Raw genomic sequence first — 72089 nt, 5'->3', positions numbered from 1 at the left:
ATTGCATGGCAAAGATCAGGAAAAGAACTTTCCTAAGAGAAGGAGAACGGGGAGTTGGCAAAAATAATCGTTTGGAATTGACGAATATTATTACCGTCATCATAAAATGATCATATACCAGCAGTAATCTGAAAGGTAAATACAGACAGAGCGCTGTTGCTATAAGCAATAAAACATTGAGACGGAAAACATTGCCTACCTTGCTCCCAATATCGTACCCTCTCCTTTACGATTTTTGGTTCTGTATCAACGAAAGCGCGAGGCCCAGTAATGCAGAGAGAAGAAAGACGTCATGTCACAATGATCGATAGGAGGAAACTGCCGAAGGCTATTGGGACAATTAGTACAAAATATCTTTTACTGTACAGTATATAGCTGGGACAAGGTAAATATGTAAGACGGAAGGAAAAAGCCAAAGTAAACTAGTAAAATATTGTTATTTGCCTGCAGGGTTAATATACAAATTCTTCACAACTTCATAAATTCACTACTAATTTGATTTCGGGTAGGATGAAACATTTATCGAACAAATGGGTACTGCATACGTCTCTTTCCGACTCTCTGATAAAAAAAAAAAAAAAAAAAAGCCCAGTAAATAAATAGGTCTTGAAAGAATTTGAAATAACCTATCTTCGTTAAATATCTAATGCCAATAATAATACTACTACGGCCATCAAATTATACTCTTGAGTTGCTTTGTTCCCTTCAATTCATGTAAAGCTATAAAAATGCCAATTAGAAGTTGCTATGGCTGGTACTAATGATAAGCTCGACACTGCCTGATTAGCCTAATAGTAATTAAACCTTTTACTGATGTGTACTGAACATGTGCCACAGATGCCTGACAGAGGTCATAAAAGCACTATTGCCTTGTCACTAACATCTCATTTGTTCCGAATAAAAAAAAAAGCCAAGGATTTGCTGACTGCTAATAGGACGCAAGTTAACACTTAAAGCATATAGGCTAATGGTTAGACCCAAGCCAACCTGGGTCTATTTACTCAATCATTACATGACCTGCCTATGATATTTACCCTCTGGACTATACCAAATTTATTGAAGTAGTTTAAAATCTGCAAGATGACAAAATATAACTACTCGTAGAGCAGTTTGTTCCAGTTAACAACATTTCAATAATGAAACACTTTTGTGAAATTATGAGAGTATTTTACTCGTATGATACCGCATTGCTTACGTATTTTCGGTAGGCTTTTAGTGACACAACTTTCTAAAACTAAATTCTGGCAAATTCCCTTTAGATTTGAGTAGCTTGCTCGACATTCCCAAAAAGGAATAAGTGCAGCTTGGCTGAAGGTCCTCAAATCCAATGGCGGAATCGTATCACGAACTCGTATTGAATAATGAGTAGGAAATACGATAGAACTCATCATGTTGTACAACACTGCCCGGGTAGAAATAATTTGGATAGACGAAAACGATTATCGGGCTCCATTCAAATACGAATGAAGAGAGAACGCCTGGCTGGCCTTAGATACACTTATACCTTATATACTTATATATATATAGGTATGAAATCGCTTGTTTAACTTTAATCAGAACATTTACAAAACTAAATATACGCTATTAACGATCTAAAAACTTCATTGCACTTAAACAATCATTAGATGTCCCGACGTCACAAAACGTTCAAGCTTTTCGCCTGTGCAAAGACCCCCCCCCCCCCCCCCCCCCTCTACGTTTTTTCTGCTAAACGGAAAAATTGTTAGTTGTCCTTGTTTCTCTTTTTTGTTCAGTTAATATTGATCAGTTGTCCAAGATATAAAATAAAATTCAAGGTTATACCATAAACCCCGTTTAAATGCTACTAACGTTCTACAGGCCTACACTCTGTCGATCGACAGCTCATGCGTACACGTGTACGCAAAACAGTGCAGGAATGCAGTATTTCGCTTTACTATCGCTTACATAGAAACGATATGCCGATAAGCTCTTTCGTATGTATTTATGTTAAGTGTGTGACATGGGTTGAGCTATGGCTAAGTAACGTGCCGGCCAAACCTGTCCCAGTGAGCTCGCCAGTAAAGGCGTATAATGATTAATTAGTAGATGGGGTTAGAATTTAGCAGCGCTTGCTTGCCTGTAAAGACTGAGTCAATATTCGACGAAGTCTTTATCGATACAATATGGTTGTTGTTGTTTGTTGGACTAGATATGTATACGGTATATGAGGAGGTGAGGTTACAGCTAGCACTTCGGTAGAAGAACATCATCGGAATACAGCCTAACGTGCAAGAAGTGGCATGTTTATAAGACAAATTATTACTATCGTAGTAGCACAATAAATGTATGACTAATCGATTTAGAAACAAAAAAATAACGCTTTTATACCTCACGGAAGTTTGATTGTTCACAGCTACATTCAGATGCGAGAATATTACTAAGTAATTACGTATGATACTTTTGTCTAGACCATTTTCGTTTTTGCTAAGGACAGCAGTTCTTTTTCCTATTACTATTTATTTCCTGTTGTCGTCGTATAAAGGACTCATGTTTAACTGTTGAAAAATTTCGGATATCTATTATATTATATTCAGAGAAAAAATAACTCCATCTGTGCGACCCACTATTGCGCCATTTTCAGTACAGCAAGGGGAAGCCAGGTGCTTCATTATTTTATATAAGTTACTACTGCTATCAAAAATGTACTTTAGTAAAATCCTGTATATGTATGCCATCCGGTGAGCTGCGCAGACGGTCCAACGACAGAAGCAAAAAGACATCGTCGATTCTTTTCATTTATAGTGATACGAGACATAGCTTTTTGTCCACTCACCTGCGACTCGATTCGTGTTCTTTTGGTGCCAGCGACCGTAGAACATCGCTATTGGTGGTAAGGACAGCGGCGTGCGTTGCTCACTAGAACTGTTAATGGAGGAGAACGTCAAAGCGTGACATCCCGGTTTGCTTAAGCAGCGAAGGTCCAGAAGTTCTGTCGACAGCGTGTAGTTTAGTTCTAGCAGGGGCGGCAACCATCTTACCATTGTCAGGGAACAACGTGGCAGGAGCGTGCTTACTTTTCCTATTGTTTCCGATGACCGGCCCAACGAGCTTTGACAGGGATGTCGTTACTCGGCTGGGCTGCAGTGTCGGTGAGAGGGGGATGACTGCGAAGGCAGCGAACAGGCCGTTGGGGGGTAGATGTCGTCCGGCCGAGCAAAGAGATTTAGCTCATTGCTGCTGACTGGCGCCGACAAAACTGAATCAGACCGGACCATATTAATGTCGATTTTAATTCCCGTCATCTCTACGCCCTCCTGTTCCGCTATGGTTGGCTTCTACCGTCCTTTCCTTATTGCGCCCAGGCAACAGGTTCGACCCGCTCTTGCTAATGGAATGGCCGACCTCACGGTGAACAGAGCGTACGCTCGGAGTGTTGTTGAGAGAAATAGGACCGATTGGTAGTTTGGCCGTTCGACGCCCGATCAGTCGCCATTCAGTTCGAAGTCGGAGTCTATTTCTGAAGGAAAGAAAATAAGCAGCAGCCGAACTCTTGATTCTTATATCTCAGTCATTGCATAACGACGACCTTCTTTCCAAACTCATATTCTCCCACCACCTGCTTGTACCTATGACAGTCGCTCGGTTGATTAGTTCATTGGTCATCCCCGTCCTCCTCAACACGGGCTCTGCTTAACTTAATATTTGCCGCCATTTCTATGTATGTATCACTTGTATGCCAATAGGTCAATTTTGTGGAATACCTGCTACAACCCCTCTATGATCGAACACCAATGCACGTTAAGATGGCAAAGTCGTGAGTTGTTGAGCTAAACAAGGAAGGTTATTCCTAAAAAGGGATCACTCTGTACCACGGAGCCATGTGGTATTTAACAGAACTATTTATGATACATTGTGGTAGTCCTGACTTAGTACATCAGCACAATTCTTCGCGCTAAGTTAACACTATGTCAAACAGAGTAGCAAAAACAGTCTTGGTACGCAATAGTCATTCGTAATAGTAAAGTATCGCGAGTCTACTAAGGGCCTGGCTCTCCACCAAACCTGATGAACCATTCCAGCCACCAGTTCGGCCGAACCATTTGTCTTTGACAAACGTGCACGTGAATGAATGGCATTAACACGTAACGAGCACGCGCGATCATGTAGAGCATTAAGTCTCAATAAAGAGCTTCTTCGCCTGATGCTGTTGTACTTCACTTCGAAGTCATTGGCTTGATTTGGTATCCCATCTTCTAGGCTGAATGACGCTTGACTAGAAGGACGGCTGGCTGTCGTTGGCTACATTTCGCTTTTTAACTCGTGATTAATCCGGTTAGATCAAAACAGTTTTCTCGTAAGTGAGAACTGAGCAGGCTGCTCGACTTACTGCCCGCTTGCGCTGCTGCTGCGAAGCGCGCACTGGGAAAGTGGGAAGGGTAGGAAAAGTTTCAATATAATTGTAGACCCGACTAGTAGTTATTGAGTAACTGCTGCTGTCGCCACCGCCACTGCCAGCTGCGGCAAAGAATCTAGCACATGGCAACGACTGCTGCTCTGCTTTAAGCTGGAGCACTGAAAGCAGATAAGGACAAGCCAACTACTCCTCACGCGCTCTGTTGACGTCCGTCTGACGCAGCAACGGCAACTCCTGGTCTCGGAGGGAGTTCAGATCTGGCCTTCTCCAACCTTCGCACTCTAGCGGATTATGCGAAGTGGTGTCGTCGTCGTCTTTTGAAGGGAAGTTTTACTCGTCGGGCCAGACGTTCTCTCGGGGTAGCGGCGACAGCTACGGTAGAGAGCCACAGGCTTAGCAGGGCAAACACAGACTTTTTTGTAGCTGGCTGGAGACTGGTACCGCTATGCCGGTGTCTACGTTGCCACTACTTCCGCTGCTGCTCCTCCCGCTGGATGCGCCACCCCGTCATTGGCCGCTGGCAGCGGCTCGTTGAAGGACTGCATCGTTTGTCTCTTTCCATGTTAGGTCAAGTCGAGTAACTGGCAAGCCCTGCAACACTCGCATAGCACTTGCCAACTTCTAAACATCCATCAGGAACGTCTACTACTTGTTGACTGATGGTAACGACAACAACAACGGCAAGTGAATAGAAGGATCTCCTCAGCTGCCTCTATCTAGGCCGCATGATGCTGCAGCTAACGTTAATAAACGCGTTGAACAAAAAGACGAAAAGTTAATTAATTACACTTTATCAAATTTCTTTCAATTACATATGTACTAGGCCAAAAAACATGGGATGCAAGGAATTACTTTTTTTTCACGGCCCACCTTAACTGCTTGTCCTAAACACTATTCTGGCGATATCGTTTGTATTCGCCCTCGAACTACAGGACAGCTACGACTATCATACTGCACATCCGTGGGTATATCATGTTTTTTGCGGAATTGCTTATATTAGTCGACAGTTATGCCTCTGTGCTAATGTACGTTCGTATTATATGTCCGTGTTAGCCATGTGGCTAATGCGCCAAGATCTCATTTGTTTATTGTTTGTTCAAGTGTTCATGACTCGTGTTCAGACGGATCGTTGTGTGTCAACGTCGTCAACGACTCATCAGAATAGCGCCCCGAGAGCAAAACCGAAAGTGAGGAAGCTACCGCTTTCTTTCTTTCCTTCTTTCTTCCATTCCTTTTCGTTCACTCCTCGTCCGTCATTCCGAAGCTGTAATATGCCGCTTGCGTCAAGCGTCTTCTTTGTGGGTAATGTAATGATATGAACCGAGGGAGCGAGCAACAGCCCTGACGGAGGAGGTGGCAGCAAGAAGTCAAGAATCAGAGTACAAAAGGAGTCTCCAAAACAGGAAGACAGACAAGGACCGAGACAATGCAGCTTTCGGCTCTGTCCGCGCTCTTCCCGACAATAACCTCAAACTACGTCGACGGTAGCAGGCACAAGTTCACTGCTGTTGCCAGCACCGCGAAACTGAACCGCAGTTGGACACTACACTGGGTCTATGTGTGTGTACTTACACGTACGAGCATCTGTGTGAGCGCTGATGTAGGCAGCTGTTCGTGCAAGTGCGTCCAACTGCACAAATGTCTCGCCGATGGTCGCTAAGGGTTGGGTGGCTGCTCATGAGAGAAGCGGTACCCACACCGCACACACTTGACGAGCGCCACGATGATGACGAAAGAGAGGACAAGACGATAAGAGTGAGTACTCTACGAACGCAACTCGCACTAAGGCAGTGCGGGAGCGTGTGAGTCGGCAGAAAGAGGCAACAGAAATAAGAGGCAAAATGCAGGCGAAGAAGAACGGGAGAAGGCGAATAAGATCAAGTCGGCAGAAGACTGGAGAGCTGGGGCAAGCAGTTGGGAAGAAAGATACGACGAGCCGTGAGACTGTGGAAGAGGGAGACTACTCCAGCCCATGAAGGCTTGGGGTATGTCTTCATGACTTTCTCATACCCAGACTCTCCCTGTTTCTATCTTATGTTCGTTGCCTTTCGGCTAGGCCTCCATCTAGACGCCAAACCAAAGATAAAGGCAGCTAGCGTAGAAGTGAAGCTTTGCCCCTTCGTCGCCTTTCTCTAAGGGCCAGTTCAAGTAAGGCGCTGCCGTCCGATGTACTATTATGCATGCGGGAAAGACCGTGAAGCCGGCGGTAACGATGGTGGGCGACAGTAAGTCGGAGACACCAGCCCGACTAACAGGGGCAACCAGGCAGCAGGAGAGAAAAAGTACAGCGACGATAGGCTAGGTACGAAAGACGCTTGATACAAGCGCTATGCAACATGCTAGGAGCATGAAGTCGCTTTCCTACCATCAACTGCGACTTCTATGACTTCTGTTACAAGTACTACTAGCACCACAAATACTACCACAGCCGCTGGTACCCATGGGGGTGTTTGGCCGGCCGGGTACTGTCGCGCTCCACTTGCCATGAAGCAGGAGAAAATAAGAGAAAAGCGGTGTGGTAGAAGCTGTTATAGTGCGTGGTAGTCATGGCAAGGGGTCGTTGAGGCGGCTCCCAACCGAAGCCACCGTGGCACTACTACGGCGTCAGTGCACGTAGTTTACTCAGCAGCAGCAAGTTATCAAGACTCCGCCGTTCTGCTTTCCCCCTGTAGCAAGAAAATAGCTGAGCAGCAGGCAAGATGCAGTGCACTTGCACTCGCAGCTCACTTAGCGATGGCTGATCGTGCTAGCCCTACTGGTCAGTGTCGGGAATCTTTGAGCCAAAAGAAAAGCAGACGACGGCGCCGACAAGAATAGACAGCGGCGAACAACATCTGCTCAGCCCATTATATTACAGTCCTATCGAGACGGCTTGCAGCTGCTATGCCGCTATCATGCTTGCAGCTCCCTCTCTCTCCAACTTTAGCCCAATATTCTTATAACTTTTCTGTTTGCCCCTTTACCCTGCTCCACTTTACTTGTCCATAGTAACCGTACCTAGCAGTTCCATAATCGGCCTCCCACTCGCTTGCCTTCTGTACTGTCTTACTACTGCCAGCCAAGCAAGGCCATCACTGTTAGGCTATTGCTCAGTGAGTGCGAACGCGCCCAGCATGGCAGCGCGTTCATACTTATGGATACCGCGCTATACAACTAATGCAGGATGGGGGTAGATTCTTCTAGCCCAACCAAGGTAAGGTGATGCAGGCAGAAACTGCAAGCCAAAGACCGCCATCATGACATTTCAAGAAATCTTTAAACGTCCTTGCTGAGCCCTCGCTTCTTCTTTTAGTGTTACTCTCATACACAAACGGCCTTCCTGCATCTGGCTCGCTCTGTATAGCGTGCACAAGCGGCCTGCTCAGCTTCTTAGCACGGCCAAAAGCATAGGCGTGGCCCAAGCTGGCACGCCTCCGAAACCTGTGCCAACAATATGTTCCACGCTGGAAACGAACGTTTCTATCAGCGAAGCTCAACCGTGACGTTTTTCCCACGTGCACCAATTTGATCAAACCCACCACCATCGGCACAGCATCACGCTGCTAGTACCGACAACCGGTATAAACAGCCGACACTGCTATAGCCATCACAACCGCGACTCATTATGGAAATCACTATACGCAGGTGATGATATAGCATATTTTACCCGCCGTACGTCCTTTTCCAGCAGCCGATGCACAGACACAATATACACGATGCCCCCAGTGCCGCTTGCCAGATTGAGGTTTTACATGCATCAACCATTTGCACCTTCTTTTCTTCATTTTATTATTTTTGTTGTTTTTCGCGTCAATTTAGCACTGGCTGCTAAGGGGAAACAATGAAGGCAGTGTGGTTACTACGTTAAGACAGAAACACGGGAAACGGGATTGGGGTAGCTGGAGCGGAGCGGTAACAGCACCCTGATGACAGGGAAAGGCTTCGCTTTAGCGGCTGATGCCACTAGCGGTTTCAGTTTCGTAATACTTTTGCTGCTAACTTTGAAGCCAGTTACTCGCTGAAGCATCGCACTGAAAACCTTAAAATGTTACATTGTACGCGAAGCGACAGTTACACAGAAGCCTTTGGAGAGCAGAGTAGTATTTTTATCTGTCTACAGTTGCTTTATGATACATATGTTACGCTGTATGAAATTAAAACACAATAATTATTAATTGATTAAGGTTTGCGTTGAAATTAAATACCTATTTTAAGGAAGTCTCAGGGTATTTTTAGTGCGATAGCGTAGCTGCGGAGCGTACTTTTTCAGTCCGATTGAAATACTTGTTATCTTTGCTAATCCATTTCATAGAGATGGATCAGTCTCTGTGTAAAAGCAAAATTTGTATTTACCTCAGACAACGCTTCCACTTTACTTGTAATAAATAAAGATCGCTCTCTAAAACCAAAAAGGAGAATCCGTAATACCCCAGCGGTTGCGTACTTCAACTAAATAAAACACACGTTTGGCGGCTTTTTTCAACTTTCTTGTTATCTGTGAGCATCATTGAACCCCAAACCTGAAATTGTTAATTCAAGTACGATGTTTATATAGTGCGCTCTCAACAGGAAACGAGACTAGAAATGGAAAATATCAGACGGAGGTCCGGTTTGCCTTATAATCGCGATTTATTTTATCTACACAAAATGTATCTCTTATGCTTCTTAACAAGCAAATTTGTCTCAAACGTTTCCGAACAACTTTTGATCCCAGACGCCTATTCAGGCGGCTTACGCCATGTATTGGAAAAATATGTATATTGAAAATCTTCATGCATAATTTTGGATTTTTGATCTCAAAGCTTCTCGTGACCCTATTAGCGCTACTCTCTGCAGGCTTTTGCAGAGTTAGCTCATCAGTCCCATGGTCGTGCCTTTTGCTTTGATATGCAATATGGGGAATAAAATACATTTCCTCATGGTAGATTGATGTTTAAGCATTGAGACCATGCATAAAAGTTATGTAAGCATCTTGAATTTCACAAACAGTGTCATTAGATTCGGCACAAAAATGCGTAAATTTTAACCTAGTATGCATTTGTTTTGAAAAATTATAAAAATAAATAAATCATAAAAACATAAAACATTTTATTGGTAGATATTCGTGTAAGGAAGGCACTTTAACAAACCAAAAAGAACTCTTTTGAAAGACATCTAGTTGACACTCGTGCTTTTGAGTTTTTCTCCAATGAAGGCAAATTACTAACAAAATGGGACCAAAAACTGCGACTCTAGGGGCAAACTTACCAACAAGAAATTTTTTTTTCTCATCAGCCACGATTATGCCTCTAAAATTGTTGACATCGAATAATTTCTAACATTCTGCTATTAGTCTTTTGGTTACATCGAATACCTAAACGTCTCACAAGTATGCCTGGATTCTCTCTGACGAATATTCACATGGAATCAACATTTTTTTATAGCATATTTTTCAAATAGGACGGCTAAGGCACATGTAAGACTAACAGCTAATATCAATATCATACGACGTCAGTGAATGTGGTAATAATCAAGGGAACGGAGAAGCGATATATTAGACAAACCATTAACCCTTTATTCTTCCTTGCGTGCACGATTACAAATTGTACAACAACTTTGTGTTTATCATTTATTTGCGTGCCATCATACCATTCTGTAAAGATTTCGTGGGAACGTTTCCGTTGATTTTTTGCCGTTGAATACCAACGAGGGTTAGCTATTGGGACATGATCATACGTGGTTGCATTTTGGAGGGACGTAAGGTGCATGGAACAGTCAGAGGAATAGAAGCTGAAACTGCCCTTTTCGCGATTGGCTTCCATGGGATTATTTATCCATCCCAATTCGCTCCCAATGAAATAGCTAAAGCTCTCTATTTCTCTATAAAGCTGTCTACTCACACAACAACTTTTATCGGCTCTCCCTGTTTCTCTCTTTCATCTGCAACCTCCATTTTGTATTTCTTTCGTTATCTTTTTCCCTTCTACTTCTCCTCTGCAGTCTTTTTTCGGCGTCTTGTTGCTTTCTATTGGCTTTCGTCATTTTTCCCACGGCGCACAAGTTGCCTTGAAAATTGCATTAGTTCTACGATAGAAAATAGAAAAGGAAAGCATTGCTAGCCGTGGAGTTTCGAAGGTTTCTGCGAAGACGTTGTTTTTCTCCCATCTGTCGCCAGTTGCCGTTGCCAATTGAAGGTGACAGCACCGCTGCATTTATAGTCCATAATGCGTTGAAGTTGTAGGCTATCTTTCTGCGGTAGCTGTGAGCATTAGATATCAGCAAGAAGGAAAGGAAAAAGCGACATAGCAGCAGCGACAGTGGACGAAGGGCGACAGCGTTGGTGTCAATAGCAATCGGTTAGTTAACGGTTCGTGAGCCACAGGAGAGCTAAAAACATGCTTCAAAGTTTAGATTAACTCTAGCGACACCATGTCTTTCTCCATCATCCTTGCTTTCTTTACGCTCTTGTTCTTCATTAAGGACAAAGAAGACCCTATGGCCGGGCTGGCTCCATTCAGTCTGCCTCCTGATTTCTTCTTGATTTGAGCTTCAGTGAGATTCACTCCATACGATGTCCCAGTAATGGCGGGTATGGTTTGTCTTCGAGGGTGTCTTGTGCGTATGAAAAGCAAAGGAAAAATAGTGCAGAAAAAGCAGCTCCATCACCATCAAGACATTCGAGCAGCAAAAGCGATAGAGCTGACAAGAGCTGTTGGCCGCCCCGAGCCGGAAGTCCGGAACTAGATAGGCTAGAGAAGTTGCTTTCCACCGAGATATAGCATGAGATCCTAATACTGTCTTCTTACAGCAATGAGGCAAGAAGAAAAAGAAGTACGAAGCGGTGAAGCCAGTGGGGAAAATCGGGTGTTGGTTAGATTTAGCCAACCGCTGCTCTGTGGATTTTCGACGTCGCTTGGCCGCTATCCTCCTATATAAGAGGCGCGTCAAATACGAAATGTGTTTACGTGACGCAAGCAACTTACGTACAGATGCTGGTCGAACGTATCAGCATTGACCAGACGCGGGGACACAGAAGCCGTATTCGCAGAGTAACTCTCAACCGCCTCCTTTTTCCTGCCTACTCTTCACTTTGGGTGTTCTATAAATCTTTTTCCGTTTCCCTGTCCCGCTTGTTCTAACTGTCTCTCTCCTATGTCATGAGGAAGCTATGTCAGCTGATGTGGAGACGATGAGATAGCAGCTTCACCAGTGAGGTACATCGCGGTGGTCGGCCGGCCGGTCGGTTCTCTAGTAATGAATTATTCAGCTGACACCTCCATGGCCTCTGCTGCTACTGACGCTGAGGATGCTGGCGCTACTGCTTGCCGCGGTCTACGAAAGGGCTCTGCTGTTTCGCTTTGTTTGTCGGCTGGTCGCAAAGCAGTGCGAAACGGAAAGCTGCTGTATCTCGCTTTTTACTCAAAAAGAAGAGGTGCATTTTCTGGCTTTATGAGCTTCCTCTTCTGTGACGACACCGACAGAAAAATTTATGCCCTGCGCTTGGAAGGAGAGGAACGAAATTGCGAAAAGAGCAGTAAAGGAGGGGACTGAAGATTCGGACTCGAGGAATACTAGTTCCATCGGTGTCCTGTTCACGGGAACACGCCCAGACAACGAACATAGTCGCCCCATTTTACGCCGGAGAAGGATCACACCGTTCCATTCCACCCCACCTTATGAAGGTTACACAGTTCATTCTAGCCAGGATCGGTTCCGTATCGAAGGCGGACAGATCATGCACAATCACACCTGGGTGTGGTTGTTAATATTGCGAGAAAACAGCAAAGAAAAAGATTGCATTTAGTGTATGGATCCCTACGTATTACCCCATAACACTTTTAGCATATTCATTAAAAAAATGCTTTTCTGGTAATAAAAAACATATCTCAAAGTAGCATTTTTTAGCGTTACGGTTGATTGCAAATAATAATGATCATAATCTATGAGCATAAAGACCAAATGCGTGTACCTAGACGTGATTTACTATATTTTTGTTCTTTACGATATTTGTTGCGACAAACAACCGAAAGAAACGTGTTTTGTATTATTATCCGCCCCCGATGGCTCTTAATTAAGCGTTTTTGCTATTCGATCTACTGGTATATTTAGCTAAATATAACTGTGGACACACAGTTCAAAAAAGCTTTCGTATTTTTCCATTTAAATTCAGTAAACCTCGTGTCATTATTGGCATCTCGTATATCTGCATCATTTTGATTATAGATTCTAATGCTGCATCGATGGACCATTCGCTAGACATACCTTAACGCAGATTTCTGTCCCTCCGTTCCATACTGGGCAGCGTGTTGCATCACTGATATCACACACATTTTTGTCCGGTTGTTATATAGAGATTCGTATTTTCCTAAATGAAGAAACGCAGTAAACCAATACATACAATTGTTTCCTTTGCTTGAACTATGATATCAATTATGCATGTTCTCATAGCTTTGTTAGATTCAGGTAGGATTTCAATGTTTTTGACATTAACGTCTGCCAACGTGGTACTATTGATTCGTTTATTCGTTCGATTCTTCGACTTTCGTCATAAATACTTACGTGTCGATTTCGCATCACTTGACGTTGGAATGGACATGGTCGCCTAAATTATGCATCTCTCCTTTTGCAGCGATCCTGTAGCAGGTTCATCCTCGACAAATGGCGAACATCTGCTGGGTGCCCGCATCGATATAAATACTTTGGTAGTTTCCCTGCAAGGCATGTATGCTTCCACCAAGGTCGACACTACCTTTCCTCCATGTTGTCCACCTCTGTCTCTATAAAGAACTTCTATAAAGGAGAGTTTAAACACCTTCTCGCGGTCAAGTCTTCGTTAGAACCCTACGTACAATGTCATAAACTCCCACAAAAGCGGTGGAAAAAATCAATTGCACCGGGTTTTGGCGTTTACCAAGTACCCAAAAGCACGTGTTTCATCTATATTGGATTGCTGTCAATACAAGCCAGTCTCGATTAAACTTACGCATTTTTGTATTGTTTTTTTTTGTTCTAAGGTAGGGATTGCAGTTAGAATTCAATCAGCCCACTTTCTTTAAGCCAGTTATGAACATCTTTAATCATACTGATCGAATTGCAGAATAAGCTATAAAATATCGTGTGGATATTCCTGTGTGAGACCTCGACATAAAATGAGCTAGAGAAAAAGGCTTCTTAGTTGGCACTGGGCATATCCCTGATTCTGTCAGACGTCTAAACTGTTTCCTGGATGCCCCCGATAGGTTTTAACCAGGCATGAGTACCCGTTCGGTTTGAAGATGAAACGACCTTTCGGAAAGAATTGAGGCCTTGCCCTCTTCCAGAGCAGTAACCACAAGAACCTAAGAAGTGTTTTATTCATCAGATATTTTGTTCATAGCTGTTTGTAACCCGGCCTGTTATCTCGAAGCATTAATTCTGGCTACGCTGGTTTCCCTGTTACCTGGATTGCTCGTTGTTACTCTTAGGTCATCTTAAGAAAGGAGTTAAGAGAGCTCGCTTTCTTCAATAAGCGCATTACTAAAATGAGAAAGGCTATTTGATTTGCCCTCATCGTTTTCGTTCGAGAAGCTCTCTCTCTCCCCTTCTCGCACTCTCTCTCTCTCTCTCTCTCTCTCTCTCTCTTCTCTCTCTCTCTCTGATAATGTTCCTGTCTTCTCACCCAGCTCCGTTCATTTCGTCATAATGTCTATTCAGTTTCATAGGCACGCACGTGTCCCATTCGAAATTACCGTTTTTAGCTTAAGCGAATGAGTATTTCATACATTTCAATAAATGCACCCATAAACGGATCAATTAACACATTATATAACTGATCTGTTAAAGAGAAAGATCCTGTGCCAATCGGCACAGAATCTTTCTCTTTTTTTTCCCTGTGTATTCATCGCTCAAATTGTACTTTGTCTTTTGGTTCCTTAGTCACTAGATTCGATCTGTAGAAAATGTAAACCTTTTCTAAAGAACTACACGAAGGTTAACGAGGACTCTAAGGAAGATGTTTGCGTACCAGCAATTATCAGAATGTTGAAAAAAAGTGCTATGAGCATGTAAGACTAACAAAAAATCTTAATCTACCTGTAATAGAAACATATCGATCAAGTATAACATGTTTTTAGTGTAAGTTGTGTATTTGCATATATAGCCAGTCAGATAGCTATGAGACTATAATAAATGCAGAAATCCAATAACTATACGCATGTTTGAGTATAATCCAAAACTTCTTCCTTATATCACCAGCAATAAGCAAACAGGAAAGAAAATATAAAAAAAAACCGAAATAGGAGCATATGTTCCTTTTGTAGCCGTTTTCGTTGAATAGAAAAATGCTCTGGCATTCTCGAAAACCCAATACCTTCGACGCACTTGTTCCTTCCTAGACCGTTGCTTCTTAATGCAACAAAGACTTTTCCTGTTTTAACGTTTTAGTAACGTTCTAAAAGAGGGATGCACTAACCGTTTAGAGAACGCAAGTTCATACGCGCTAAATATTGGCTGCAGGCCTCTTTTTCTGTCCGATTGAAAGCCCAGACGCGCAACTGTTCTTTTATATCGTGCCTCGTTTTTTCCCGTTATCTCCGAGTCCAAAAACGATTGGAGGTTATGGTACCGTTGACGTTGATACGATTACCGTGGCAGCGTCCGCAGGCCCAGACAGAGCCGGTTTGCCCTTCGTAGCAGGCTGGTTTACCCATCAGAGTAGGCCGGTTTGCCATTTTTTGCCGGGTCTGTAGACTAAATCCCTTCCATTTGTTTCTTAAACTCCTCTCCTTTTTCTCTTAACTCTGAGCACCGAGGACGTCTGAGACACAATTCGTTTTAAAAGTTGACCGCTTTTGCTTCAGTTTGACAAACGAAAAAGGAATAAGTCGTTGGACCCGCGACGCCTTGCCCGGGACGATGCTTTGGGGACGGCTAGGGCTATGCCACTTCAGAAACAAAGCGCACAACTGAGCACTACTCCGTCTTTCAACGACAAATGGAATGACCGAGCGAACACTGAATTGTCCCGTCGAAGTCCAAATACACGTAAATTGTATAAAAGATTTAGGATTTTGGCATAATTTCTTCTGTTTTTTTTTTTAAGAATTGAAGAAGGCTATGTTTGTTAGTTTTATGGATATGCACGTAAGGATGTTACAAACATGCTAGGGAGGTCGCGTTAGGTTGTTTTTTCAACGAGCGGTTATGCTTGCTAGTCTACGAAATGTGTTTACTTTGTGTACATGTTGAATAGACGCCCTTAAAATATCGGTTGTGCAAAGCATTCATTTTAAGGCCCAATCGGCTGATAAGAATCCCAGTGCTTGATCAAGAAGTTGCACTTATTCCACAAAAGGTACCGGTTACTAAGTTCTGACATGGATAAACGGCTTATCGCATGGTATCTTGGAAATGACAGAGAATGCTTTTTTTTTCATTCGGACTGATACCTAAAATTAGATTTATAGTCTACCTAAATTGGTTCTTTAATTGAAAGCTAGCAAACGGGAATTTTGCTCGAGGCTACTCTCTGTAATTCTGTTTTCTTTATAGTTCTGTAGCATGACTTGCTGGGCTTTTAATGTTGTAATAACTGACCTAATTAGCTCGCGAGACTTGGACCGTAATTTAATTTGATCTATTTTCTGGACGTAGATCTTGGTCGAGCCGTGCGATTTAAAGCATGCGATAACTTCGATTCGTTAACATACCGACACTAATCGATATACTCGCAAACTTGCCTAGGTTAACGATCCCTTCAGCATAATTTGTAATCATTACTTTATACAATTACAGCTTTGTAAACGAGAAGTGGATCTCCAGTGGTGCAGGGGCTCTAGGATGTGGAAAAACTTTTCGTTGAAAGCTACTGGGGGTTCCTACTAGTTGAGAATATTTCACTCACCGGCAGTTGTACAGCATATATGTATAGAATAAAACTCTGATTTTCTGATACACAACCAATATTAATCAAGTTAACTACTTCGTAGGGCCCGCAAACTTCAGTGAGCCTTAGCGGCCAGATGCATCCATCATCTTTTTAAATTCTGTAGGTTTTATCGCTTCGTGAAAACGTGTTCGCTATAACGAATAATAATTCATAGGCACACTCAAAGGATGTTGGTTTCATACCCATATAAATTACATATACTATGAACGAATTTTTTCTGCTCATTATAATTAAAAACCATCGTCTATAATATAAAATATCCGCCAAACCATAACCAAATTGCAGTGGTACCTCACTTTTTTCATTGGTACACTTTGTAGAATTTGCAGCTTTGCAGTACATCAATGTTACTTTTCTTCTTAATATATTCAAAATATGAATATTACCCAATAAAGGCTAAAACAGCATCAACCCTGCAAAATCCAAAATCAATTAGGAGCATAGCCGTATTTGAATTTTTACTGTCAACCCTACGTCGAAGAGATGCACTTCTGCATGAGAGCAACGCCTTTCCATAACAAAATAAAATGATCGTCATATGCCGCTCGTTCAGAGAATGGAATAGAACAAAGCGCAGTAGCAGCTTGTGCGTGCACGCCCTACTGAGGCTGGTCCACCAGTGACCTCTCTAATTCTACTACTGCCGTTCATGTCTGGTGGGTCCAACTATCAGCATCATCATAGCTGGCCCAGCTTGATCTTCGGCCAAATGGATGCTGATGCGACTGAGGAAAGATGGCCCGCCCGCAACTGCGTGATCCTTATAGTGGCTGGCTTTTATCGCCTTGACCGCCACATTTTCTCCTTGGTGCTCTTACGAAGCCGCTATAGCCCTTCGCGACTCAAGAAGCTCGTTCTCTTAGCCTGTCATTCTCCTGTGACCGCTCTCAGCCTAGGCTAGCTTTGGCAGTGCGGCGCGTTCATAGGCCCATTTGTAGCATCGTGGCCCCATAAACTGACGGAAGTGTTTCCCTCCCGTGGGTGGCCTGGCTCAAGCAACCTTCCGGTTTCGCTAAGTCCATTGACGATGGTGAAAGCAGTAGAAGCTAGCGCAGCAGAACAGTTTGGGTGATGTAGCAGAAAGAAAACTCGCGAACCTTGGTCGTGGGCCGGCTACGAGGACGCTATATAGTCAGTGACGGCAATAGTCACAACAGAAGAAAAAAACCGAAAAGAAAGGAGAAAAAGCAGGGAAATGGAGAAAGAGAAATCGTGATTCAGTAGTTTCCTTAACCGCTAGAGGACTAAATACAGTGCATAAGCCCCCAAGACCTTGACCCGGCTCTCCTGAGCCGCCTGCCGCTTACACCCTCTACATTTGCCTCTTCGTGCAGGAACCAACTAGCAACGGCGGGAGAAGGGCGCCGCGACAGCAATGGCATCTCACAGCGAAATGACCGCATCGTACTAAGGCCATAAAAATGCCAATCACAAATCACCTCAAGACGAGACTCGACGAGAAGACCTCTTCGAATCGATGAACCATCTACAGGACCACAAGCACAGGCAATGGAGCCGCCTGCTTTTCAGCCGGCCAGCCAGGGGACATGTTTCCCCATTCGCTATGGAAAGCCATTTCCTTCTCGGAAAAGGCGTTGAACCGACAATGCAGTTTCGATGCGCCTAACTTACTTGTGCCTACAGACAGGCAGCAATATTCGAACATTTCCCTGCGAAGGAGCATGAGATACTTAGATTTTTAACAGGAATGGTTGACCTATCGTTGCGTGCAGTACCACGTTCAACTAAATAAATGCTATTTTTATAATAAGTTATTCTTCGCTACCTGCTCGTCCAGCTCAAAGACGCATGATTAGAAGACATACACTTGAGCGGCTGTTGATAGAGTTGTTACATGATTCTCCAAAGCGCGATTGATTTTCTTTGACAAACACCTTCTCTATTTATAAGTACTATGGATTAACACATATTTGCTGTCCTACGCAGATACGGAGAACAAATCCTTTGAAATAAAGTTCTACGTTTGAAATAGTTCGGGTTTTATATACAGATAAATATTCGGTTGTGTCTTGTCAATGCACTTTTGTGAAATGTCTGTTGCATAACCTGCAGCGGAGTTTGTGATTTCTAATTTAAGTTAATATACACTTTTGATGTAAGCGTGTTTCTCAGCGTGCGGTAAGTTATTGTCACCAATCGCAGTATCGTTAGAAATTTGCTAGAAAGAGCATCAGAGTTTGACTGGATGGAAACGTTTAGTTGAAAACTCACACGAGTTCGTTTGCTGTTCATTAGTATAGATGACACCGTTTCGTGATGTATCTGCAAATTAAATGAAGACCAATTAACTGGCTCATGGCCTAAGGGCCACGTCTGGTTCCACACACGAATTTAGTAAGGCAACAGCTTCTTAATATTCTAGGTGTGAAGATCCATGTAAGTAACTCTGCCCAGTTAAATTTTACCTACACGAACCGCGGTACATTGTATGCCACGTACATATTAGTATCGATGCATTGCCACTGTAGGTGTGCACCTGTAGCCGAAATCTAACTCGGTAAGCCATCAGTCTTCATTGGCTCGCGTAAAAATGGTTTATAAATCATAAATTCATAAGAAATTTCCTTTGCGCCGCCCCACAGTTACGCAAACACGCAACCAATCCCGTCGATGGACCATAAATCACTATCCATTGACGAAGGTTACACAAGAAAAAGTTGACAGTTGTTGGTGTGGTCTGACCGTAGTTGAAAAATCCTGCTGCCCACACGAAGCGCTGTTCCTAAGCGAACTTCCTAAAAGCCTTACCAGAAGCACTATACAATATAACAAATACAATCGATCACTCCAAGTCTAACCTAATGTGAACAATAGTTGTAACACTGATTGTGATTCCGCGCACGCATCTATAGACGGTCACATAAACGATATTACGAAGAAGTTACTGCATGCGTACGGTGCAATACGATAAAACACTCCGGGTCGTCGAGTCAACGAAAATTACGATCAAAACTACGCTAGACATAGCATTGGGCAAAACTTGGAACATACGAGAGGAATTCCATGGCCAAATGCTTAGTGCAGCCACTGATCGGGATGATGTGGTCAACCAAGTCGAGTCTTTCCGGCAAACAAATGCTGTGACCCAAACTTTTTTTTCTCTCTTCGTTTGTCTGTCTGTTGGTATAAGGACGAGATTGTCACTTTCAGAAGGGGCGTCCATGTCCTTGCATCTGACTGGTACGATAAAATGTTCCTACGGACTTTATATTCGATTACGATATACGTCCTGCGCAGACCTTTATTTGTCGTCTTAGTTTAATATATGTTAGCATTGCTTGTAGAATCAACTGGTGGAGATCAATGCGTAGTGGCAACAAACCTGACGAAACAGAATACCAGCCAGGTTGCAAGAAATGTTCAGTGCTAGATTTTATGGTCATTTATGGGGAGTAAGTGTGATACTTTTAGTGATTTCTCATAATACAAAAAAAGAGTAGCTGAAGATATTGTGGTTTACCGCAGCCTCAAGGCAACCGTATATCACGGGCCTGTTATAACTTCAAAAGGAATTCCGCCCTGTCATTTCCCAGATAAGGTTCTACCAGATATTTCCGGCATTTTGAGCTTTTTACGCATTCGCCACGGATGTCATTCACGAAGGCCGACTCTAAAGCCGAACGTTCCCACTACGTGATAGGTAACATAAATCGTATCCTATTTTATTTCGAAGCGTTTCGGGGAGATACAGTTATAGGCCCGGGGATAAAAGGACAATAAGTGTGGGTGGTATTCCAAGCCCGTTCTTACCCCGTATATACTTGACATAACAAGTACGACATCGGCATGCATAAATGTTTAATAAACAAATGGTCCGTCCTTCTGTTAACCGCTGCCGGCGTTCATATGTTCTTGCAAATTAGAACAGCGACCTTGAGCATTCACAGAATAACACGGCGCTGTTTCGACAGCGATAATATCGACTAAAGCACAATACCATAACACCATCAACAATACGTGGTGTACGCAACGAAACACACAGATCTAAGCCAGATATGTGACATGATTAAAATCCATCGAATTTTACGTATAGAACTGCCGTTTGACATTGCATCAGAAGAATGACGTTACTTACGTTATAAATAAAGTTCATCATAGGTATCGTGACGAATAGCCTTTTTACGAGCGGATAATTGTACGACTAAACGTGTATATATACGTATTTATACATTTGTAGCTTGCCTTTTATACACCCAATTTATAAGGAAGGAGAAACTATAGAGCGGATGTCAGTTAACCTCATACCAAGTGGCACACTTACGACCAAGGGATGCTATTGTGAAGCCTTGCTAAAGTAGTCACCAAAGACATTTTGGATATATAATTTTAACAACGGTAAATAAAAAGGCGCCAGGGTCATACCTGTTATGATTCGCTTCATTAGGAATCAACAGGTGCGGATTTCCTTTCGCTGGAAACGCAACCTGTATGGGAGTCAATGTTCACTAACAAATCGATACTTCACAAACGTTATCAATACCCATACGGTACAAATATATCTGTTTCTACTTTAAATTATAATAATTTAAGTAAATATAGAAAAGTTGACTTATCTCCTCGAATGAAAAGATCACATCAGATCTACTTCGATGAATTCCTTCATATTGCCCTTGCGACCTGAAATTTTTATTGTCATAATCGCATATTTAAGCTTCCTGTTTTTCATTCCAATCTTCCAATTTTTGACTCTAGCTTTCAAGTGCTACAGCTACGAAGTTGAAGTAAAGTAGATTTCAAAGTCATACTTTTCACTAGTCTAGAGAATTTTCTATGGGTTTCAATTGTGCCCATCTTCTCTTGAAAAGGCAAATATTTCATTAAAGCACTCTGTTCATTATTGCTGATTGAATTCTGCGCTGTTACGGCCATAGCAGTGGCCCAAGTTAAACGAAACAACAGTGTTTGTGCTAAGTACGACGAACCAATTAGGACCAAGGCCAGTACGATCTGGACGAATCATCTGTCTTCCCCGAAAGGACGTGACCTTTGACGGGAATCCGCCATCGTAACCGGGCAGTGACACAATCACAAGTATTTCGACACATGGCTTACATTCTTAGAGAGATAGTCCTAGGAAATATGCAGTTACATTCCAGAGCACAATCAATATGTCCAAAACAAGCAAACATACGTTAAGCAATAGGTTTATTCGGTGAAAATAGGGATTTCTATCGACTGGGATTGGACAAGATTAATAACGTGCATATGTCAAATATGGCGTGGCACAGGGAGGCTGCACAGGAACCTTCAGACGATCCTAATGATCTTTCAACGTAAAACTTGATTGAATAGTATATATAGTTTGTGTAGTCAAGCTTTCTGCATCTCTGCCATTGTGAGCCTGCCTCCTCCTCTTTGGCATAATACATAAGTATTAGAATGAAAAATTGTAAGTATCGGCTTAGGTTAAATAGTCATCTACTAAGAGCGATTATTATATTGTTTGTCCACATAAAACTGTCAATTCTATGCATACTGCTATTTATACTAAATACTCAAAGTGACACAATTTATTAGTGGAACTCTAACAGCAGCACAAGTCGATATAAATTTTTGTAGAAAATTAACAAGATTCTGATATGAGCCTGATGTGGCCCTGTCAATTGGATAACAGTAATGAACTTCAACCGAGCACACCTTCATCAACCTTTAACTACTAAAATTTACCGCAGCTACATAGGGGTTGGCTAACGCTAAACACCCTCGACTTCATTTCATAAGTTGGTATGCTTGAATGGAAACGATCTTATCAAAGGTATCCTAACAAAGTATGAGTAGTATTATTAATGAAATTTCCCTTATTTGTCTGCAAAAAAGCGTTTATTTATTTCATCTTATATTTTATAAGGAGGGTGGCTTTCACAGATAACTACGAAATAAAGAAATTAAAGAAAGAAGAAAGTGTTTGTATTCACAAGTTGAAGTTTGTAACCATGGTAATGTTTCCCAGAAATGCGCGTGCTTACTACTACATAAGATCAAAAGGGTTATCATGGAATCGTAGTGCTTTAAAAGTACGAATTCGACTTTAGTCCTCCAGCCATTGAAAAACTGCCGTTTATATGTTACCGTTATAATACAACAATTACCATATTTTCCTTCATATAAACAGCTAGATATACACTCGCAAGCCGATTTAACTGCCGTCATTCTGAGAAAACGCTAATTTAACGTACATATTAAATAAAATCACTAATCTAACAACATTACGATCGCATGCGGTACATAAGCAGTAAGTCATTAAACTTCATACATTTAACCAGCAGACGACAAACATACATGGCCCTATACAAGGTGCGGTTTAGAAATAGAATACGTGAATTTGATTCACAAAGCAAGCTTCTCGTCACATTTAGCTCATACACACAGAGATTCGATTGCGCTTTTAATAAACACGTATAAAACTAAATAAATCACTATGAATACCTTGCAATTGTTTATTTTCCATATGTCATTTATATATAATATTGTTGTTTGTAATACAGCATTTATCTTTGGTTGAGTAATTGACTTTTTGGTATTACCTTGAGCATAAATAGCCCGTTTTCCTGTGTGCAGATATCAGATCGGTTTAGTGTACTCGAACTGAAACAGATTTATCACACCTCTCTGCAGGTGTACAAGGAGCCGTGGTTGGAGTGGGAATTCTACATGTCCAGTTTTTTCGGGTTCTGAAGCCAAGTTTTCTCGCAGTTCGGTTTAAGTTACTTCCGTTAGCTGGCCAATAAGAGAAGCTAGAAAAGAGAGGATGGCGACACAGAAGAAAAAAACGTATAAAACAGTCAGGCGAGGAGTACTGCAGGTGGATGAACGTTGATTGGTAGCTACATTCATGCATTTCAACGATGCAGATTGTGTTCGCGTACCTGTCTGCAAGTAAAGATCCCTCTAGTTCTGAGGACTGTCATCTATTTTAAATGATAACCATAACATTTTTTTTTACTTGTATTATTACCGCTAATAGAAAGGTAAGCGTTGCATAGGCGTCTCCTAGTTGGGTAGCTTTCACCCAGTTTAGTTGCCTCTGGGTTCCACTCTATCTGGTAGTAGTGTGGCCCTAGGAGCGAAACCCAAGGAAAAGGAGACATACGGCGGATACGGCAGCGAGCTACTTAGCTTGGCCCACTTGATTCTTATTCATTTGTGTATCCGCAGAAGCAGTAGCCTCGCTGATGTAGTTTTGTGTCAATACAGGGATGACAGCAGTACCTGCTTTTGCGCAAAATAGAAATTACTGCCATATATATATGGCCGTAATTCTAACTTCTATATATATATATAGATATATATATATATATATATATAGGGGGAACTTGACGGACTCTAAGTTAAATGATCCTTGAACTCGTCGTCGTTTTAAAATTTCGCTAGTAAATAGTTGAGTTTTCTATAAATTTGCGAGCGAAAACCGCTCAACCTTATGTACGACGTTGAGTAGTTGAGAAGGAAAACATCTTTTAGCCTCAAAAATGAACGTCAAGTTTTTGGTCCCTGAAGGCGGAAATTCGTCGAAGATTAGTAAAATCATCAGGAGGCCTTAAACGAACGGTGCAGTACGTCAATGGTGCAAACGTTGTAAGAATGGGGACTGGAGTGTTGAAGAAGTAAAGAGGAAACCAGATGTCGAGGTTCGAAGGGTAGGAACGTATTACCGCAATCGAAGAGGTCGAAGAGGCTTTATGCGAAGGTAGAGCTTAGCGTTTAAGGGCTTTGTCGGCAAAAACTGGCATTACACGTACAACGTGTTACAGAATCACAATTCAAATATTTAAAATGGGGGACCTGAGTAAAAAATGGGTGCGCCGTAAGTTGACTTCAGGCCAGTCGGATGTATTCCACGTGCGCTTCGCGAAACTGTGATCAACAACAAACTCGCCTGGGTACAGTTGCAATAGACAAGGGATAAATCATTCTTCACCATCAGCAGGAGACGAAGCAGGCGAGAGAGTGGCGTCGCCTTCGGAGTTCGGTGGCAGTGTAGAGTAGGTGTAGGCGTAAAGTGGTAGTAGTAGTACTTTCATTGGACGTCAGAGGTATCTGGAACTATGAGATAGTCGCCTAAAATGAAACAATGAATGCGACCCACTACTTCAAGTTCCTCAAGAAGCTTAAAGGACCATTGGCACGGCAATCGAAATCGCGCACTCTGGTTACCTGGCGACAATGTCAGACCTGATCGCCATGCTTAAATTACTTTTTAAATTGAGTAAAGCAATGTCCTATGTTGGTTGCAACCTGTTCTCGATCTCGGTCCTTGTGACTACGGGCCTTTCTATATGCCAAAAAGAGCAAATGGTAGGTAAGCATATCCCACTATCGATTTACTTTGAGAAGCCGTGTATAGGGAGATAATATAATGGTTTGCGAATATCAGGCATATGGTTGTGTAGATGTTGTCATGCCGATGAGACAATTGTGTAAAAGATACTGGGAAGTACTTTTACGCATATTGCAAAATTATCATCTTAGCTCAACTAGTTCAGGAGTAATTCCAAAGTCCGACAGATTTGCTCGTAACGGTTTCGTATAATTCTAATTATATACTATCTATCATGTACCGTTTAGATGCTGCTACTTTTAATCGTAATAGCCTGTTTCAAATACTAAAATTCAAAAAATTCAGTGATCGGAAAACGCACTATAATACATGTATAATCTATTGCTTTGTTAACTTGTATATATGATTGGAACTAGAAAAACTTCTACTTTTTTGCTACCTTTACCTTTATTTCATAACGCTTGTATCTAATGCATTTGCAGCCAGATGCTCTTACAGAGGCTTCATTGCGTTGCTTTTGGATTATGAAATGTTTCAAGAAATTTATAACTGTAACTTTTAAGCCTCGCTAGGAATTTTGCTCCTTGTCGCATCCATCGTTTACCTCCTGTTTTAGATGCAAGTCGTTGTTATGTAGAACCTTAGTATGCTCGTGAGAAGAAATAGTTCGCACTGAAAGCCACTTTCTACTATCTTATGCAAAAATAATATTAAATCCCTTATATGCTTCGTTTCTAGTGAAACTTATTATCATCCTATACCTTTTTTTGTGTGTAGAATACACACAATACGGAGGAAACAGCTAGAACACAAACCGTTAGCACATTGAAGTCTAAGTTTTATAACACACTCATTCCCTTAACCGCTCGTTGTAAGAATTATCGTTTTAACAATACAGGAAGCTGCCTTTTACGAAGCCCTTACGATTTTCCTCCAACTCTTCTAATAGGCTCTGGCAAGCATATGAAACATTTTTATGAAGCGGCTTTGATCGTTAGTGTTTTACCTTTATATAAGGAACAAGGTGAGTCCTATGAACTCACGCTCTTTAATAGCCTGTAAAATATTTGCGGATGGAGAACTTCATGTGTTTCATTCTAAATGGCTCCCAGTCTAGTTTGTTGCCAGTTCTACGTAATTGAAGTTACTCAACTTAGTCCAATTGGACCACATTGAAACTTCTACACGGCCTTACGCAACGAACTCTAGCAATCTTGCAGCAAACAATTATCTGTTCGCTAAACACAGCGATATGGGGAAAAGTTATTTGTCAGGACGTGTATATGCAATAAAACTATCCGAATGTCGCAACGTTACAGAACCTCATCACGCAAACGTACTCTATGATAAAGAACTAGGGATAAGTGCTTGTTTGCCCATCTGCGCAGGTGTCAGTGGATTTCAAAGCACAGTACGTGGTTAAGCCGACCATTGAGCAGTAATAGTTGTCGTCATCTTTAATCATCTTCTATTTGAAACTGACATGGAGTTTCCTGAGTATGTAGGATCAGCTTACGACGCGATGTACCGTTCTGTGCTCGGTAAGGAGCTTTCTACCAGCATGTGACGCGCGCTATTTTGATAGTATGTATCACGCGGCCCCCATGTTAACGAGCTGTACAATACGGTAGTTTCAACTGACATATCAATTGATTGGAGAAGTTGTTTTTCTAAAGTGAGGGTAGAAGTCAGTGAAGGTCAGATTACAGAAATTGCATAATGTCGATAAAATAAAAAAAAAAAAGATTTTTTTGGGCCTAATAGAGTTCTCAGGGTCATGAACACACCGATGAGCGGAATATTTACCATAAATATTTATTAATTAAAAACACTTATTCGTAACAAAAAGGCTGTTTAGGTATTGGTGCTTGATGTAGTCCGTATCACCAATACTGTCTTTTATATTTCGAGTCGCTATTTGAGCGTTGCAAATCCAATAACTACAGCTAGTGTCATCAAATCGTGGAGTTGTTACGTTAGACGCATGTTAACATACTTCTCTGTAAAGAATAGAAATTCAGTAGTTACAATATTCTCGCTCAACGGCAGTAGGGATGCTCGTTCGGTTGAGAGAACAAACACTGTTCAACGTTCACCGTCTAATTGTTTTACGTACATTTTATTATTCTAAGAACTTCGTCGAACTCACAAACCTTTCGAAAGATTGCTTGACCCCGTAATTAAAAACTTAAATTGCGATCCATTGAGCGTCATAATCTCGATGGTCTGCTTCAGCTGAGCCCTAAACACTCAGTTGTCAACGATCAACACGACATCAGCTGTGACATCGTCATGATGAGTCTTTCTGCTGCTAACAGAAACAAAAGTCTATTATAACAATGACCTATGTGCTTATCTGTTGAATAAACATAGGCGCATGGCAGACGTGTTTGTTGATCGTTGTGTCGTGGCAAAACATCTTGTTTTAAATGAAATGAAAGCCGTCATTAAGTCTTGTCATTTTGCCAACATAGAACGAAAAGATAGCGTAAATACGAAAGTGATGACACAGGCCAATCCTTTGGACTGAGGACACCCTCCGTTCACAACGACTAACAGGGATTCTTTGCAACCGCTCCTCGTCAACCAAAGACGAAAACACTAGACGATAGTTGAATTTTGTCTCTGCTACGCAAGTTACTCGAGTTCAAGGTCCTTCGCTCAAGCCGTATAGCTTGGGCGCCTGTGCCTTCTCGAACGTTGCGACTATTACTGTTTTTGTCTCTGCAAATAGTATTTAATTGTAAACTCTTCATGGAGAACAAATCGTCTGCTCACATTTTGCCTGCTACCGCCGCCATAAGGCAGCCGTACTTTCGAGGTAGTTGGGTGGCGTAGGGGAGAGTTTGGTCATTCCATCATCCAAATATTCATGTGGGATTACCTCCGCTCAAGAGGTTCAAGATGACTGAGTTTTCGGTAGGTTGAACGACGTTTGACGGGGCCAGGTTGAGTGTAGCTCTTACGCGCTATTTACATCTCGAGACGGTCGAGCGCGCTTGGGTTCACGCTCAGTGAAGTTTGCGAAGCTGTGTTAGTGATTGCATAGCAGTGCCCATCTATGTATTTGTCGTGGATAAGTGGAGCCAAAAAGAAATTTTTATTGATTAATAAGGTAATTCAATAATTGAAGTGTGCACTTATAATTAGAGAGAAATTAGAGCTATAAGATAGGTGGCCCTTGAATATGTACAGAGTAGTGCGTTACAAATGATTTTTGCTTCTACAGTAAAGAAACAATGAACACTGAACGATGAATTATGTACAAGCATCGGTTAAACTCAAAAACATAGCCGCTGATTAAAGAGACCACTGATAAAATTCACTTACTTAAACTTATTCGAGATGCTGATTTGATAAAACAATAAAAATCAGTTAGTGTTAAAGATATTTGAAGGTGTAATTTTAAAATATATTTGATTTTGGAATATCTATTATTCTGTAAAATAATTTATGACAATTTTACACAAAAACTGATTCCGTACTTCTAGTCCCTTCTATGGCTTTCACATCGTAACACAAATCGGTAGCGAGAAAGTGACACGTATTTTTGATCGATTGACTTTACTAGTTTGTTCATTTTCTTCGTCATGGCTTCACCAGGGTCTTCGGCTTTGGTCTTCATCCTGACATTAGATAGTTCAATGACCTGGGCCGTAGCAGTATATACGTGCACAGAATATTTCACCACTCGATTGCATTATGTGTGGTCTAATACAATTAACTAATAGTACCTTCAGGAATAATGCTTACTCTGTAGTATTTGTTTTTTTATAGCAGCAATGACTTTCATTTTCTGTTGCCACTTCTGGCAATAGAAGAAAATACCCCTAGCCAACGACGTACTGTTCTCCTTTAAATCGGAGAGATTCCACTTTGTTACAAAAAAAAAAAAAAAAAGTTCCATGAACGTCCTAGTTACTTGACAATATGGTGACGTTGTGTTATCCTGGGGTGTCGTTTAAATGGGACTACTTAATTTACCGGCACCCATTGTTGTTTTAATTCTTTTAAGCTGTGCTAATCTGCGGATTTTCAAAGAGGGTCTCACAGTCCTTATACATCGCATCATCTCATAGAATCCACGTGAAGGTAAGATAAAAACAAGACACTTATTGGAATGTTGAGTTAATGAATCATTACTTATTACCTGACAGGTACAGAGTTCGCCGGGATCATGGACTAAAACCGTTATCGCTGCTATATAATGCGAGATCAAACGATACCCCCACGCAGCTACCTTACTTGATAGTAACAATAATAATCATAGTAATAGTAATACAGATAACAACAATTAAATAGTCATTGTACACGAATCAATTACAAATACTTTGTATGATTCACTTTAGCCCTCTATTTAGAATAAACCTGCGAAAAATAATCCGCCATATATTGCCAAACATGATAGTAGTCACATAGATAGTGTGGTCTGGCACAATGCACATCCTTACGCCGAAGTTCGCTAATTTTCCGCATTGCTATTAACACTGTTGTTTGTTGTTGAGGGTGATGGTAATTGTCGTCCTATGGTGACGCGGCGGTTCGGGGTATCGGATTGAGGAGAGCACCAACGGTGGTACGACGAGAATACCGCGAGTGTGACTACCGCCGCACAGATCGTTGTGTGCAACCGTTATTATAAGTGAAACTGTTATTGAGGTTATATACGAGCCAGTACAAGGCCACGATCCGATGATACGCCGTAGCGCCAAAGATGCCATTAAGAACAAGCTCCTGCGATAGCCCTCAACAATAAAGGGCGTAAGGCCTCAGGCCAGGGGAGAAGGCTGGGTCTTCGACACTCAACACCACTGAGCTCTACTGCTAGCCTGTAGTTGCAACAGGAGCTGAAAGCAATCATTAAACAGTGAGAAGCAGCTGTCTATTATATTTGCAGCTCATCATCCTTAACTAGCTAACCGAATGCCATTTATCCTTACATTTCTACCCTGTATCCATATATTTCATTGCTTATATGCTGTAAGTGTACATAGCAGCAGACGCAAGAGCAATACAGGCTGTGGTGGCGCCAGCGGTAACGACAACCATAGCAGTTGTATTAATAGTAGTTGTGGTGGGAGTGATGGTCGTGATGGCAGGAGCGCCAGAGGGCACAGGAAGACGTCACAAATCAACGTCTTTCCCTCTCTCTCTCTCGCTTGCTCGCTTATACGCTATTGTTATGCCAATAATGTACAGCTAAAAGAGGAAACAAATACTGTTTCTAAGCATTTGTAATCGCTACCGTGTATGCCGCCGACGTATTCCTAGCTACATTAGCTACCGAACCAGTAATACTAGCGACAAACCGAAATACTTGTCACTATTTTATAAATAATACGTTACTCAGGTGATTGCCTTTTTATAAGCTTAAAACAATTACCCGATCTAGTAAGCTTTTTTCCACAAGAAAAAAATTAGTCCCGAATTCTTGCTAAGAAATATCCCGTGCAATCTATAACCTATCGATCGAAAATATCCGACATCTTCGCTAACGTTTTTCCTCGGCATTAAGCGACCGTTGTAGTTAAAAGTCCCTAAAACACCCATGGAGTCTTCAGCTTTCGGCAATTTATCAAGGTACTAAATTGGGTAGAAAAAAATGTTACGTGATAAAGCCTCTACAACTGGCATTTGTTTCACCATTTTATTAGCTTTATTGGACCTCATTCATTAGAGTTTGACCACTAACTAAAGAAAGAGAGTCTGAGATTTGTGCAGATGCCCGCGCAGACTCTTCTACCATAATGAAAAGTTTTTAAGCAACTTTAGTTTTTAAGATGAACAATCAAGCTTAGTATATTAAAGTTTTTCATTAGTCGACCTATTACTACTAGTTGGTTTTAATTAACTGGCTTCATATGGGTGTCAAAGGAAGAGCAGTTTCTGTTTTAAACGAACATGTCGTAACTTTTCAACTGAGGTAGTAGTGCTCACAGCATCAATTATTTTTCTAAATGGTATCCAACAGCTTATTTTTTTGTCGCTAATTATAACTCGAAACGAATATCGGCGCTTTATAATTCTATCTGAGAAAACTGTTTTATCTACTGAGCTCTATCACGCTTAACTTCGAATTTTGCAACACCATACACAGCAGAGATAACTTTTAAATCTTCTTAAAAATTTCTTAGGTAAAACCTTCTGTAAAGGGATTCTTTTACTACGTCGCATAGAACATCCAAAGCCAGATTATATTTCTGTTCTGCCGCTAACGCCGAAGCTTTACGAGTCAAAAAGGTAAGGCCGGTTTGAAACAGTTGGAGAATTTCAGCCAGAGCGGTCCTTTTTGTTATCATCAAGATGAACCCCGCCAACTCAGCATAGCCTTCCCCAATTTCAGATGAACGAATAGTTCGTGGCGGCGCTGTTGTCGTCATTCGTTTTGGCCAAAATTGTCATCTACTACGAGAACGTTGGGCCATCACCGAAGGTGAGACAGCGGGCGGAGACAACGCCCCCTGTCGGTTACCAAATCTCTAGAAGTGAACGAAAAAAGAAGCTGCAATGGCCGTGCGAAGATTTTCCACTACATTAAGTCCTTGTAGATGTTTTCATTCCAAAACTCTGTGTTCTTCTACTCTGCATTGATGCGTCAGCGGGTTCAGCCGGTCTCGTCAGCCAGCCAGACCGACCGACCGACCGACCGAATACAAGACATGACGCTGTTACCCCAAATACTAGTAGTAACGCTCAAAATGAGCTCGGCGAATTCTGGCTAAGAAATAAGAAGAACTTGGCGGCGGCATCGTTGACATCGGCGGGCTTTTTGCGGTCATGCATTTACACATAGTGTACGTTTCATCAAGTCGTTTAAATCCCTAAAGCAAACGGAATAGCTGTTCAAGATGGTCAGTTAAGCCGCTATAGGAGTTACACTGAGATAGAACTTCTAGGAGAGTGTCGCTATAGGAGGATGATGCGGTCGCATGTATAAGGTACAATGGCCTGATGCAGCGTCCGAATAGAAGAACAGGAAAATTGAAGAGCATCGCAAAAGAGAGAGTCGGTCGGTCTGGAAAAGACACAGCCTTATGTTCTGCATAAGTGGAGACAAGATGGAAAGAATTCGGTAGACACGCTGTTACGCAAAAACAGAGCATTCAATGGAATTTCGTAGGACACTCCAAGGTTTGACACCTCTTACCAGTCTAATATGTAACCAGTTGAGCGGAAAAGTTAGAACTAGTGGCTGGCGCGAGCAATCGTTATAGATTAACCAGAGGTTGGTGTGCATTGGTGGATAGGATCGTAACATAAGGCTAATTGTAAGTATGGGTAAAAATAGAAATTAGTAATTTGTGCCTATAAAGCTACTTGCGTTTAATCGTAATGCAAAAAACTCATACATTATGGATTATTGATCTACTGCACTCCCTGTTTGGGCACTATGGGACACTTACGATGATAAAAAGCGCACGAAAATGCCCATCAACGCCATACAGGCGCCAAGGCCACGTTTAAGTGAAAAGTATTTTTCGATCCACATATTTTTTCGTAAAAAGTGATCGCTGTGTCATGATGCTACGTCTGTATGTTGTATAGCCGGGCGTATATTTTATTGAGCTTTTAGCCGATCATAGAAAAAAATTCATGGCAAGACAAGAAAGTCGAACAAACTTATCACAGTGCATGCCTTTGGCGGAATTTCTGACGGACTGACGGCTACGAGGTCGAAGGATCGAGGTAAAAAAGATGAGAGTATGAGAGAATCACGAAGGTAAGTACGTAAATAAACTATAGTGCAAAGATATCGGGTGTAATTAACAAATTAGATGGCAACCTGGCTGGCTAATTGTCGCGACAAAACTCATACCCTACCTTATTTACCCCGCTCTCACAGCCCGAGAGCCAGCATTGTCGCTTAGGCCGTTCCTTGAGGCGAATGATGCTTATGTCTTCTGTCAGGATGAGAAGTGAAAACGCATGGCTGAATGTTGCATACTTGCGAGTCAGTCAACGGTCGTTGCAGCTTCTGGTGTCATCGACCACGATATGTCACGCATCGCAGCAACGTAGTTTATGTTCGTATCACCGTCCTCTATTCCCTAGTGCCGCAGTATCCTTTCTGCCGTCCGGATGCGCGCTTGTAGTCACGACTGTCCTGGTTATCTGTGCAGTTTCTGTTGCAGTTTCCTCTACAAAAGCAGGAATATTATGCATTCATTCAGTAAGCCTGTCTTGCCATCTTTGTGCATCGTCTTCACGCCCTCGAGTTACCCTTCCCCCACGCCGGTAGCGCCCGCAAGTATCGTACATTTCCTTTTGTCCACGAATCTCTATGCTGCATTTTCCTGTGCGGCATGCCGACGAGTTCAGGCTCACCGAGCATTCTACGTGGCGGTTTGTTTGTCATTCGGCATTGCGGTTTCCAGCCAGCTTCGGTTTTTTTTCTCTCTATGCCTTTTACCCTGCTTCGTGCCTAGAAACGGATATAAATAATGCCGTCATATCGTAGCATGCGCTGCTAGCTTTGCAGCAATGGAACTCCTGCGCTGGCTTTTGACCGGCTTCTTTTCCGCTCTGTCACTGAACTGCGTCTATGTATGGCTGACCCTGATCTCATCGTGTCATCATCGCCGTGTCCTCGTCGTCACGCCGAAGGTATTCACAATTCTGCGCTCTCAGCGCGTTCGTACGTGTCCTTGGTCATCTCACGCTATTACTGTCGTGGCTGGGTCTGTATTTCGTTGATTGCTTTCTTCACCTCTCTGTAACGACAAATTTATAGTGTAGTAACTGATGGGAAATTACATTACATTTTTCGTGAATAGCGTATCGAAGGTTTAACGTGACTCTACCGAAACGCCGTCAGGCTAATTCTTCACTTTTGTACTAGACTCAACCCATCATTAAAGATACCAGAGTGTATACCATGATAGGTTACTTCAAGCTTTTACTGTATTTTAATTATGGAAATGATCGCCACTATTTCTGCCTATTTGTTAGAATTATAGCTATTTCAAAGTTTAGTAGTAGATTCGGGTTCCAGGTGTATTATTTTTTGCCGCTTTTTTAAGTAGAACACGTTTGCTAGACAAATGATGAAAATGGAAAAATATTTCTAACGGTAAAAATTTCACGTCAACAACGTCACAGATCACAATGATCTATTCATAGATCTAACAAAACATTGTATAACCTTTTAGGTCTCCAGTGGAGAAAAAATGTTTTGATCTGCGCTCGAAATCGCGAGTAGGCGACCTTTGCTCCTATCAAAATTGCGGCTGCATATCGGAGATAGGTTAGAATGATTTGGCTATTCATTAATCACGACCATTCAGCTAATCGATATTCTCTGTGATTAGGGACCTTATAATTAGGGTGAGTGGTCAATTAATTAGAGTTAGTTAGCTTTAAGTGTGAAGCATGTCAGAAACAAATCAAGGTAAACAAAGTGGCAAAACTGTGCCAATACTGAACAAAGTCAATATTAAATTATGCAGCTGCTACCTTTTACTAAGTAGTAAAGCATGAAAAGCACACGAGACTACCAAATATTTACCATTCTGTCTAACCGACCTCATAATATCTTCCGCTATTTACCTCTATGTACAAGAACCTTTTGCGTACCATAAGCACGTACAATCAATGACTCCTGCATTGCTAAGGCAGGGGGTAGTGAAATCCATAGATAATTTAGAAACATGCAAGCTGATAAAGTTAACAATGAAAACAGAAAATGAGCCATTGTTATTAGTTTAATATTTACAGTAACTGTTTGTTTCTACGATGGTCAACGTCATTCTCAATGAATACGCACAACCTTTCCAAGAAATCTACACAGTCGTTCCTACGATGATGATGGCGGTCTAGCAGTACTTGCTGCTTTGTTTGCCGGTTCAGGCAGCTTTCCTTCTGCAGACTCGGCCTTCTATAAACATGTAGCATAGCAAACCAGCCCAAGAGTTCCCTTCAGTGCGATATTCGCCCTTAGGTTAAATTAACAGGCGCTTCTCTTGTAACTACAGGGCCGAGGCCAAGCTTTGTTGGCGTGTCACTGCCGTTCTCTAATCCCCGATGATTAACCCAAAACGGAGACGCAGGTATCAGTAGCAAAGCCTGCACCGACAAAAAAAGGACAGCTAAGGTCTGTCTATCTCACTAGTAAATGCCACGAAAACTGCAGCAGATGGAGGAGTTTAGCACTATAACAGAGGCCTAAAGCACTGGTAGATAGACCAAAGGAAAAGTCTGTTGAGAGGTAGCACGGGGATGTTAATACACAGTAGGCGCCAAGCTGTGGGGCGCGAGCGCGGTAGGAGCAAGCTCTCGGTAAAGGGGCTGCGTCATTGTAGAGAATTACGTTTCGTCTGTTCATATACGTGTATACGTACTATACGTCAGTTCGACAACAAAACAGAAGCTCCTGGCCAATGACCTGCCGGCAGCTGATCTGAATATCCATGAAGAACCGACTTTTCCGGACTTAAATAAACCACTGGTCAGCCAGTGGTCGGTCAAAGGATTGGAGCTTTAGACAGAAGTTAGTGGGATTAGTTAACTCTTTGCCGTTGCCCGGTGCCTCCGCGCTGCCGTACTTAGAGAATACAGAACTTCGGTGGGGTTGAACGGAAAACCAGAAAGGGGCACTGGCAGATCGAGAAGAACTAACCTAGCCAATGTGCACTACTACCTATAACGCTAATAGACCGTCGGGCCGGTACTCTATTTAGTGCAGGTGTGCAGGGAGACGCCACTGGCAGTGTGGTGGCTACAAACAGAGCCTGCCATGCAAATGTAGTGTTTGCTGTCTCTGCTGTTGATACTCTGGGTTTTGTTGTTGGCCGACGATGGGTTATGGGGAGCTGGGACAGGCTGAGTGGGATGAAAGTATTACCGAAGGAGAACACTGCAAAACGACCACGACTGGTCTCTAATGAGGACACAGATCCAACGAGGGATTTGCATGTATTCCCCTCTTAGTAGACCACTACTAACAGCTGCTAGAATCGTTGCAGGCAAAAACACATGAACAGCATGTTGGGTCGCATAAACCGTGTACCGAACTCCAGCAGATCGAGTTATTTATGTTTGCCTCTTCATACGGCTTACGACCAACATGGAAAACTTGCAACAAGTTCTCGATTGAAATTAAAAAAACGACCTACTAATGATGTAGTGTGTTAGGTTATGCATGCAGTAAACGTATAAGTTACATGCAATAGTTGAATGATCAGTAGGACAGCTAGTTTCTTCCTCTATGTTTTAGAATCTCTCCAAGATTCACAACTAGTCAAAATTACCATCATGATCGTTATTCTCAATGCAAAATATTAAATACCTGCTAATAGAACTCTATCAATGAAATCACATGTAAATGGGTAACGCGTTGGATAATCCTCTAAAGGCCAAGAACGCACAAACAAAGCTACACTATTGTCGATTACTTCATCAGTTCAATTGTGTACCTGTTTATCGTAGTGAAGGTCAAAGAGTTTAGCAAATTTGCCAAGGTAGGCACATGGCGTGGGACGTCTGAACATATTACATCTTATGATTGTAACCAAGAAAGCCTCTAACTGAGCCGTTTCCTTTGGCTGTTTAGATTGGTTCGTGAATTTATGTTTACGAGGCATCACAGATTAATTAATTTTCAATCAATGTCATTGATATGTCGTCATTTTCTAGTGAATGCTGAAACCGTATGGTTACTGGCATCAAGTTTGGGTTAACTCTTCCAAACCAGTTCCATCTGCCTTCGTTTGTTTAAATGACACTTTCACATTCTATTAAGCTGCTACTAAGTATGCTTTAACACTAATTCAAATGAGTTGTACCATATGCAACTCGTTGTTTTTTACAATTTTTTTTTGTCATATATTATCTAGTATATTGCGATATATATCAATAACTAGGAGAAAATATACTTAACGAAGTCACGAAGGCAGCATCTAGAAGAGATAACGTTCTATAAAAATAGACTTTCATTAATTTTAGACTATTCCTGGTCTGAACCATAAAAGACCTAAAAAGTTGCTTCTCTTTTTAGTTCCATCTCTGTCTCTTATTCAAATAGCGGTCGCGATATCATTTCATGCTAGACCTGGGGGTAACGTATGAAAGATGAATTGTATTCAATTAAAAATAATAGAATACCGCTCAAACCCTACCTGTTCGTGTTCGTCGTTTGTTTATACGCACTGAGGTTGATAGTACGAAACAGTTTTTAGCATCAACGATATGACGGTTAGTATTAACATCTTCCCCCAAAATTTAGCAATACATGCTGACATTATTGGCGTCGTTGAATTAGCTCTGGGCTTCTAATTTCGTGAATCGATCTTATCGTTTCGTTATAAAATGTGGTAGGGTTTCGTAGAACCCACCCCACCGAACTGTGCAGGCGCGTACGCTAACCTCGAGCTGGCTTTAGTTAGTAAGGACGCTTTGAATCCTTACTTTCTGTGTAACTGTACAATATGCATGTTATCTCATTTTCATACGGGATAACCAATCTATGATAGGTCATAAAGCGTCTGGCCCATGGAAGAGAAGGGAACAATTCAGCTACAATCATTTTCGACCCGGTAGATAATGCATGCGTGCCCATAAAGCGTTCTATTACGAGTGCCTTTGCTATCGCGTAAACGCTAATGGCATGATAACAATCAAATTGTAATAAGGCGTAATCGCGTATTTCTAGGCAACCGGACTCAGGTTGAGCTGAATGGATAGGCTACGTGTACCCTGTACTATAGAGAAGTATGACACTTGTAAGTTAAGGCTTGTGTAGGGCCTCGAAAAGATACGCTTCACATACCATGTTGTAAAGAGTAGCACGTTTGCGTGAATTACGGGTGTCGTCTTACAAAGATTAATTTTTTTCCATAAGCTATCATTTGCATCTTTATACCACATCAAGGTAATCCTCCAAAATTAAACTTCATTTCCACGAAGTGGTTCTCTTCATTTGTCAGTAACTTTAACTATTTTTTCACCTTTCCAGATGTACATTGTTAACGATGGAGCGACCCCCTGATTACTAAAAACCAGGCATTCCACTGTTGTAGAAAATCAATCCAGGCTACTGGTTGCCGTTCTTGGAATGACCATAACATTGCTAAAACTTCTAACATTGAAAAGTTTCGTAACAGCATCGATCCCATGAATCTGAATGTGTGCGCTAGCCAAATATGGCTCTGAAAAAGTATTGAAAGATGGCAAGTTGAAATCGATTGTACATTACTGCCAAAAATCCCACCTACAAACGCTCACATTATGATCCGTTGCATGCAAGGCAAGACTAAATACCTAACCTATTTTAAACATCTTTGACAAGCCCCCTCCCGTGTTCTATCCCGTTCCACATTTCATGTGATCACATCAATTGTGTTTACATCACTTGCAAATGTCTGTTTTTTCGTTCCGTTCGCTCGAAGTCTGTTTGCTCAGTCAGTGAAGACTCTGCTGTTCCATCACAATGGCCGACACTTAACTTGAAGAAGGGTTATCACCTTGTGAAACTTGTCTTGCCTACTATGACTACCCGTTGCTACCACCATCTACAGCATACGAGTTCAGCTATGGCGTAGCTTTAATGATCATTCGAAGTCGAGTAATGCGAACGAGTTTTCTCCCGCCGCTTTATCATGCGGCGGAGCAATTCGCAAAGCGAAGTTGTATCGATAGACTACTACCAGGGCCAAGTTACAAGGAGGACTAGAGTAATAGAAAGGAAGAGACCGTGCAGAACCAAACGCCTACCAGCAGGTGTATCGTGCAAACGCTACTGCCTGCTGCTGTACACTTATTGGTAGCGAGCATTCGCTTACCCGCGGCCCGGCCAACCATCAAACCGTACAACCGACGCCAAGCGGGCAACTACGCCAAGTGAGTGGCAAGACAGAGAACAAGTTCCCAGAAAGCCTGGCTGGCTATTGCTGAAAGGCCGCTCACGTCGAGCAACCGAGCAAGCCAGGCAGCTAGAGACTCTCATTCGAATCGAGACCATCCGAGGTATCCAGCCATCATTGAGGACGCGATAGAGGGGGATAGTGAAGGCAAAAAAAGAACGCTAGGCGTAACGGCTCACGTAGTGCCAAGGCGCCAAACAAAAGTTTTGTGCTTTGCCCACAAACTGCCTATACACGCGCCAGCCTCCTGGAGCAAAGGAAAAGTAAGATACAGCTAACCTATTTTCAGAATGACCTCCTTCCTCAACAAAGTGGAGATCAACTAGCTGACTCCCAAACAACTTCATCGTCTAATGTCACAGATAAATAGCATTTGCAGTATGTCAATGGATAGACATTTGTAATCTGCTTTTAATGCGTTTCCAGTTCGACCTAAACGGTAAACGTATACTTTAAGCAGAACCAACCCATATGCCTACTAGGGCAAATGTTTTTCGGAGTCGTGCAATGCTCAATGTTATTATAAACGAAATACTAGTAAACAATTTCACCATGACTAAAAATTAACCGTACTTTGTCAAACTTTCATTATTGGCCGTACCACTTAATTTTTTCTGATCTATGGTGAGTTGGTTGCTTAATAATGTTCAGCATAATTGTAAATTTTTTTTCTGATTTGTTTAGCTCAGTTAGGCACACGTCCTTTTTGAAGTTTCCTTCATCTTGGTTATGAGTCGTAGGTTTCAATCTTGATTGCGTGGTGTCTGCATTCTTTTGCCAGCTGAACAACGTTCGTATTTTTAACGTAAATCCGTTTTTGCGGAACGGATTTTGTCTATCTCAGCTATCACGTTTGCGGCAACAGAATCACTCGAATGGAATCCATACTTTACATAAACAAGATTATACAGCACAAGCGTAAAGCCAACGACTTACTATATCGAGAGGAATATGGTGATTGGGCACCATGTACATATATCATAAATATTACTGTAACCAGGTATATATATACGTGTGGATGGAGATCATTTATGAAAGGTACCAAGTACATACACCATAACAAAATAATGTTGCAGCACCGAAATACATATCCTTCTGTTTGATTAACCGCTGCGTCCCGTATTGAAATCGTGGATGCCGAGCGCGAATCTTCTATCATAAGGTAAGGGAATCTTGATTAGCAGTCCAACGCAACGACTTGTCCCACACGAGTCGGCTAATCCGTGTAGCATAAGCCGTGCAATGAGTGAGCAATGCTGATTGGAGTTTCCCTAAGCAGAACAACCTCTGACCTTTCCTTTACCCTTATCCGTAACCCGCCTTCATTCCACAGGCTTCAAAAGTTATGGTTGTTCAGTTACACTTTAACGCTAAGTCGCGGCGGGTTGCAGCTATTCATAAGCTCAAAAATGGATTTTCTGTCTATTTCCATGTATACATATGGCCACGTGTGCATGCTGAGTAAATTATCATACCACTATCAGTTGCGATCTCCAATTTCTCTGTTGCGAGATGCTCGTCACTGTTTTTGTCGTAGTAGACACAGTGGCGACGGAAGAAGGCTGCCAACCTACAACGCCCCTGTCGCCGCTTTCCTGGACGAAGTTGGTGAGTAGGAAGCAGGGAATGTTATCGGCGTACATGCTACACAGGCTACTCTTGAGCCGCTCAAGGAACGACTCCCTTGAATAGCAAATGCCCTGACAGCTGCTTTGGGGGCAGCATACCATTAACGCGGACGTTCTGCAGCACGAAGGAAATTCAAAGGCTCGACACCAATTTGAATCGGAAGTAAGCAATGGGTTTTTTCTATTGCCCTTCTTGTTTTGCCATGTCGACCTTCGAGAAGTAGAATAGTGGAACTGGAAATTGCTTGACGAGGGCTGCCATCAATAAGGACTTCGCTGGTAACTGCGAAGAGTGACGACAATATTCACGTATAGCATAATATGGACAAAAAAGCCTGAATGTCTAGCCTTTGTTTTTATTTTTCAACTGTTCTATAGCGTTACTACGCCATTATGTTCTGGCGGTAACTTTTGTTACTATACTGAAGTACGGTTCGTCATTAGAGAGAAATGTCGCAGTGGTAATTTTATGTGATCCTGTTTATCGATTTCTGTTCGCTAGCCAACATCGACTACAAGTAATATATGAGCATTTACTGGACAGACACGCAGAATATTCTTAATATCACCATTATCATTCATCCTCCGTATACCACCCAATTTACAAATGTGGCTAAAGGACTAAGTTTTTGAACTTGAGCGGCCGTCACCAATCGCAGTATTGTTCGTGTATTCAGTGCTAGTCAAAGAGTTGTCCATGAACTCACTCATTCTGTGTAAGGTTCACGTATAGTGGAATTATTTTCTTGTTAATCCATGCTGAGAGTATCTTTACTAGTCTTGTGTATTAATTCAAAGACTACAGATCCAATCTGGCAAAAACTGCGCGAAATTATCACAACGATGGTTTCCTCTACGGAAACAACAGTGCCCGTAAAGCCGGCTGGCAAATGCTGGAAGTATAAACCATCATGTGTTATAGAAAATCGCCAAATTTCTGAATGGTAAACGTAGACCAGTAATTGCACAGGGTACAGGCATCGTGGTATAATTTTTTTGCATCACTTCAATTGAAACTATAATTCCTTTCCATGAACTAGGGCAGACAATGCATTTCTTGACTTGACCGCGATTTCGCGGTGTATGACTTACCTAGCAACTGAGAGCTTATGCTGACAGCAAAAAAAAGCTTCACGGTGCTATACCAATTCCGACCTTGAGCTGGGGGCCGCTGTGTAAATAGCATTCTTCTGCCTTCCCTCATTCGCCCAAAGGTAATAGAACAAGAGCCGTACAGCATGCGATCGAGCCAAACAACGTGACTAGTAACAACAACGGCAGTAGTAGCAGTAGCAGTAGCGGGCAGCTAGCTCTATGAGGATCGAGGGCATCGGTAAAAGAACAAGTTGATAGTCTGGTGGGGCAACTTAGAAACACCGGTGATGCAAGGTCGCTCACTCTCAGTACCGCAGGATTCGGCCACGCTAAAGCTGTACGGAAGCCCTCTTTCTGGCGCTATACACGTGACTAGAACAGACAGTAAATGGTCGAGGTGAAAAGAAAGGAGAACTGCACAGCCTGTTGACGTCCTTGCAATTGCCATAACGGGCTGTAGACTGGACTGGAGACTGAGTAACGCTGTAAGCGAGGAGGCGTCCGATTGGGGAGCTACTGGTCGAACGGTCTGACGAGCCGACAAACAAACGAGAACAAACTAACCAAGAGCAAACTACGCGAGAGCCGGTAGACCTGTAGGCCTTTCTTTTTATGCGACGATCATAGAGCGGCTTTAGACGCCTGGAGGCTAGCTGAATTGCTCTTGTTGTTCGACCTCTTCGCTCTTTCGGTGTCGCCATAAATAAAACATTCGATCCCAAATGCGGGAGCAAGGAACCAGGAACATCCCCAGGCCCCACTAACCCCACACTTCTCCCTCTGTCGTCAGCCAGTTCAGATCCCCGTGTTCGAGGGGCAAAGTGACTAGCGGCACAAGTGCAACAGGGAGAAATCGAGAGCGTAAAGGAGAGAAGTAGATATAGAGTGGGAGGCAATGGAAATGTTCACTGGTCCTGACATCAATGCAGTCTAAGCGATAGAAAGAAGCAACATATGTGCAGAGTGAAGTATTGAGACCGCATAGTCACTACAGGGAAACAGGTATTTCAAGACAGACAACAGAAAACGCTCGAAATGAACGAGAACTCGCACGCGTAGCAGAAACCAATAAAAAGGCGAGCGTTACAAAAGAGAGAGAGAGTGACGAAACGAACAACATGAATGGATTCCAACGAAGAGCTGGGTGATGCAGAGCTTCAAAAACGGCGTACAAGATAGGGGAAAGAGAGGGATGCAACGAGACGGATGCTTTACTTCTGTGAGAAACAAGAGGGCCACCATGTAACCGACAAGTATGCGAATGACATACGCTGTTCGCACTACAATTGATATGTTAAGCTGGACGTTATTCGAGCCTTTTGGTTCAGGACAGCTTTGCGGGATACAGTCATACCTAGATATGCACATATTGTGGATCTATTCATGCGTCACTGGCAATGAGAGTATTTATGAAGATTCAGGATACCCGCTAGCCTTTTACTATAGTGTGATATGTAAGGTTTCCGAAAAGTGAAATTAATGGACTCCAAGGTCATCATCGCATTAATTGCGGTTTAATGGGGCAGCTCAAGTAAATAGAAACATATGAGCAACGATATTGGAAATTCCTAAATGCTGTAACCGGTATTCCTAATGCTGCATTCCGGTAGAATGCGCTTTATGGGACTAAAGATAAGACCGCGACATTTATATCAAATTCTATCAAGAAGGTCAACGAGCCAAGCTCGCGTCTTTCTAACTGTTTTTAGAAACGTTCATGGTTTACTGAGATCTCATTATATTAAATCTATTCATGTGAAATTAGCAGATTCAGATCCAATTATGACAAATTAAAGGGACGTATCAGACATTCAAACGCTCAACCCTATTTGAAGTGATGCCGAGATAATGTAACTGTCCCGGCAGGTTCACCCTTCCGTTCTTTCAAAGAAAGGAAAGGATGACTAGTATAACTTTTCGATGTCAAAAAATATACTGCTATAAGAATGACTGTAATGTATCGAAATGATACACATTTTTTGCCTAAGTCGGCACAGTATCCTGAGAAATCAATTTTTTCTCAAAGAGAAGAATTTTCAGAGGCTTGTCGAAACGTCTACTTTCAGGCAGGACTATCTAATAGCTTAAGAGGTACACACACTGCATTTTTTGACAATGATAAAGTAGTAATAAGCAGTTTGCAGTTCTGCAATTAATTATAATTTTTTCATGTCGAACTTAAGCAGTGCCTGCTGTTTCCTGTTTTTCAATGCGAATGAATAGAGTTCGATAAGTATAGTATAGTATAGTATGGTATCTGAACTCTCGCGGTGGTCATGCGCACTACCAGGTTTTTCAGCAACAACGATCGAGAGTCAATTTACCGCCGATTACCTGGAGCATTTGGTTTCTCGATTTGTTCACTTCAATGAAGCATAGAGTCCACCGTCTTCGGCGCGTACGCTAACACAGGATGAATCGGACTCGAAAAACAACTTCGTTATCTGTTATACCTTTGAAATCTTTTCTTCAGCCTGACGCTGTATTGGCAATACTAGTTTATTTTCGAAAACAGTACCAATGGAAGATCGTTAAAAATCATTGACGATTTTTCTGCCAGTCCAAATTACATACTCCGGCGAAATACCAAAATAATGTATAAACATTTGCTATATATATATATATAAGCATACCTTTTGAACTAATGAATGTTGCACAATGACTCCGCCTTTTGTATAATTGTAATTCAGTATTCTAATTTTATAACTCTGCGTGACCTGAGCGTAGCTGTGTGAAATAGATAGAGCTTGTACAATATTTTCGTCCGAACTCTGCAAATTTTTTATTTTTATTTTTCAACTATTCTTTGTGTGAACAGGTCCTCGGGATTGGCTATTTGGTATAGCTTTATGGACCTAGCTCACAAGGAAAAACAAACGTACTAGGCCTTATTGGATTCATGTGGGGTTTCTTCAACAATAAAAAAACAATGAAAACTGTACAAGAAGCTGTTTTCCGCCTATAGACCCTGATAGTTCATAATCTTTTACAGCAATATCTTTGCCAGCGCTCAGCATGACTTGAGCCAGCGTGATTGCACATCTCTTGCTCTATGTGGTCACCATGGCACTCGAGAGGATGCGCATTAAACGTCCAGACCAAACTGTTCCTCAATCGTGGAAACCCCGCCAACCCTTGAGAGCTCATAATCGAATTTTCGAATTATCCACATTGCGCTCCAGGCAGACCTGATCCTGGATTTTGCTAGGATCATACGGTATGCAGTTCTGTGAATGGGCTAACTTAAATAAAATGGTATAATTACACTTATCGTTATCTCGTAATTACGAATAGTGACAGGCAGGAATACGATGAGATTGGTGATTACAACAAATTCGTACAATTTGAATGTACGCTTACAGGTAGAATATACGGGAGTGCCAGCTAAAATGTCGGGACAGAACCTTTAGGCTTGCTTAATTGATTTTCCAAATGATAGCTTTAGAATCGCTGGAATGGATGGAAATCACCCATACGAAACACTTGGTCTTTTTTCGTATAAATTCGGTTGCTATGGCATACTGGGCTATTTAAACCTTCTGGATTTCCTTCCATCTATTTATAGAGAAGGTTGGGAAAATCCTACGTCATGAAATACTTCTATACATCTGCATCATGGCTGTTCAACTTAATGGAAAGTGTTCGATAAACTGATCCTCAAATGCTCAATCAACGTTTTTAGTTATCTGAAAAATCATCGGTAACATTTGGGGGTAATCAGCTTTCGTATTTGGTGACCCTTATCATTTCGTCATATCAGAACGATAACTTCGAGACTTAATACTGCTAGAGCAGATGCACTAACTCAGCGCTTAGTGAAGGTTTCAACATCTGTACGGTTACATAAATCCGTAGGCGTGATTGTACGAGGGCGTGATTTTCCTTTTAACTGAAACCACCTAATTCTGATAGAGCTCACATCTACCTAGAGAGTCAGCATGTACGTTTTCAGGAACATATTCGTGATTTTTTTGACAGACTGTTTGCAAATGAAGGCAGATTTATTAGGACTTTCCGGGTTCATACAATGCATTAGCTAGTAGGATTAATTCCAATAGTGATGTAACAGCGTAGTAAAGACAGAAATACTTCAAAGGAACGGCTGCTTTCTTACAGTAATTACATACATATCCATCTAGATCTAAAATATTTCTTTCCTATAACAACGTCTTTCCCTTCGAGTCTAGTGCAAATCTCTGAATGTATAAGAGTCGTTGTGTTGTACTGTGTACGGCAGTGCTGGTGTACATCATAAGTGTGTTGATGGAATTGAATCTTGTAGAAGCCATTTTTCTTAAAGAAGCGTCTTTCGCACCGTCTGGGTCAGCTTCCTACCAAGTGAGAGCGTGTGCGTTCGTATGCTTGTGTCTGCTTCGCATGATGTAGAGGATAAACACGGGGCATGAAGGTTACAGGGGTACTAGAAACATGACGAGTGGGATCCAGCGTTCTAAATTAAAGCATTGCCTTCTTCGTCGTCTGTCGGATTTCCGCGAAACGCATGTCGAAGAAAAAGAACGACTAAGAAAAAACCATCGTATGTATGCTAGTTTTCATGTCTGTCCCTGTGTGCCTCTGTGTGGGTGAGATCGACTATAAGACAAAGAGACGATACAGTGCAGAAGAGGAAAGGATTTTGGATTTGCGATATCCGACCCGATGGACCCAATTTTTACCTCTAGCCAGCGCGGCCGTCGACTCGCGACTGCCAGTAGCAGCTGCAGAAGCAGAATAATGCACCGTAGCTCTATTTTGTCTGCCACTAAGGCTTGCGTTGTTCAGCTATCAAAAGGAAAAGACGCCGATCCAAGATTTGTCTGGATGATCCAATGCTTTAAGGACAAACTTAAACGATAGTAGCCCAGTATACAGATGCCGAGAAAAGGGATGTCTCGGCTGGACAGGAAACAGACACAAGACACGACGAAAGTGGGAAGGCTGTACGAAAAGCGCCGAAAATATTGAGGTGAAGCGGCGCCCGCTAAGCCTTACGACGATGGATTGAATCCGATCATTCGTAGCTCACTTACGTATAACCTTCTGTTCGATAAGGACCAGCAGAGCGAGACGAGTGAAGGTCGCCATCCACGACGACATTTCATTGACTCGCAGAGGCAGTGGTCGCTTTAAAAGTCGCTGTCGTAGCGGTACATAAAGCCGTAAAGACGGCAGATGGATGCCGTTGCTACTTCGAAAGGCAAGACAACTGCGCGTCACATATAGGCAGAGACAACCCTGTCGCAGTATATAAAATGATAAACGGACTGTAGAAGTTATGGACGCCAAGCGACGCAAGCCTGTTATATTAGTAGACGTCCTAAAGCGAGTTAAAAATTGATCCAGCTTGAAGGTTTATCCTTGGAGCTGTCCACTTCCGCGTATCTATCACAGTTGAAGCAATTTATTAATTAACAGTTACATTGTTATAATTATTGCTGTTTTATTGTGCTGTCATAATGCTAGTTACTATAACGTAGTTTAATACGAATACTTTATCGAAAAGATTTGATTTTATATTAGAGTAATCGATTCAACAATCTTTGGAGGCTCCCTCGAAATCACATAATGTAGCGTCTCAGACTACCTCGAAAAACTACGAATATCTGTAGTTCAAATTAGACATTATTCTAACACACAATTCTAAGCACTTCTTACAAGTGCTGCGCGATGGATTAAAATGCTCAACGGCTGTTCTAAATGTATCACTATTCTAAATAGTTTAAGTAGCAGTGGTAGAATGGTTTCCGTTAGACGACACGAAAATGACTTTATTTCTTTAAATATACGAAAAGCATTTCACATGATACTCTGTTGAGTGTTTGTCCCGTGCTGCAGTGACGTGCAAAGCCTGCACGTCTCTGGACGTTTCCTGCGATTGAAGTAAACTTTATTTATAAAAGGGTGTCTAGTGGGGATGCCTTCGTTGTAGGTATACATGTATATACCTAATCTCGACCCAAAATTACAGAATTTCATTGTGATAACATTTGTTTTTCTAAGTTTTTGTTTTTCATCGTTAGCCAACAGTAACAATGCATATAATCCTCGGTCTTTCTATTATAGTACATTCATCAAGGGAGTTAGTTAAGCTCACAGTAGGGATATTAGTAGCCATTGCATGGACGAAAGAATCCTAAAAATGGTGTCCTTTGTTGCTTGATCCCATTATTCTGTTAACAGCGTCCTATTGGAAAATCCGGCCTGAATAAAGGTGCATTTCTCTCTAACACATTGCCGTTGCTTCTGAGACCCTACCATATCATCCATAGGAATCTTAATTTTATGTTCCTATTCAAGCCACACCAGCAATAACTGTGATTCTTAGTGTCCTCTTGCAAAGTGTAATCATTCTTCTTTGATGCCATGCTGTCATTCGTTCTGGTTGTACTAGTTTTTCAAATCACTTTTTGCGTTGTCCGCTCAGACATGGGCGGAGTTTTGTTGGCTTCACAAGTGAAACGCAGAGACTGAGATGAACGATGCGCTCTCGTCACAGCCGCCGTAACCACGGCGACTACTGCCAGTAAGACGTAGTTGTAGCGACGTGCTATTTTTTGCCCGAGTAAAAAATAACCCCCTCTGTCCCTTGGCTGGCTTCGTAGCTTCCGGTGGTCGTCCTCTTCGCTTCTGGTTCGGAGCGAAGGAAAAGCGTAGATGGAACGGGATGTCGCGTAGAGCGCAAAGATCGCGGAGAATCGGCGCAAATGTAAGCGGTTCGGTAAAGGGATACGGAGGACAAGACGGCTGGGTGTGTGGGGCCGGTTCAGTCGTAGCAATACTCCGGGGTACGCTACAGATGTAGAAAATGGTCATGCAGTTATTAGATAGGGGAAGGGACGATGGTGGTGGCAATGATAGCGATTCGTACAGTGGTGTATGGCCTTTCACAGTATGACAAAATGGTTCTCCGTTCACCCGTTTCCCAGCCGCTATTTCTCGTTGCCTCCATCTTTATATTTTGTCTCACTCGGCAGCTGCAATTCTGTTCTCCGCGGACGTGTAGACGGCAGGACGCTTTGTCAACGGCAGCCTCTGCTGCCTCACTCGCTGGCCGCCTTTGAAGACGAAGTAGAAGGAAGGACGAAAGCCTAGACAAGATGAGGGAAAGACGGAGGTTTAGGCACGACGGGATTGGCCGGCAGGGGGTACGGGTAACTTGGTCGTTGAAACGGGCGGCGATGGCAGCGGCCAGGACGCCAGCAGAAGGAGCAGCGACGCGGTATGGCGTAGGGGTAAGCTAGCAAACTGCTCCTTTCGAGGGTGGGTAAGATCGTGGGGATAAAGGGACGTGCAAACTGTCGCGGGACGAATAAGGGAATGGCAGTCAACAATATTTGGGGGAACAAGTTGCGTTGGTTGGTTGCCAGCTGGATAGCAAGAAACGACATAGGCCAGCTAGCGAAACCAGCTCGCTACAGGCTTAGCCGCCGGCCAAGTGAACACGGTAAGCAGCAGAAGTAGATATGGGGGAAGGGGGCAAGAAGCAAAACAAGTGAAGCGGCCTTTTCCGGATAAAGAGCGGGCTGGCTGTATGAGGGTATAGAGGCGGTCGGGAAAGGGGAGAATGAGGCGAGAAGGCACGCCATGGAGCCAGTGAGCTAAGAAAGGATGGAGAGAGGTCTCTTGATCCTCGTAGTCGTGGTAAACTGCGACAGGAATCTCGGAAACCCTACGCCCCTGAGCCACCGGGAACAGAAGAAAAGGCGGTGGAGACGGCAACGATTCAGATACTCGCCAACCAGTACAGCTTGCCGGTAAAAAGACTCAGTCGTCTGACACCGCCGCTTCCGCCTTCCCAGCATCGTACAGAGTGGCCATCCGCTTGCCTCGAGACGATCTGAAAGGAGTTTGGCAGTTGAGTTGACGGCAGGCATTGAGCGAAGGCTGCGACGAGAAAACGCGACGCACCGGATAGAAAAAGACGAGGTGGTAAAGGACTGGCGCGTCGGAGAACGTTGAAAAAGAGCGTACTTCCCATTTTCCCTTGCAACCGTTAACCGACCGGCCGACCGCGCACGTACACACACACACACACACTTACACACATAGATACACACTTACCGTTCTTTTGATGCCGTCACAACTCGTATTGCCACCGTTCCGTCGGGAGTCCGGTTGAAGCTGCGAGGCAAATTGCTTGCGAAATTTCCATCAGAAAGGCGCCCAAGACCCTACGACATCTCATATCCTTCCAGTAAGTCTTGTCCTAGTTCCCTTTTTTTTGAAAGAGAAATTCGTCCCTTTAGGTTTTGCCTGACAGAGAAGCGCAGAGCAACTAAAGCACGCGTATTGCAGAAGAGCAATTTCCAACGATGACCTGTGTGATAAAAACATGAGTGCACATCAGCTGCATCTGTTAGTCACCACCCAGGCTATACCGATATCTTGAGCTAAAATGTGATCACAGCAAATATCATAGCGAAGTTCCTTATTTGTTTTAGATGTAGTACCCCACAACAAAAACAAATTTGGAAAAGTCATTGGTGGCTACTAAATAAATTCTTGCTTACTAAGTGCACCTAGTGACGACAGTAATATACAGGAATTGACCTCAATCGCGTCATCGGCAGAACGATTTAGTGAGGATGACAGTGCTGAAATTGCTCACGTCCAATAAACGAAATTGATAAATGAAAAATGAAAACACCTCTCGTACGTTTGGAGTTCTCTATATCTGCAGGCGTATCAAAGAAGTTTTACAGACAAAAATTATCTTCAGATGTCTATTGTGTTTCTTTTAGATCACTTTTTACCATGGGTGGCGCCATTCTTCGCTTCTGCATATATCTGCCATTTTCGTGCTTCACTAGCTGCTATATGGATGACCCTTCTGCGGCAACGACCCGTTCAGTGTGCATGCAATCCCTTCTTAAATCTGTGATCCACTTAGCCACCCCGTTGACCGAGTCACCCGTCCGATAAGCGAAATCTCCCACATCCCTAACTCGCTTGAAAAGTTAGTCCTCACAACTCCAAACTTAATCCTTTGCAAGGCACTGGGAACTAAAAGTACTTTCTACGTTATGGTCAATTTCCGCTGATTTAAATACTCGGAGGACTTTTCTATTTTTCCTTGTCAGACTTTAGACCAGTCAGTCATAGGTCTTGAAAGGCAGGGCTTCTAATTCAACCCAATATTCAGTTTTGGGGGAAAAAAATTATGGGAAATGTTCTCGCTTTGTTTATACACGGTTAAGTTTTAACTTTTAACTAGTGTCGTTCTAATAGTATCGTAATCCGTTGATATCACGTCGTCGTGTAAATTTTTTTGCCGCTGGAATATTCACATGCTTTAGGGTGCCTTTTTCCCTTAATAAGTTATGTATATTTTTATTCAATTTTCTATTCTCTGATTTATTGATTACTTTATTGTGACGTGCTCTTTGAACGGTTTGATTGAGATATCTTGCGTCGATTTATTAAATATGGTGTTCTGGAAGATATATATACGTAGGGTAATGATTACTCAAGTTGGTTTCTGAAAAAGGTTTTTTCAAGGATATAGTTAATTTTTCATAAAAATATCTGCTTTAGAAAATTCACAAATGCAATGTAGCTATTGAAAAACGATCTATCACGTTTACCTCTCTCTTAGCTTATATTGAAGATATAAGTTGGACATAACATAGATCTGTTAGAAGTTTAAATCCTTGTTCATTGCTTTAGTTTGGCAACAGAGCAATACCAACGAAAGACTTTGTGACTACTTAACTTCTTCCCATATTCTGTTGTACAAATAAACAGGCTTTCGTAACATCTACCATTCGTAACTGTAAGAATCATTTAATCTTGAAAAACGTGATACGTCCTAAAATACAACATTCACAGAGCTAGCACAAAAATGTATTTAGAATAAAGAATCGATTTCCTGCAAAAATGGCTGCCCTTTTTCAAGAGGAATGACACGAAAAGAAAAATTGTCAAGAAACAAGAAACCTAATTACGCACAAGCTTGCTGAAAAAAGGAGAGCTTTAAATACTACGGCATTCAGTAACCACTTAGAGAATATCTGCATGTGGAATCTATGTTTCTCGCCTTTCCCCTTATGGACGCGCTAAAACGACATTAGGATAAGAATATCGTACCAACATATAAGCATTACTTGCGTGCAAGGTAATACCTCAGAATGGCTTTTATTGATCGTGTCTTACTTTAGCCGAAATCGGCGCGTGATAGTAAACTACTTCCAGCATTGAATTTTCAGGCTTTAATTTAGACCTGGGTCGGTGACAGGGAAGTGCCCCAAAATTTTCCCCAGTCCACACCCATTCTTCACACTGGCGTTCTAGCGACTCGTGTATTCGCAGGAGCCGCTAGCAGCAGCAGCAGCAGCAGCAGCAGAGCTTCACTGCTTGAATGGTCGGCTTGGCTCATTTACCTTGAATAATACCCTTGCGCCTCAGCGCGCCGACCCTCGCGCGTGGCCCAGTCCGCGACTTGATGAGCAGGTGCCATCACACCTACCCGAAGCTCAGTATCGTTGAGGGGAACGTTGGCTTCCTTCGTTGTCCAAGTTTCCACCGGTCGGTCGTTGGTCAGAGTGCAGAAGTCAAGACAAGCGCAGCCTGTGGCATCCATTGAGAAAAAACTTGGCTTCTATGCATTTCAATGAAGAGTTTTAAGCTTCCCCGTCTCGACGAGCCCTGTGTGCCCCACTAGCCCCGGACGCTGCTGCCTGCTGGACTTGCCTGTCTGTGCGTCATCAAGAGTTCAGCAAAATCAAGAAAGCAGTGCTCCTATAGTCCTAGACGGTTGCTAACGTCTGTTCTAAACATCGTCGCCTCAAGAACGCTTTATGACCTTGGACAAATAACCTTGTAAATATCGAATGCGCAGTCGACACTATGCAAAGGAATCTTTGTCTGTCCTATTAGGTGGTTAGGTTTTTGCACGAAGACGCAAAGCAAACACCAACCAATGAAAAAATTTTGCATTGCTTGACTATCTAATAGTGTATCTCCGACAAGGTCAATAGCATCACACCTAAAAATACAACCTTTATGAACAACTCTGATGCAGCGTCTATGTCCACCGAATTATTTCCAGCCACCTATGGATTTTAAGCGAATCATAAAAGAAGGCCGATTGTGTTGCTTCTGCTGGAATATTGGCCTATGGAGAAAATATTGACCTTTCTTCAAGCCATATAGCTTTAAAGTCGCGTATTTCAGAGAATATGGTTCCCTCAGGAAATCTGAGATTTATACCTTTACTCAGACTTAAGAAGAAGCGAAAATTAATTACAATTTGCAATTTTATTATAATAAAGGCACAGATTTATACCTAGACTCATAAATCAACATGTGTGCTGTTTGTAGTCAAGATGCATTATCACAAGGAACGGTTCGAACATAATTTTATCCCTTCCGTTCTGAAAATTTCAGCTAGAAAAATTTATAGAACTATTAAGAAAGCTATTTCCAAAAAACTACGCATCCACTATCAAACAGTATACACCTTTTTGAAAAGACTAGCCACAAAGAAGCTCGATGTTTAGATGTCACCAAATTCGATTGTGCTTCCCTCTGCGAAATCCTACATAAACGTAATAAATTAAGCCATTTCGAAAGCGGTTGATCCCGTGAGATGGACAGTAGTAGTAGTAGTAGTTCACATACGAGAATAATGTATAAAACATCTATTTTACAATCTGTGGTAAAGCCCACACTGAACCTGAACAAGGCCTTGCTAAGCGCCTTGTGGGACTGGAATGAGGTCGTGAAAGATGCCCCTGCCTGGCAAAACAATTTTTTGAAACCTTTGCTAGCAACAACTAATAAAAGTGCAACGACCCATTCGAAATATCATAGCAGGCTAGTAGATAGAAAAGGCTCCTCTTTCCAATATGACAGTACTGGATCACATATATATATATATATATATATATATATATATATATATATACAGTTGCTTGACAAAAAATGAAAAAACTTGGATAAACATATATAACGCATTCACTCTATGAGCCGGATCTTTTTACCTCTGCTGTGTTAATTTAACTTCAATTGCCTAATACAAATATCAGTCGTTACGATTTTTCGTCCAGAAACAAACAGGACTTGTATAGTAATCGGGTGTTATAAGGAAGATGGCGGAAGGCCATTGCTTGAAGTGGCGTATATTTGGTTTAGTGATATGATTATTTTAAAATATGAAGACATTTGCTTTAATCGTGGTTTAAAAGGTGCTAATACTTTTTTTTCGACGATTTGTTTTATCTTTTTCCTCGAAACTTTTCCATGTATACCTACACAGGTTTGGGACTGTAGTAGGCTTTGCGAGTAGTCACAGCGTAGTTTAAATTCGTATTCTCTGAAGGCCAAGTAAACAAATACTCGACGATATTGAAATATTTATACAAATCCAATCATATAATTTTATCGATGATCTTCTCAGTGATTTAATGAGTAACATACGTATAGATAAAGTTTATCAGGCTCCTGGAATCAACAAAAAATGTTTGTAATGAGGTGAAAGAAAGGCTTGAATACGCAGTCAACATCAATACGAGAGGATAGATTCAAGCACCGCCTTCAAAAAAAGAACCTTTTAAATGACACGATGTGATACTGCGCGGTGCGCGAAGATCCGCTACGTAACTGTGTCTACGACAAGAAACATGCACCAGCTGATAATATGAACACCTACGAAGGACACAAATGTAAACCTTTTTCTGCGTTACGTACGTACGTACGTGCGTGTAATTTTCTGGTTGAACACAGCAGAAAGGAGTAGAGTGCCGACCGACTAAGTGTGAAAGCGGTAAACAGAAAAAATTTATCAGCTCATTGGCTGTGATGCACCCGGGTCAAAAGAGATGTCAGGACAGCTACAGTGAGTTGCCTCAATAGGGCAAAACAAAAAGTAGAATAGGTAGCTAAGTTACGTGTAATCGTGCAGTGGAAGAACAATAACGGACGAATTAATTATACAGAAGATAGTCAATGCGAAACAAATTATTCTTGCATCAGGGTAATAGGAACTGTAACAAGGTGACTAGATTTAATCAGCAAGATAATAGAGTAACTACAAGGAATAGCGCGTCTGATAAATTTAGATTTTGCGAAATTACTCTTACTTACCAAACTGAAAGAGAACATGCATTGGTCTAGTATCATTTGGAATGATCGACTTGAATGTTGCACATATTTAATCAACGTCCTGAGTGCAGATTTCTGATAATTGAGTTCTAACGCCGACCTAATCATTGCTAAAGCCGTTACAATGTACATATCTACACTGACTTAACTTAATCGATAAGGGAGGAAATGTTTATGGCTATATAGAGCGCAATTATTCTCGCTGCTAGAGCCAGCGCTATCCGTAACTTCCAGTCAAGTAAGTTATATGATCACTGCTGGCTGTATTATTAGATCAATGAAAAGCGGCAGGGTCTTACCCGAAGCTTTCTAGGCATTTATTTGTTTAGTTTCATAAAATGGTGGTCGTATATAGCCAAGTAGGATTTCACTCTAGGGTGACCACAACGAGGCGGTATAGTGATAAAATTTCAGTTAAAGCGGCATATTTTAAGCACTTGCTATTTTTTTTTCTCCAGTACGTAGGTATCCTTTGGCAGTAAATACAGTAAAAAAAAAAGGCACAGTTCACATAAACGTGATATATTATAGCGATGAGTCATAATTTCTATGGAGGTGACGGACAGACAATTATTTCGCATAATTTATTTTTATGTATTACCTTATACCAAGTTTCCGCTGAAAAAACACAACACTACCCTCCAGCTCTTGTATTTTTAATAACACTAGCTCTTAGCAAGTAATCTTGCTCTACATAGCTTTTGCTTGCATGAATCAGCTTTTCGTTTACACTATAGAGCAAACGATAGGCAGTAGCTCGATTACCGCCGACAGTTCTACACAGATCGCTGATGAACGGAGCCATACGCAAAGCGCGATGTGTCAGGGTAATTGACGTGCAACGTTTCGATCATCAGGACAATGAATCGAACCTAAGTTGGCTGCATACATAGACAGAGTTAGCTAGTGCCAGACAGGTTCCTGGATACGTATATTTATGTTGACGATTTTGTCAACAGAAGCTCGTGTTAACACGAAAGAATGTGTCGTCGTGTTTTCGTGGCGTGCAGAATGCACTCGTTGAAAATGCTTATTGTATCGCAAAGTTGACAATCGAGATAGAACTTCAATAACATAATCCTCTCCATTTTTTTCGAATCATTGAAAACTTTGCCGTTAATCGAAAGCGTTATTACGAGGAGCAGAAGATTTCGTAGAGCAGACGCTCGATATTTGAACAAAGCACACTTGATCTTTTTGGAACAGCTGTTTTTGAGTTGGATAAACATTTGCACGACAGCGTCTCAATGCGTTGCTTCGATGCTGGCCTTATTCTATATGTCTATCTTCAAATGATGTATCGTACATATGTATAGACACGTGTGTCGTTATGAATTGATCAGTGTTTGACTTTTCCTCGTCATACTCACGTGTACAGCGACTGTGTGACAATGGCCTACTCCATTTGTGTACAAATGCTTGAAGAAGCCTCATTTAAGACCTGCTAACAGAATACAAATATTGTATTGCTAGTTACGTATTCATCTTATCTAAAAGCAATTTGAGACAACAGCAAAATAGGCCGTTGGACTTGGTAGCCTTTTGTAACCAATGCATATGCGCGGTGTTTTGTCATTTTCAGTGCGGCCCTTTACTGATCCCGTAGCAACATACAGTTCCGCATTAAAGACCCTACAGGCACAATAGAACCTTAATTTTTGTCCTAACTCATTGTAGGTTTTCATTCTACTATAATTCTAATGAATCTAGCAGCAGTGATTTCATCGGAAGTTGTGCCCTCCGCATTGCTAATAAGAGAAAAACTGAGAGACTGGGAGCTACAGGTTTGAGTTTTTTTGTTTTTGTTGATAAATTGTTTCAACCTGTTGTAACATGGCAAAGCAGCATGTGCTCCAGTAGATTTCGTGTACTTTCAAATGTAATACTATATGCTTCAATAACTTAAGGAAAATCATTTTTAAAACCACTTTGATGCACTGAGCCTTCTACATATTCAGGGTGATCTAAGAATGTGCACACTGTAAAACAAGTTGTCCATTCTTCTTGGGATGTCAATTACTGGAAATACTGAGTAGGCCAGGATTAAATTTTTAAAAAATGTATGCTAACCTCAAAACCCCACAGTACAAATCTTGAGGAGTTTCAGGCGGATCCGCCTACACGATCTGCAACGAATCAAATGCAATAGATGGATCTTACATTGGTAGGACAATCAAACCGTGAGCCTCGTATCAACCATGGTTTCAAATCAAGTGTTTAGTACATTCTAGGACGTTGTTAATGATAAATTTGCACTATAAAAAAAATGCACGCTATCGGTAAAGATGATCTAGACCAAAGAAAACGATTTCGCAAATAAATAATACCTAGAAAAATATAAACAAAATGAATTGTGTTTTTAAGAGAGGTTCTTTGGAGTGACAAAGTTACATTCAAATAAAGAATTGAAGGACAAACGGATATTACAGAGGAACACTCTGCGAATTTACTAAGAATTTCTAAGATGAGTTTGTTGTTTTATTCCGCTAATAGACAGCCTTGGTATTTTGTGTTACAGCATAATGCGATTCTGCCAAAAACGCAGTGTCTATTACACCTTCACGGGGACAATGTTTTTTTCCCTGGTACAGCTGCACATTTGTCACATCAACACACAAATGATGTAAAACGAGATTTTGATACGGTCTAGCTACACATTTACTCGCACAGAAATGTAGCAGAGTATTGTACTACGAGATAAGTTATTTAATGCTATTTGTAACTATAATTAAAATAAAATTCAATTTGGGGTCAAAACCACTATAAATCGGGCATGTGTGCATTGAACTACTGAAATTGGGAGACCTTTTAATTCACAGAAAATAAAAATAATACATTTTTAGCTTTCGTACTAAAGGCATTCTGATTATTACTTATGAGCGCGTCAGCAGTAAAAAGATTCACCGGGTGATCCATTTTAAATTTTGGAAAAACAATACCAGTATCTTTGAAGCACGATTGACGAGACTACGATATGCTTACGCGCTTCTGAGGTGTCGGGCAGATCGTTCTGAGACATTTTATACAATCCAACTTATCTGACCTGCTTGCCATATCTATATAGCCACTGTTCAATATGTATGGAGAGCTCTCATGCAGAAGAACTTGGGTCACTTTTTTATTGACTTTTAACGACGTATTCTTCCTGAATCCCCTTAACCCCAGGAAATGTCTTGGGAAACTTCACAAAAGTCAGTCAAAAGGACAGCAAACGTTGAAACGTTGAAGTCTTTCTGAGAGCTGGAAAAAGACCTCTGGGAGCAGATATCCCGCAGACGGGATCCACGCAATTCAGTTTAAAAATGCACTTAATTGTATTAGTAGTTATACCTGAACGAAAATGTTCTTGTTTAATTCGCGTATAAAAAAAAACCGTTGATTTTCTCGCTTTTAGCCAAACTTGATCTAAGCTCGGCTGCATGAAAATCTTTCTTTTAGTTGTTCCATCTATTTTGCAAATAGTGAGAGAATACAGAGCGAATGCAAACGACTTCAACATACGGACATGCATAAAGAACAAGTGCAATGCGTAAGCGGCCTCTTGACCCTCAGACAGGCAAAGGATACGTACCAGGACTGAGACGGAGCAGTCCATAAAGCAACAATGGCACAAATGCACCAGCAACGACCTAGGGGAAATAGAAAATCTGGCCGTATTTCACCTACTAAAGCTTAAACAGTATAGAAAGTAGAAGGAGCGGCACAGAGGCCTAAAATCGTGCAGGATCGGCCCTTCAACCGACAGCGCTACCGATGGATATCCAAACAAACACTCAGTCGCACCATAACGAAACCATTGTCGTCGATCATAATCATATAATAGCATTTAGTAGGCAGGGGCTGTTGGGGCTTACCACACAGCACCCCAAAGCTTGGTCGCTCAGTCCGAAACGTCTCGAATTGGAAGCAAAGAACTAGATGCGTGAGATAATGGGAGAATAGCTGTATACTGAGTGTCACTTATTTCCGTGACTAATGCCAAGCTAAAATAGCTTACTCGCAGAGAAGGTACGCGGGGGATAGACAATCAACAAATTAGATGGAACAGCAACGATTTCGATTGCCACCTACTAACTCCAACGCAACTGGTTCCGTATTCCAACGGCGGACGGAGGTAGTTACGGCAGGCTGAGTAGCGGCCTGATAATAGGACTAGATGGAGCTAATATGACCGTGGCGCGGTAGAGGGGCGCAAGGGACTTATTACGGTACACACGTGTTTTTCTAAGTAGGTACGACGATGCCAGAAATATCTATGCATATGGACCAATCGACTTTGATTATGACCTTTAGTTAATTTTTGTTCATTCGCAATGCGAGACGGTCCGCTGATGCTTTTCGCTGATGTCGGCGATGATGATGATGAATAATAATAGTCGGCCGGGATACATCGGCACTGAGAATGCTTGATTATAGTCACTATAGCAGAGTTTGAGATTCTATTTGCAAATAATTACCTTAAATCAATCAGCTCTCATTCGATTTCCGTCAGCCCAGACTACTGCTTTTTCGTGGGTTTGATAGTCATGCTAGGGGTAAAACCGAAACAACCGGCGATCCGCCGTGTTCGGGCCGAATTTACCCTGGCTAGGGTCGTCTCCTTTTTGATGGCCCCTTTTCTCTCTATTCTTCAATCTAATGTATTATCCGTACTTGGTAACGATGGTCGCAGTGTGATTACCGCTGGTAGCCCTTGGTCATTCGTCAAATTCGCTAGCTGAGCGGCTCACCGTTTTCAATTAGTCGTCATATGCCTCTACGACGATCTCTCGTAGAGAAATGTCAGCAATGCGCATGGCGCCTGACGCTTCGGCTGCGGCTATCGTACGCGACGACTATGAACGTGGGTAAAGGCGGCGTGGTCCGTCGATCAGCCAGGCCCCTCGTCTGTTGTTCAGACATTGAGCAACTGGCCGGACAAAATTTAGCTGGCTAGAGCCGAATCACCCACCGTGAGCTATTGAAGGTGAAGGCAACGAGGCTGGGAGGCGAGCAGTGAAAAAGTTAGGCCGAACCTGCACTATGGACGGGAAAGGATTCCCAGTAGACAGGAATCTGTAACAATGATCTTGGGGAGCGGCAGACTGGTAAGAGTGTAGGGAAAACGAAATTAATTCAATAATTGCCTACAGTCACTCGAAGCCGGCCACCTTCGCCGATTTTTCGGATGATAATCGACAATTATCGATTAAGTATGGCTTTTTCGCCGGAGCTGCTATTAGCCTTGCTGGCCCGTGCTTCAACTATGGGCTGATGTATGTACTAAGATAACTTAGGGAACCGGAAGCGACAGGCTAGTGGTACCGCGGGCTAATGGAGAAGAGAGGTATTCTATCAAGGAGCGCAGTCGATCGGAGCTGGATGACTTTAGCTGGGTCCTGGGACAAATAGATAACCGAACTGACGTATTTAGCATCCGCTCAGGTCAGTGCGTGGATTTATAAATATACAACATAGGGACGTATGAATTGATCAATCAGAAGCGCAGCAAATTTTCTCGAGGGAAACTTGGCATTGATGTTAATAATGGCCTGATTTACGTACCGCTCCTTCAGATGAAATACAGACTATCGCTTCAAGTTGTCTTAGTCTTTGACATGGTTTGGAATAATATCTGACTTCCGTCGGCTGCGGCAAATACAAGAGATATTTTTTTATTCTCAGTAACTAAAATACAAAACAAATAGCAACTGTGACAAGAAGATACAGCTTCCTTTAATAGGCCAACCTACTGAAACACGAATAAGTACGGGTACAACTCAGTTCGAAGCGTTAGGAAAATATTAAAGATCAAGTATCGTACCCGTCTTCTGAAATTAGGGCCAGCTTACCAAAGTCGATATTTAATAAAAAAAAAAAATCGTTTTTCACTAAATTGGCACGATCAGCACACGATCGGTCCCAAAGCGAAACTGCCCTATTGTCGGATCTCACTCTTTCCTCTATGTTTTTTTCTCATTGGAGAGGTCGTGCATCCTTTTCGTTAGTACTTTCTGTTTACTTACAGAACAAAAGCGGGCAAACCAATCATTTGCACGTGTTAGACATCGTAAGTCTATTAAGTGTGGGTAACGAACGCTGTATGAGTCTAGGCGAGCTGGACTAACCTGTGCTGCGAGCAGACGGCGAAATAGTATAGAAGATGCTACTAACCCGCTTTGAGTTCGTCTTGCGTCGCTCGAGTGGCCTCATAAGGACTAGAAACCTTATTGTTGGGCCATTTGAGACAGAGCTGATGGCTGAAAAAAGGTCGGCGGCGGGGGAAGGGGGTGCAGGGCAGGTTTGTCCTCCGGTGGGTAGTTGAACGTGGCAGCGAAGGTAGCAATCACTTCCACGCCATTAACTCTCGGCTATTGTCCCGTCCTGCCACAACACTCCTACTCTCGCGTACATGGGTAAATGGGCTACTGTTGTTTGGCTAGCAGAAGTAGTTGGAGCAGCCGCATGCTCTTCTCCCGCGCGGGTCGATGCAGCCAGGTGACGGAAAACGAGGGCACCTGGAAGTCCAAGTAGATACAGAGGTCCCCTTTTCTTATAGATATCAGATCAGAGACGATCTGAGTTAGGTAAGAAAACGCCGGACTTAGACGACGACGTAAAAGGGAGCCTTAGGGACGTTGGCAGCAGTATAACAGCTAGCCCTAATTCTTTTGTTTCCTTTTTTACCCCGTAAAATAATCCTAATGCTAACTAAACTATATCTAGTATCCTGCTGGCAACTTGTAGACGCTTTTTTGTATCTGAAATTGTCTTTCCCCACTAGAACTCAACATTACATCCATACTTCTATGCCGATCAAACGCCTAGAGATAGTACTCAACCGAGCCTTGAAAAAATATTCTGTGATGTAACCATTTCTGGGTATCATAAGCACATTCAAATGTTTCTTTTAAGTTACGAAAATGTCTATCTCAATGGGACTTCTAATCTATGGCACTATTGTTATTAAGCTATACCCTTGATGTGAGTGTTTTAATTATTACGTAGTGTTGGATAGCGCGCTTAAGGATTAGAACACTTAGAACTGGCCTTACAATGTAGCTGACCTACTGCAATAATGAAAAACTCATGTACATACGAGAATCTATGCCAAATACATGGCTGAAGCAATCAGTAGAGGGGGTACAGTAAAATAACATACTTAAGCAAAACCAGCCATGATCCTAGTGAGATGAACTAATCATTATTAAATATCAGTTACAGGCTATAGGTCCAGGTCGTTGGTTTAGAATAGTTGATATTATGCTGCGGCGTGGAGATCTATAGCATGTATTAGCTCGAATGATGTTTCTTCCTCACGCAGAACCTACTGTGCACATTGTGCTGTATAATATAATCCACATTACCACTATATATGCTTGACAACAAATTCGACTTTACGCTTCCACATACATGCTCCTTACACACACTGAGCAAACCATTAACAACGATGACTGGTTGTTTTTTTTCATTTTTTTCGCAACGTTGTCAATCAGCAACTCAAAATCCTGCGAATTAGTGATGTTTCCATTGACGTTTTGAGGTAGACTTACTTGACAAGGGTCCAGTGTCTGCTGCCGGCAGATAGGCTGGCCAATTTGGACTGATAGAAGCGCGGAGGAAAACAACTGGCTTTTGGACGCTCCGGGAGGTAGAAGACGACACAGAAAGGAAGAACTAGGTCAAAAGAAATATTTTCAACAGGACATTGATGTCATGTCTAGGGCGTCGGTGAACGGCAGATGGGTGGTGGCAGTAGTAGTGAATCACAGGGCTTCCACGTAGAAGGGCCGTCTCCCTTCGCACAGTTGACCGACCATTCAGGCCAAATCGGACGACAGACCGACTCATCGTATGAAACGCAATCCGTTACCATCTGATTCCAGACGCTACAGATCATTGTCAAGGCGTTGTCATCTTCCCGACTGCAAGCCATGATAGACGATAGCAATAACTGATTCACAGAATGATGGGGACTGAGTCTAAGACAACTGGAATATTCCAAGATTCGTTCACTCCATACTAATAACGCAACCAAGCTCTTGACAAAAAATACAACAGTTAGCTTTGGAACAATGAAAATGTTTTTTTTTTTTTATTGCCAGTGCATGAGTAATTACAAGTAGCACCATGATACAATCTACAATTGTAGCTCGATTAATGAATGCAATGACAGCAGGCAAGGATAACCAAATAATCTGCTCAAAACTAGACGTTGCAGTGCTACAGACGAGGTCTAATAGCAACAGTAAACAAGGTAGACGATTATCAGCAGTACTTTTTTACTGCTGCTGCTTTAAATATACCTCAGATCCCTTTGTCTTCCACGAAGTCAGCCAGCGTCGCCTACGCAGTTACGGCCATACTATCCTTATGAAGCAAATCTCTGCATCTCGTTGCAATTGTTTAAATGCAATACATTGGCTGCGGTTCAAGCCGAGCGCGACTGCTCACCCAGGGCCTGATCAGCAGCACTGCTGTGACCCGACTTGTACGTGTTTGTAGTTTTAAATGCAATACATCGTCCATACGAAAATGAAGTGTTTGCGTGCTTTGAATTCGCTACCTGCTTGCGCTTGTTATTCGCTTATTTACCCCTACCTTGTCTTTTCGGGCCTCTCTCAGCCTTCACTTGCCAAATACTCTTATTTGACAATTCCAGTCACCAGCTTGGAGTTATCGCGGGTTATAATGCCGTTATTCTCGGAGGGAACAGCCGTTCCCATCTCAGCAACGTCAACTTGGGCAGGTACCTGCCCATCCAAGCCTGGACGTCCTTACCTCCCAGCAATCTACAGCTTGACCGCTCCTAGAATTAAGGCCGCAGTAGAGGTTGTCAAATGGAGCGGCGCAAAGACAAAATTGGGACCAGAGATACGGCAAACGAAAGTGCTAAATATAGCGGGAGACAGGGAGAGCGGTAATGGGAACTGACTATGAATACTTACCCATTAATCTAGCAGTTACAAGTGCTCCTAATCGTGTGTATTGGTGACAGATACTAAGGTGACTCCAAACACTATGTCTCCGCGCGTGCCGCTTCATGCGCATCGCTCAGAGCAGTATAACATCCTCCGTAGCTGCTAATTGTCAGAGCGGTGGCTAGCTACGTAAATACGCACAGCAATACGCGTATGCAATAACGCTATTGTCCTAGTGAATGTGACGCCGGTCGCACGGCATACGGAAGTGAGCACGGCAATTTTTGCTTTCAACCCAACGTTCTGACCGGAGCGGAGCTTAGCGCAAAAGCGGTCGCAAGCAGAATTCGTGTTTTACAATGTGCATTTATCTACAACGTTTATGTGTGAAGGAACGCGTCCAGGCTTGCCGATATGCCTCTACTACTAACCTGCCTAATTATCTGGAGGACCCCTAGGGGGAATTCATTGTTACCGGTGGCTTCAGCTTCAACGGACTTCATCTGCAAACCAGCCGAGATGAGCGCATAATGCATATTTACTTGAAAGCCTTGCTGACCGTGGAAGCTTAATTTCTCCGGCCGCGAAGCTGGATGAAAGCTTCCATTCGTCTCCAATCTGGTCCATAACAATCCCGATGCTGTTGCCGACCGCTGACCCATCGCCCCCGCTACACCTGACCCTACTCCAAATGCTGTTGTTTCCTGCCTGTCTGCTCTTAGATTCTAACGACAAAACTCAGTCGTACATAATTCTACATATATATGAATTCGCCCGCAGGTGCCTAGAATGAACAAATAATCTACTGCTACCGGCGGGCAAGAGCGAATGTGCCTCTATTAGAATGCTAAACTACACTGAGCACCTGTCCTTTTGCCTTGCCTATTCTCTGTTCCTGTATATAAACATGTATATTTATATATTGCGTGATTCTGTGCGTGACGGGGTTGAAAAACAGTAGAATAGGTTCTCTTGCCTGCCTGTGCGAATTTGCCTAAACGAATCCTAAAGGCATACGGAGAGACAGATGATTTCGTTTGTAAAGCTGTCCGTGCGAAATGGAGATACCCGTGGTGTACATGGAGTATAGAAAGGATAACGATTTTTGTTGGCTACGTATCTATCATTTGCATTCAATAAAGAAGCAAAATATCGTTTCTATTTCTATTACGTAGGACAACGGCTTTTTATTGTTTGTTCCGCCTTGCGCATTGATGAACGACACCCTCCGAGCGTTGACGTCGACTTGTTGTGTCACGGCAACTGCAGTTGATCTAGAACGGTAAATTTATGATCGTAAGTAATGATACGCATCGATTTGACAACGCCTACCAGGGGTACTAATGACTTAGCCTTTCATCATAAACAACCATTATTAATTGAGTTACTGATCTTGCCGCTTTAAACCACCTATTATGGATAACCACTACTACTTGTCACCAGACGATGACGCCTCGCGCAAATCTAATGCACATCTAGTACCAATTTAGTCTGTTTCATCTAGCAGCAACAGAACTGATGGAACTTGTTAGAAACTAAACCTTTTGGCAACTGATGAAAGCTGAAGGGCCTTCTTAGGTTGGTACCTCTATTTATATATCTTGCCCGTCTGCCCGGCTTCATGCCTAATACGTATGGGCATCTTATCAAAAGTCCAGTTATTCCTCTTTGACTGGGCATAATTTGTAAAGAGGATGACGATCCATTGGGGTATAAATCTAATCAGGCCAGCCAGGCATGCGTGCTGCACAAAAAGGTTAGAGCAATTCTTTCCTGCAGTTCTCTTGGACAATGACACAAATTCAGTTCTTTTTTTCATACCAAGTGTTTATCATTACTTTTCACTTGGTTTAACGCCATTGCATTGTTCAATGTGAGCACAAATTAAAAATGATAGTTCATCTGTACTGCACAGGTTATCCGTGGCAGATCACAGAACTAATCGAAGTTATCAACGATACGACCAAAATAATCACTTATATCTAATTCTAAAATAATCTGATATAATAACATGATGTAAAGGCTACTTTTGTTCTTATCTGTCATATAAATCATCAAACTGAGGATTTTTCCATACAGTCGATTTGCCAACGCATAAAAGCAGCGGTCGTGAACGTTCCAGCGCATTTAGGCTTAGATGTAGCCACCTCGGTCTACTTTTTTAGGAAATATAAAAAATCCAATCGTTTCTAAAAGAAGCAAAAAACAGAAGAGCAATGATATAAAAATTTGTCTCAAGCGTACTCGCAGTAAATAGTGTGGTGCTTTCTTTGGTCCGTCTCCATCTTTAACAAGATGCTAAATAAACATAAGGCAACGTTTTTCTATTCGCAAAACATAAAATATAACTTCGATTTAAAAGTAAATGTAGGGTTAACATTAAGTTCGTTGTGCATAGTCCTTGCCAAGTTACAAGTGAATAATAACTATACAAGACAACAGTGATTTGTTTTTTTTTGTAGTCAAAAAATTGCCATTTTGTTGTGGCAAGTTGTCATGAACCGTCGCCGTATACCGCGTATATGTGCGTATCAGCTACAACCGCTAGGCCATACATCAATTAGTCAACTAGCGGACACCCATTATTATATAAGAGCCGTTAGACATGAAAGAATCGTACCAGCCCAGTCTTTCGGTCGGATTTATAAGCTTCTTATGCGCATTCGTTGACGGAGTTTCGATCAATCCGTAATTGGCGTACCCATACAGTCACGATAAGTAAGTACGATAGCATAAACACGACTCCCTGCTACTCTCCGACAAGCTGTGAATTGGAACAGGGATGAAATCTATTTTGAACCGGTTCAGACGTGGTCAATTCTACAAGACTACTTAGCAAAACATTTGAATAGCTAAATTCGTGCAATTGCAAGCTCACTCATTTGCGGACTAAGAATTGACTTATGATATATACATCTGTATTGAATTCTAGAAATGATCATGGAGGGCGGACCTCCATAAAAGTAAACTTGATAATCCTTATTCTAATTTGATGTTTTTTTGATAGAAAGTTGGGTTTTTAATGGCTACTTTTTGAATGATTTATAATATAATTTTTGCCTTTTAGCGCGTTCGTAGTTATGCCTGTCGACATGTGTCATGTTGTCACTCGTAAAAAATCTCATAACATCTAAGCGCTTTTGAATACACAGACCCCCATGGGGTGCTAAATCTGTTCTCGATTTTTGCCTTACCTCCACGTCATGCATGTGTTTTGTCCAGCGTCGTGAGTAAACTTTTACTGTTTACTCTTGTGCACACACCTGAGACTTCTAAGGAAGTTCGTCGTGCTAAGATTGCGAAACCGGAGAGCCTCTTGAAAAGCTCTACGTGGTAACACAGCAGCCTTCTGACAGGTTCATATGTTCAAAGAGAGGAACCGTAGGTGCACGTTGTGAACAGATGGTGAACCAAGGACCTGTCTTCTCTAGAAATGTATTTTACTGCCTAAGTCAAGCCACTGCATGAACAACAGTTCCAATACGGGAACGGACGTAAAACGTGTACCTAATGCAAGCGAAACCCGAGGGCAAAGCGACTTGTATGTTTATAATGGTGTATCTAAATAAACTGTACACTAAAAAAGCTTTATCCGTGAAAGGAAGGTTCTATTCCAGGAAACTTATCTACAGGATTCCACGAAATCCGTCAAATGACACGCTTAGCCAAAATACATGGGAACTAGCTTCGAAGAAACTGAACAAAGCTCACTGGCCTGGTTTTGTTTTGTCATTATGTTTGGGTAAAGCTATGTTATGAGAAGCTTTTTTACCGGATGGATAAACAATGCAATTGGTGAACCGAAAAAAGTACAGCGCCATGTAATTAAAAAATACTGTGTCTCTACAAATATAATAATTAGATATTATGAACGATATATTATCTCAGGCCGTCAGTTTTGTTTTATAGGCAACTACGTAGAGCATATACAAACTTCCCTTTTTCGTTTGACGCTTATGCCTTTAGACATTATTTTAGATGTGTCTTACTGGATTCATCTCAGCCTTCTAAATCAGACGTATCAAACGACACGGTAACAATATTCCGTAGTAACATTTTGTCAATGCTGAAATTTAAGCCAGCGACAACAGAATATTAAACATTAGCGCAGTAACGTACGACATCCGACAGCTATCCAAACCACGTCACTACCCACATAGACATTTTGCACCTACGTCAGATGAAGCCAGCCTCTATGTTTTATATTCTGAAAATCGAGTAATAAAGATGCCATTAAATCGGCCACATCTGCTTACAGAAAACGTTTCTCAAAACCCATCTGTGTGAAAATGAGGTTGAAGTACACTTCTGGCTTAAGGTTTTACATAATTTATAATACACATAGGAAAAAAACCAGCGAATAGGCAGCATCAGGCAATGGGCATTATGCTCTTCATGGAAATCAATCAAATTTTTTATTGAGGTAGTAGATCCATTCATATCTTATACAATAACGACAATATAACAACACGGCCGAAAAGGTTACAGAAGCATATATATAAAAGGCTAATCTCAGCTTAATGTTTTTCGTTTGAGCTTAGCCGCAATAAAATAATCCTACGTCGGATGGCATCGCTGAACCACGAAAGGGTATACAAATAGAAGCAACAACTGCAGGCCCAGTCAACGACGATGGCAATGCTCAGTCGACAAACGCCTTTTTTGCGCTTTGGGTTCTCCTGTATGCTTGCCCGCCTCTCGGTTTCTTCTACCTTTCGTTTTTGGGCGATATCTGCAACTATCTCATAGGTACTCATTTCCCCATTCCTCTTGCTTACCGCGCTCTAGTCATCATCGCTAAGTACAGTAAGTAGGCGCGAGCCATCCTCGGCAAGAGAGCCACCGGATTTATGCAGATCAGCTCCGACGTCCTCTGCGTTTCCCATTCGGTTCAGCAGCTTCCATTAGGCTCCATTGGGTTGCCTGTTTGGCCCTGAGCTGTGGCGATTCCCTAGCTTTTTCCTTTCATTCTTGGTTGAACCTAGCCCACTTTTCAGTTCCCAGCGGTCGGCGATAGCGTCACCAGTAACAGGAGCGTAAATTGTGAAGAAGGTTTCAGGCGGCGCTGCTTCTGCGACTGCAGCTCGAACGACACTCAAAGACCTAGCATGATTGAAGCCTAGCTGAATGAACGCGAAGGAAAAGAATTGCGTGGGGGCGCAAGGGGCGCCGACTTGGTGTGATGTAGAGTAGTATGGAGCGGTTGTACTCTTGTCGCTGATGCCGCCGTTCCTGCTGCTACTACTTCTATTACTACGATGACTGCAGCTGATGTCGTTGCCGCCGTGGTTGGATAATTCAATTACTAATAACTAGGCCTGCTGCCTCCGGCTCGCTCCTACTGCTGCTACCATCGCCTCTAGTCCCAGCGAGTGCTTAAGGATGCGCGCGGCGGTGTCTGGCTAGCTGCAGCTGCCGTAGTCATTGGGCGGTTCTACGGGCATTCCGTTAGTTCAGTTCACCCTTTTCGCCCGCAGCTTACTACCCAAACCAGTCGCAACGAACGCCACCCCCACCAGTCCCGTAAGGGGTAGCAAGCTAACTGTTCTAGTTCTTTAGCTGACGGTGCTGCTTCACTATAGTCTGCGTCTTTACAGAAGGAGGAGACGAAGAAAAGCTGTGTAAGGACAACGAAGTGCAATGAGAAAGCGAAGAAACCGTCAAAAGAGGCCGTCTTTCGCCATTACAGTTCTTTCCGCTGCTGTTGCTGCTGCCTGCGGCGATGCCTCCGTTGCTGCTTGGCCTTCCGATGCCTTTCCCCGAATCTGCCACCTGCGGAACAAAAAGAAGACGACGAACAGAATCACACAGCAAAATGAGAGCAAAAGGAGAAAGCAGGCGGGAGGCCAGCTGTTGTGAGAGTCACTATCGTCGTTGCTGCTATGACAGGCGGCCTGCAGAAAACCGTCGGAGAGGGGGGGCCTAAAGGGCCTCAGGAAGGCTGCCACCGCTACTTACGTTCAAAACACAAAAGATGAGGTTCATGTTATTCGAACACTTGTCATGCTCTTGAATTGCTCGCTTATATCACGTATAAGGTGTTAACAAAGACATGCGAAAGCATTGTTTAAATACTCATTTCTTCTTTACCAGTTGGTTCTTTATATGTATGCATGCGATAAAAGGACGACTACTGATAACTCAGTTCTTATATATATACATCAATAATTGTAGATGTTTATTGAAACCATGTTGTTTGATTAGTTACGTGTTCAATTATACATTTATTCAAAAGCTCTTCCAACGACATGGCTATCGTAAGTTAAGTTCGGTATTGTTCGACCGCCTTAAAAATCAATAAGATCCGTATGAGACGTGCGAAATAGTGTGTGGAAAAAGTGAAGGAAAAACCAGTCCGTGCCATGACGCACAAATATTTCTATATGTATAGATTTGCTCTATGAATGAACTCAATAGGTCAAAGTCAGACTAATCATTCAGAGAACGAACCCCTGAATCCGAGTGGCTAAATCGACCAATGTTAAAAATACGAGTTTTTTTAAGGATTTTTAGTTTTTTTAGGAGGCTTTCTTATAGATTATGTTGAATATGCATACATTATGGCATATTTAAACCCGATGCAGTTTAAAAAAGAACTAAATAAATCGCCATGAGAACTGTTCAGTGTTGGCATTTTAGGCTAGCGATTTAAAAATGAATTCTAAGCTAAGGGAATTTTTGATTGGAATCAATTTTCGTATATTTGTTATCATCGAAATAAATACACGAAAATTAATTCTAACCCAAAAACGATTATAGAAAACCAAAGGAGGAGTGCGGGGAGTCACGAAGTTCGTGGGAAGTCTGGACAAGAAAGGAGTTAGTCGGTTCGTATAGTTGGTAGGTGAGTTGGTACAAGTGAGAACTCGTTTGTACGCTTGGGCGGAACCGCCACGAATCGCTGCGGCCAACGCAATCGAGCCTCGCGCCCCATTGAACGATTCGACAGGATGTGGATCTACGGCGCGATGCTGACTGGAGGATAAAACGCGGTACGACTGCGGGTGGGGCCCTTGCCATACAGACAGACAAACTTAGCCCGGAGGCTCGTCATGGAGAAAGATGGGAATATGAACAGAGTCGAGGACAACGAAGGTGCATAAATATTTGATTAGAACGGAGCGAAACTCGAAAACCAAGGAAGGGCAAAACGGAGACGAAAAAAGGAGCCCACAAACGAATTCAATCTGTCGCCAACTTGCACTCACCGAAGCCAGAGGGGGAAGGGATTCCATAAGGGCCCTGAGCTCAGAATTGTGGGGAGAGGCATTGCTTAGGTTGTACGACCTCCATCTAATGCTTGCACCGCTTCGTTAGGGCGTGGGTGGGTGGGTGGGTTGACCTGCTTGCTCCTGTCTTCGTCTTGAAGGTACCTCAGTCAGCCATGGCGTGACCAGGTCTGATTAGAATTGGCGCTCGTACGCATCCGAATTCTACTATCGCTACTATAGCCGGACTGACTGAGTCAATCTGTGCACTTTTGTGTAGTGTTATGCTCTTCAGAAGTCTGATTCCACCAGCTGACACTCTCGACGCAGTGGACTCCCCTTGACGTCATCTCTGTAGTGGGGCCGTCTGTATCAAAGGTCGAAAAAGGTCTGGCGGGCCAAAATATGCCAGTCAACGACCGACAAGCTCCTACTTGTTTCCATTTAAAATCCAACCGTCACCAATTCTTAAGCGGAAAACGGCAACCAACATCAAAACTCGCAGACAAAGCGACGCCTTTTTGCCAAGTAAAGGTCTTTGCTCCACACGCTTCTACAGGAGAAACAGTCAATAATGGGACAATAACGGACCGAGAAACCCGCATCTGAATGCTGCGGTGCCGACCAATTCAGCCGCTCGACTATCTTTTCCTCCGTCAGTTATGTCTGTAGTAGAACAAAATTAGTAAGATGGAAGAAGTAAGAGGAGTTGCGGGCTCAAGGCGGAGCCGCCAAGTAATCGTTGTTGAGTTGAGTGCCCATAATCATCACGCTTAAAAAGTGAGACTAAGATGTCTTTTGTTAGGTTATTGTAACTATTCGTTTTTTATAACTGCAACTTGTTGTTTAATACCGTTAGTAAATGCCCTCCGCGCCGGCTGAACAGCTTACTTGAAGACCGATCCTACGGTGCCATGTTTTTTGTAGCACAAATATATTGCAACAATAGACACGTGCTAAAGTGAGGTATTATTCACTTTGTTCAATCAATGTACTAGGAGGCAATGAATACGATCAAATATAATTGTCTATCTTTCTCGACACACAGAAAATTTCCTATTTACCGTTCGTAAGTCCTAAACTATCCCATTTGATAAATTGTTTATCCGCGCTATAATTTTGGACGCAATATGCTTATAAAAAGAAGTCTTGATATAACACAGCTGTTATGTACCTATGACACGTTTCGAAATAGATCATCGAAACATAATTGATGAAGACGTTCCGTTGTCTATTGTCTGCATATTTGCATACATCTGTTCATGGGTATTTTAGCAATGACTTAACGGACACAAAAGCTGTTGGACGTTTCATGACCATTTTTTGCATATGGAGGTAATAGGTCCATAACATGCGACGTGTGTCGTAGAACGTAATCTAGAGCAGCAGAAAATTGGCAGGATCGCCCTCTGAACGAAATCTTCAGACTTTGGCAGGGAAGAAGCCAAGTGACATCCGTCTACCAACGTGACACGAAAAAACGGCCTGAACTCAACAAAGAATAGGCTTTTCTCGGCTGTGACAATTTCAGCAATACTATTTCAGGAATAGTACTTGCGATTGCATCCGGGAAATACTGGCTTGATGTTCGAAACTGCTGTATCTGGTGTGCTTGCTGGATGGGAAGCAACGTTACCTTCAGAGAATACGTGCTTGAAATATGGTCGTATAACAATAGAATGACTCGCTGTGGCCGCTGAGCTTGCGGCAACCTGGAAGATCAAGTCATCACAATTGACTGCC

The 72089-nt window shown here is 42.3% G+C and overlaps 2 long non-coding RNA genes across 2 annotated transcripts; one reads left to right on the top strand and one right to left on the bottom strand.

Moving 5' to 3' along the window:
* The first annotated feature begins 27442 nt into the window (after window positions 1–27442).
* LOC147752882 (uncharacterized) lies at window positions 27443–30357 on the top strand. The gene is made up of 3 exons (XR_015312872.1): window positions 27443–27673; window positions 28574–28650; window positions 29064–30357. It is a non-coding gene; the product is annotated as an uncharacterized LOC147752882 (long non-coding RNA).
* Window positions 30358–46878: 16521 nt separating this feature from the next.
* LOC111264967 (uncharacterized) lies at window positions 46879–55366 on the bottom strand. The gene is made up of 3 exons (XR_002683175.2): window positions 54840–55366; window positions 49199–49454; window positions 46879–48974 (listed from the first exon to the last, which is right to left on the bottom strand). It is a non-coding gene; the product is annotated as an uncharacterized LOC111264967 (long non-coding RNA).
* Between the last annotated feature and the right edge of the window lie 16723 nt (window positions 55367–72089).

The sequence above is a fragment of the Varroa jacobsoni genome, unplaced genomic scaffold, assembly GCF_002532875.2.
Source record: "Varroa jacobsoni isolate VJ856 unplaced genomic scaffold, vjacob_1.0 scaffold_919, whole genome shotgun sequence".
NCBI lineage: Eukaryota > Metazoa > Arthropoda > Arachnida > Mesostigmata > Varroidae > Varroa > Varroa jacobsoni.
Note: the sequence above shows the minus strand (reverse complement) of the source record. Positions and strands in the feature narration are given on the sequence as shown.